At 53.7% G+C, this 54,487-nt stretch overlaps 2 protein-coding genes across 7 annotated transcripts; both read right to left on the bottom strand.

Moving 5' to 3' along the window:
* Window positions 1-2,799: 2,799 nt before the first annotated feature.
* Window positions 2,800-7,832, bottom strand: Krt17 (keratin 17). The gene is made up of 8 exons (XM_046442638.2): window positions 7,324-7,832; window positions 6,236-6,318; window positions 5,680-5,836; window positions 4,939-5,100; window positions 4,256-4,381; window positions 3,941-4,161; window positions 3,819-3,844; window positions 2,800-3,045 (listed from the first exon to the last, which is right to left on the bottom strand). The coding sequence occupies exons 1-8, from the start codon at window positions 7,753-7,755 to the stop codon at window positions 2,951-2,953; spliced, it is 1,302 nt and encodes a 433-aa protein (XP_046298594.1). The 5' UTR covers window positions 7,756-7,832; the 3' UTR covers window positions 2,800-2,950.
* A 1,820-nt stretch (window positions 7,833-9,652) lies between these two features.
* Window positions 9,653-41,992, bottom strand: LOC124091564 (keratin, type I cytoskeletal 42). Of its 6 annotated transcripts, none has more exons than XM_046442633.2 (10): window positions 41,542-41,677; window positions 38,955-39,266; window positions 16,036-17,245; window positions 13,795-13,877; window positions 13,509-13,665; window positions 12,281-12,442; window positions 11,588-11,713; window positions 11,130-11,350; window positions 10,127-10,176; window positions 9,653-9,957 (listed from the first exon to the last, which is right to left on the bottom strand). In XM_046442633.2, exons 3-10 carry the CDS (start codon window positions 16,498-16,500, stop codon window positions 9,860-9,862), a joined length of 1,362 nt encoding a protein of 453 aa, XP_046298589.1. In that variant the 5' UTR covers window positions 16,501-17,245; window positions 38,955-39,266; window positions 41,542-41,677; the 3' UTR covers window positions 9,653-9,859. The 6 variants fall into 6 exon arrangements, with proteins under 6 accessions (XP_046298589.1, XP_058434709.1, XP_058434710.1 ...); XM_058578726.1 differs by having other exon boundaries at window positions 16,036-16,164; XM_058578727.1 differs by lacking the exons at window positions 38,955-39,266; window positions 41,542-41,677 and adding an exon at window positions 41,844-41,992 and having other exon boundaries at window positions 16,036-16,164.
* Between the last annotated feature and the right edge of the window lie 12,495 nt (window positions 41,993-54,487).

The raw sequence follows: 54,487 nt of genomic DNA, 5'->3' as shown, positions 1-54,487 counted from the left end.
GGAAAGAGCAGGCAGGGTCCCTAATGGCGAACAAATGTCTGAGTCCAGACCCTGGATCCGTGCCTGGTTCCCAAGTCAGGAGGACTTCAGTGGGTCCGTTCTCCTCCTGCACGTTTGATGCCCACCATCTGGGGGAGAGCAGTCACATCCCCTCACACTGGTCATAAACAAGGGGCCTTCAAGGGAGCCCGATGTTCTATCAAGCTCAGATGCAGCCTCCTTTGTGCCTGGGGCAGGACAGCCCCGACTCTGGCTTCTCTGCTCCCCTCAGCTCCCCAAGAGACCCACAGGCCAGCCACTGTGCCCTGCTTGCCACCCCTAAGCTAGGGCCTCTCAGAGCAGACACTGTCCCTCTGAGCCAAGGCCTGTGTCCTCTCCCTCCCACTCAGTGTGGAGCCAGGCGCAGAGCCAGGCAATGTTGTGGGCAAAGCTGCCCACCAACCACATCCTTCTTCCCCAGGCCGTATGTCAGGTCAGCCCCTGCCAGGGCAGCAGCATGGTGGAGGAAGAGTCCCAGGGCTGGCTTCAGCAGGCCTGGGCGTGGCCTGGGAATCAGGTGTGTGTCGTCATAGGAGAGTGGGTGCGGCTACTCCAGGGCAATCACAGACCACAGCTGTGGCCAGGGTGATGGGGGCGGGGTTGCAAGCTGGTGTGGGTGAAGGATGAGCCCTCTCCATGTCGTCCCAACACATAGGTCCCCAATCCAGGGTCAATTGCATAAACCCAGAAGCCTGAGCTTGTTTGGGGTGCCCAGAAAAAACACCAAATCTCCCCACACCATCCCTTGGAAACCCCCCTCAACATGACAGCCACTGTCTCTGCTGGCTTGGCACTCGCTCTCTGTCACCCGCCCCCTCAATCTGTGGGGAGGGACTTAGACCCCCCAGACAGGTACAACCAGAGCCGTCACCAGTCCTCCCTACACTCTGGCCCCTCCTCACCCACCCCCTCAGGAAGAGTGGCTCCCTAGAGTCTCCAGAAGAGGGACAGCCCTGTCTGAGAGCCAGTGGGGCTGGGCACCTCTTCCCAGCACAGACTGGGATCACTCCCCTCTCCCGCCCTGCTCCACCTTTGACATGCCAGGCTCCAGGAGAAGGGCTGAGTCACTGCTCCTGGAAGCCTCAGTGTCCCCATCCATACAATGGGGTGCCTTTCCCAAGACTCTCCCCAATTCCTGGGACTCTGGTTCAGATAAATGAGCTCACCCTCCAAGATGAGCCATGCACAGTCCCAGGCTGGTTCTTCTGGTTGTGGGCAGATGTGCCGTGGGGGGTGGGGGAATGGGCCTCCTGCCTGCCCCCATCGGATCCCGATTGTCATATTTGCCGCTAGACAGCAGAGAGGCACCAGCTTTGATGGAGAAGGGTCTGCCTGGCTTTGAGTCCTGCAGGTGCCCCCATGGGCTCATTTCCGGGCTCTATCCGGTCCTGGGGTACCAGACTGGAAGGCCATTAGCGACTCCTCTCACCCTCGTTTTACACAGCAGCTTCTAAGGTCCAGAGATGACCTGCCACCACCCGATGAACCCACACCCCAGTGACCATTGTTCTTGCCATTGCCCCCACCTGCTTGTCCCATCCCTGCTTGTCCCAAGCCCCCACCGTGCCCGGCCTCATGGGGCTCTGGCAACTCCTGTCTCCTTCCCCGCCCCCCCCCCGAGTTCTCACCCCCACCTCCAGGCACTGGAAAATGTTGCAGGACCCTGATTTGATTCTGCAGAAGCCGAACCCCTCCCCAAGGCCCTGCAGTGAACTGGGGTGGGGACACCCTCCTCTCATTAACCCCTTCCACCTGCCTCCACTCCTCAAAGAAAACCGGAAAGGTAGGGCCCAACCCAGTGGCTTCCGGATTTACTCGAAGGAAGACACAGGTGTTTCCTCAGACTTCCAGGTGTTTCCTCATTATTTCCCACACCTGCCCCAGAATGAAACAGGGCTGGTGCTCAGGGTGTCCGAGGAGTGGCAAGAGTGGCGGGGACAGGACTGCCCCTCCTCCCCTTCCCTGCCATGCAGTTTCCCACCCTCCCTCACAACACCCCTGCCCCAGGTGGGAAGCCAAGGGGAGCCAGTGGCCAGGGAGAAGGGCCCTGACTCCGGGCACAGCCACCCTGGAGTCCCCCACTTGCCCACCCGGTGCTAGCTGACCGTCTGAGACATCCCCAGAGAGGCCCCACCCTTTCCCCTACACGGCCTGGGGCCACAGCCATCCCAGGTACACTGGCTTCCCAGGCCCTGTTCCTGGGGAGGGGCCTCGGGAGCCCCTGTTGGGGGTTTCCTGAAACTCCCACGGGAACCTGGGCCCTCACCCCAGCCTGCCTCCTCCACCTACCCAACCTCTGGGCCTCTCCCAGTTCTCGCCCACCTCCTGCCCCCTCTGGGGGAGGAGCAAGAACTGGATGAGTCATCCTTGGAATTCAGTCGTGCACCTGAGATCTTCTGTCCATTTATGGATGAGAAAAGAGGCCCAGTGAGAGGAAGACACTTTCCCACTGCCCGAGGTCTCAGAACTACACGGGAGGCTATGGGGGGCTACCGAGGCCCAACCTGATACGCTGACCCCACTCCATGTCTGGCTGGACCCAGACAACCCTCCCAGATGACCAGGGCAAGATGGCTCAGGAAGCAGAAAGGCAACCCAAGCTCTCCCCAGACTTACTCTTTACCTGGTCCAAGCTGACCCCTGACCTGCATGTCAACAAGGTGGGTGTCTGAGGACTGCTTCCCCTCCCCCGTCCCCTCCCAGTCCATCCTTTGTCACTTATGCCCACTTCAATAGCCCAAGGCAAGCACACAGTTCACATCTGGGTCAACAAGCTTTATTGGTATCAGACGGGACAATATGAGAAAGGGACTGAAGCAAGGTACTGAGGCTGGAGAGGCCAGAGGCTGTGGGGCAGAGGGGACAGCCACCTCCCTGCCGAGCGGGGGGCTGTCCAGGAGGAGCTGAGTCCTCAGCGGGTGGTCTGGTGGACCTGCTCGCGGGAGGAGATGACCTTTCCATCCTGGACCTCTTCCACAATGGTGCGCACCTGTCGGGTGGTCACGGCTGCAGGAGGAACCGACACTTAGAGCTATGCCCCTGAGTGGCAGCCAGCCAGCCCCCTCCCCTGGTCCTCTCCCAGCTGCTGTGAATGTTTGTGCTGTCTCCTCAACATCACGTCCCTCCTGTCCTTGCCAACACCTCCATCCCATCCCACCCTTCACGGTGACTTCATGTTTCCTGAGTGGGTTATTTGATTCTGACCCGCTGCACCCTTCTGCAAGAGAGGGGCCATGTAGACCGGATGCCCCATGAAAGGGGTTCTATCTCCAATTCTGTGCAGTCTCTGATACAGGGATTATGCCCCCAGCTTCCCCATCAGACTGGAGTCTCCAAGACAAAATCCAGGTTCCCATTACCCCCCATTAAACTAGGATCCATCTTTGCATTAGACTGGGATCTGGAGGACAAGGACAATGTCTCTATCTCCCACTGGCTAGAGTCCCCAGGAGACAGGACTGCTTTTGCTCACCTATCAGGCCTCAGGAGCAAACATCTGAGACCTTGTCTGTATACTCCCATCAGGGTTAGAGTCTCCAGAGCTGGGACCATGTCTCCAGGCTAACAGGGTAAGGACCAGTTCCCTGCCGGCCCCCTCCTCAGAACAGCCAGGGCCTCTTATTTGATCCTTTCCCTGAACATCAATTCTGAGTCCTAAGAGGTCCACTCAGCCACCCCCAGTCATCAATGAGGAGCTCCTTGGGGACTCTGTCCCAGCAACGTGCAGGTGGGTTTCCTGCCCCTTGCCCTGGCCCATCCCCAGCCATCAAGGTCCTTACGTTCTTTTGGCTTGTACTGAGTCAGGCTGCAAAGAAACACAGACAGGGAGGAGATTAGATGGAGGTCTGAGAGTCGGTGCCTCGCCCCGAGGCCCCCAGCCCTGGCCCTAGACCCCACTCACTGGGCATCCTCGCCCTCCAGCAGGCGGCGGTAGGTGGCGATCTCCTGCTCCAGCCGCGTCTTCACGTCCAGCAGGATCTTGTACTCCTGGTTCTGCTGCTCCATCTCGCAGCGCAGCTGTGCCAGCTGCTCCTCCACGCTGCCAATCAGCCCCTGGATCTGGGACAGCTGCACGCAGTAGCGGTTCTCCGTCTCTGCCAGGCTGCCTTCCAAGGATGCTTTCTATAGGAAATGGGGGAAAGCAGGGGTCAGTGAGGGTGGCAGTGCCCCCTCCCCAGCACTGGGTCCACCCCCCGACACACAGCAGCATTCCTACCATGCTGAGCTGGGACTGCAGTTCGATCTCCAAGGCCTGCATGGTGCGCCGGAGCTCGGAGATCTCGCTCTTGCCACTCTGCACCAGCTCGCTGTTGGTGGCCACTTCGCGGTTCAGCTCCTCTGTCTGCAGACAGGACATGGGACAGAGCAGCATAAGCCTGGGTCCCTTCTCCAAATCAGATGGCCCCCGGCCGCCACCGGCTCAGACAAGCACCTTGACTCTTCTCACTCCCCAGCACATCCCCCTCCCCAGGGCCATGGCCACCTTCCTGACCTATCCTGAACCTCTCTCCTCCTTCTCACCCACTTCTCACTTCCTGAAGCCCAGGAAGGAACTCTGAAGTGTTCAATTTTTATGGTTAACCCCACAAGTGGGAGGCAGAGAACAGGAAACTTGAGGGCCAGCCAGGACATGTAGCCTGGCGCCTGTGCTAGTTCCTGACTTCTTAGAGAGCAATGGAAACTCCCTCTGCCTTTTTTCCTTGGGGGCTCCCCTCCTCCCCACCCGTCCACCAAGCCCCAGCTTTTGCTAAGTTCCAGGTCTGTTGATGTGTTAGGTGACCCTGATCCCTTAAGTCCAGGCCCCTCACTGAGGATGGAGCAGCCCCAAGATGCTAGGCAGTGGGCTACTGTTGGGGCTCATGCTCCTGCACCCCCATCTGGCCTGCAGCAGCCCCCCACCTTGCTAAAGAACCAATCCTCAGCATCCTTGCGGTTCTTCTCTGCCATCTTCTCATACTGGTCGCGCATCTCGGACAGGATCCGGCTCAGGTCCACACCAGGGGCTGCATCCATCTCCACATTGATCTCACCGCCCACCTGGCCTCGCAGGGAGTTCATTTCCTGTGGACAAGGGGGATGTGGGCATGAACATCTGAACCTGTCTCGGCCCCCCCACTCCCAAGTTCCCCACACCCTTCATCTGGGTCTCTCCACGCCCTACTCCTACGGACCCCTCTTCTGCTCTGCCCAGCTGCTTTCCTTAGACCCTCTTAAGGATTTCTGATCCTCTGCTCACCATGGGTCCTGCCTCCCTCAATAGACTGAGAGCTCTCCAAAGAGCTAATTCTTAGGCCTGTGATCCTAAAAATTTCCTCTTCCAACTTCCAAATGGATTTGCAAGGTACAGATTTGTGGGTTTAAAAACTGAGGCAGGATTCCACATCCCCACTCATCTGCTGTCATTGTGAGGGAGGCCCTGGTGGCTCCTGGGAGGTTTTGGATGCAGAGAAGCAGTGTGGTATATGGAGGAGGCTGCCTTCTGGACCATTGGGATCAGGGCTCTGTAGATGGGGCAGCCCTATGCAGTGACTAACCCAGTGAGCCTGCTCTGCTCTCTCCCATTGCCTCAACCGCAGCCCAGCCCCAGGGCCCTGCCACCCACTCCTCAGCCTCTTTGACCTGCTGCCCCTGCCACCTCACCTCCTCGTGGTTCTTCCTGAGGTAGGCCAGCTCCTCCTTAAGATTCTCAATCTGCATCTCCAGGTCAGCCCTGGCCAGGGTCAGCTCGTCCAGCACCCTGCGCAGGCCGTTGATGTCGGCCTCCACACTCAGACGCAGGGCCTGCTCTGTCTCAAACCTGCAATGGCAACCAGGGATTTCAGTGGACTTGGACTTGCAGGACAAGGCCCTGGCCCCTGCCCTGCCTTCATTCTGCCAGGGCTCTAAGGACTTATGAAGTGGAAACAAATTCCAGCCTGGAGCCCTAGAACCATCACAGAACAGGACCCCACTCCACCCCTCTCCCTTGCTTCTCCCCGTCTCTGCCTCCTTCCTCCTCTCCCTCTCCTACCGCCTGCCTAAGCCCAGTGACCCTCAGACCTGGCCACATTTCTCATTCTGAACTAAGGGGGTGGGCTCTTGGCCCCTAGGACTGCCCCACCCGAGTTTCGACCTAGCCACAAGCAACAGGGGAGTCCTGGAGTGAGGACGGGGTGCCCCCTGCTCTCCCCCGGCCAGTCACCTGAAAGGGACTTACTTGGTACGGAAGTCATCAGCAGCCAGACGGGCATTGTCAATCTGCAGCAGGATGTTGGCATTGTCCACAGTGGCTGTGAGGATCTGGGGAGTTGGGAAAGCAACCAGGTCAGCTTAGCTCCAGATTCCGAGCAGGCCTCCCTGCCTGGGGGCCAGGACCAGCTGCCTTTTCAGGAACCCCATCTTCCCACCAGCCTCTCCCATATACTGTGCCATCATTGTTGGCAGAAGCGGGCAAGAGGGATTCTCATGAGCCAAAACTTGCCTCCCCTACCCCTATCTATCCCTAACCCCCCTGCAGGGCTCGCCCTCAAAGCAGAGGAGGTAGCCGGCTGGGAAGGTGGCAGCTCCAGAGGAGAATGGGAGAATGTCTTCAGCCCAGACATTCAGCTCCTCCAGAATTCCAGAAAGTGAAGAGGGAGTGTGACCAATCCCCTGCTGACAGCTAGCCAGATGGTGCCCCTGAGGGTCTCCCCCTAAAGATTGCTAGAGGAACCCTCTCCAACAGTAATTTCAAATCAGAAATTACAACCCCTGGGAAGTGCTAACCTGGGGCTCCATCATTCAGTCCCACTCCCTGGGGTTTGCAGAGCCCCAATCTTGAGGGACAGAGAAATCCCTAAACAAGGCCCATGAGAGACCACCCCTATGCTGAGCTCTACCTCTGCCCTCCTGCCTCTCCTCCTAGCAGGTACCATCAGGAGCTGGCTCAGACCCCCATCCCACTACTCCAGGTCCTGCCGGCCTCTGCTCTAAAGGAGAGATGCCCATGTGTCCAGATGCCCCGCCTGGGACCAGGCCTCCACGTGCATCCTCGAGAACTATCCCGCAACCACACGAGGAGACAAGACACTGCCTGAGGGGAAGATCGATGCTCCAAGGAGCCTCACAAGGCCTGCTTCTCTGTGGCCCAGGATGCTGCCCCAGGAAAGGGCAATGTGGGCCACGTAGGGTCTCCACGACAGGCTCTGGACGCCAGGCCCTAGATTTCCTGCAACCCTGTGGCAGCCCAGACTAGACTCCAGGCCTTCTCTATAGGACATGGGAGAAGTCATGCTCCCAGGGGCCCCTCCTGTCAGCAGGCCCTACCTTGTTCTTCAGATCTTCGATGATGTGGTAGTAATGGCTGTAGTCGGGGGCGGGCCCAGGGGCCTGCTTCTTGTACCAGTCTCGGATCTTCACCTCCAGCTCGGTGTTGGCCTCCTCCAGGGCCCGCACCTTGTCCAGGTAGGAGGCCAGGCGGTCATTGAGGTTCTGCATGGTGGCTTTCTCACCTCCGGCCAGCAGCCCATCAACGCCCCCAAAGCTGCCTCCATAGCTGCTGCCAGAGCCGAAGCTGTAGCAGCTAGAGTAGTTGGCACCCCCCAGGGCACTGCCCAGGCCACTAGCTGACCCCAGCCTGCAGGAGCCGCCACCCAGGCTGCCAGACAGTCGGCAGGAGGCGCGGGATGAGCCGCCCCCCAGGCCAGAGGAGCCCTTGATGGAGCTGGAGGAGGTGAACTGGCGGATGGTGGTCGTCATGGTGGCAGCGGGTGGCGGGCACAGAACGAGAGGGCTCAGGAGGTAGCGAGGCGCCAAGGTGCGTGTTACTGCTGGGGCTCGCCGCTTCCTTTATAGGCCGGCAAGTGGGCGTAGCGATTACAACAGGCTCGCTGCTCTGTTTCCATTCCCCTGGGCTTTCATCACCCTTGGCTACCTGCCAGCTCCCAGGTGGCTGTGGGCCCCCCTCCCCTCCCAACATCAGGGCTTTGCCTCATTTCTCCAAACCCCCGCGCTGGGCGTCTGCATGTGCATGTGTGTGTCTCTGGTCTCAGGTCCGTCACCTGTGAATCAGGCTGGCCCTCCAGCTATGCTTTCCCATGACCTAATACGGAGAAGAGGAGAAGGCAGGACGTCACCGTCACAGGCCTTCCCAGGCAGCTGCCACCTCAGCAAAGGCTTCCTGGACGCTGGGTCCGATGGAGAAATGGGATGGCCCCCGCCCCCACCAGGTTGCTTTCCTTTGCCACACATGGCAGTCCCAAGGCTGGGTGCTAGGGAGACAAAAAGGATGGAGCACCCGTCCTGCCTTAGAATCTGGACTTGAACCCCCCAGCCCCCAACAACACAGGAACCCCCTGAGCCTCAGGTTACTAGTCCAGGTCCCAGCTGAGGAAACTAGGGCTTAGCAAGGGAGCCAAGGTCCACCCTGCCCACCTCACACCAGCCTGGGCTGGCGGGGCTCCTCTTAACCCTTCACCAAGCCACTATGCCCATTCTCCCAAGGACTCCCCTTCTGTGACGCCCTGACACCTAGGGATGCACTTCTGGGGCAAAGGTTCCTTCTGGTCAGTTTTCTGGCCTGACCCCATCCCTGGGTCATTGGAACCCAGCCTTCTCTTCTAAATCTTCCCTTTCCTTCCCCCTACAGGTGACGTCCAGGGCTGAGGTATGCAAAGCAGAGCTTAGCTACAGGATGGGGAAATGGGGGCTGTGGGAGGAGTGGGGTGGTAGGAGGGTATCTGTGAGTGGTGTGTTCATTTCCACCCTCCTGACCCCTTCTGTGCCCCAAGAGACCTAAGGGAAGGATGAGGGGCCCTTATCCCACAGCCAAACAGAAACCTAACGGACATGGCTCCAAAAAAGACTCCTCCCTGGAGCCCTTCCTCTCCAGACTCCCCAAGATGTGACTTCCCAGGGCGGCCATGTGCCCTGCCCCACAGCTCCACCCTGCCCTGCCCACCATCCCAAGCCCAGCCCTGGGTCCCAGGGTCCCGACAGGCCCGCTGGGCGGAATGTGGTCGTGTTTCAGGCTGCCAATGTGTTCCACCTCCCAGACAGGCCCAGGCAGCCCCCAGACAGCAGCTGAGAACGTTTCCCCAATAGCCCAGCCGCTGCCAAGCCACCAAAGCAAACAGGACGCCCCCCACGCTCACATGTACAGTGGCCACCCCGCCCCCCACACACCCCCAGCTGAGCCAGGCAGAGCCGGTCTGGTTTCCTGGGCAGGCTGGGCAGCTGCCACCCCCTCTCATCCATCAGTAGTGCTCTGGACCACTCCTCTGGAAAGCCCCCTGCCCAGCCCCTGTCCTTCTGCCCTTGAACCACCCCGCCCCCCCGCCCGGGCCTGATGCAAGGAGCATTCTTTAATTGCAGGGTTCCCCAGAAAGTCTGTGGGGCCCTCCCAGAGACCAGCCACAGAACACAGGGACCCAGAGGCTGATTCTTGGAAACTTCCCGGGCCTAGCGGGCCATCCCAGGCCTCCACCCTCGACACTTCCGCCTCCTCCCCTCTCATCTTCCCAGGAGCCCCAGGCATGAATGGAGTGGGCAGGACAGGTGGGCAGATGACAAGCGATACCAGACGCTCAGTGAACTCTCCTCCCCCAAAATCCCTCAGCCCACGCTGCCCAAGCCAATGACCAGACCAGATCACAAGTTGAAGGGCTGAACTTCAGCAAAGCTTTAATTGCAGTCACGAGGCAAACTCAGGAGGCCCCTGATTGGGGGGGCTGCAGGAAGCCGATACAGAAAGGCTGAGCAGCTCATGGGGTGGGGCCCAGGCAGGCGCTTGGGGCCTGGCAGCAGCGTGCTGGGAGCTGGAGGCGATGGCTGCCCCTTGGCCTTCAATATGCTGAAAGGGGCTTCAGTGAGTGGAGCGGTGGACCTGCTCGCGGGAGGAGACCACCTTGCCATCCTGGACTTCCTCCACGATGGTGCGCACCTGGCGGCTTGTCACCGTGGCTGCAGGTGGTGGAGGACGGGGCACAGGAGCCTCAGGCGGGAGACCCTACCCACACCAGCCACCCCATCTGCGGCTCCCCCAGTCTCCCACACAGAAAGATCCTCAGCCTCTCCCCTCCCGCTGGGTCTGCGCTGCCCCTCCCTTGGGCAGGATGGGGCAAGCTCTTACCTTCGCGGGAGGGCTGCGAGGCCAGGGACGAGGAATACTGAGAGGCCAGGCTGCAAGGAGAAGGGGACGGGTCAGCCCAAGGGTGCTGGCTGGCCAGAGGGCCCCTGGGAGCATACTGGGGAGGATCTGCAGCAAGGGAAGCCAAGGAGGAGGGGAGAGAGTTCCCTACAATCTGGGAACTCACAGCTGGGAGCGCAGAGTGCACAGGCGGGAGGATGAAGCCTCACAGTGCACAGCAGCAGGAAGAAAAAGGGACAGCCTCGAGGCACTTTGTGGCTACTTTGTGACCACTAACCCAGAATTTACAAGGAGGAGCTGAGCAAGTGGTTTGTCCATATCCTGAAGGGCCCAGCAAATAGACTCAGGAGAGACTGTGGTTAGACTACAGATGGACTCCACCACTGTCAGGAAGCAAAGGGCTAGAACATGTGACTCAGCGTGGAGACTCACCAGGTGGCCAGCCCTTCACAGCAGGGTCTCCATCAACATTCCCAACTCCAAACCAGAGGCTCACCCGCCCTGCTCCTAGGCTTGTCTTGGCTGATAGCGTCACCAGCCACACAGTCGACCAGACCAGAAACTCAGGGCCATCACTACCCACTTCCTCACGTGCTCACTTGACGTTCACTGAGCACTGACTGAGGCACGTGGGCCCCATGCCCGGGTGTCCAGCCCTGCCTCTCTCCTGCCCCTTCTCCCACACACAGCAGGACTCCTTTGGCCTGACTCTCTCTCCTGACTGATCTCTCCAGCCCACCCTAACCCCTCTGATCCATTTCTCCCTCTTCAGCCCAAGTGAATGTTCTAAAAGATCTAGAAGGTCGTGCCCTCCTGCGCTCCAAATCCCTCCATGGCTCCCAACTGCCTACACAATCCACTCCAGATGCTGTCCTCTGGAAGTCGGAGCCTCCTCATGGTCAGGCCCCGGTGGGGTGCTCCGTCTCACTCCCTGGGCAGAGTCGCCTCCAGCCCACCCCAGCAGGTGTCGGGCACCCCCACTCACTGGGAGTCCTCGCCCTCCAGCAGGCGGCGGTAGGTGGCGATCTCCTGCTCCAGCCGCGTCTTCACGTCCAGCAGCACCTGGTACTCGTGGTTCTGGCGCTCCATGTCGCAGCGCAGTTCGCAAAGCTGCTGCTCGATGCTGCTGATGAGCCCCTGCAGCTGGGCCAGCTGGGCCCCGTAGCGCGCCTCGGTCTCCGCCAGGCTGTTCTCCAGGGATGCTTTCTGTGGCCCGAGAGGCAGGGGTCACGGTGACCATGAGCTGCGACCCTTTCCTGAGGCGGGGCACCCCACAGGGGTCCCCCCCCGGGTGGGGCTGTGGGTGCAACCAGCACAGTGGGGCTGTAGCTGGGCAGAGACCCACGCCATGGAGTGCCAGTGAAGGCTGGGCAGGGAGCCCCGGCCCTCTGAGCAGGAGTCTACAAGGTGGGGCCACCCTGGGCGGGAAGGGCCCAGGCCTACCATGCTGATCTGCGACTGCAGCTCAATCTCCAGGTTCTGCACCGAGCGGCGGAGCTCTGTGATCTCGGTCCTGCTGCTCTGCAGGGCCTCGGTGTTGGTGGCCACCTCGCGGTTCAGCTCCTCCGTCTGGAAGGCAGGTGGGCCGCAGGGGCTTGAGCAGACGTTAGAGGGGGATGGGGCGGCCCCTACCCTCTCTCCCAGATCGCCCCCCAGCATCTTCCTGGCCTCTCTGGGGCCCCAAAGGCATCTGTCCCCAGAGACCCTCTATGCCTACATGGAACTGGACAGACATTCGCTCGGTTATCCCCAACTGACCAGGAGGACCTCAAAAACAGGGATCAGGCTTTATTTTTTGTATGTCTGTTAATGTCCCTGGCACCCTATAGATGCTCAGTGTGTGTTTACCCCGGGTGTGAGTTATGGATCCCAAAACACATCCTGCAACACCTGTGGTGGGAGGAGCCCTGGCCAGGGCTGTGGAGACCTGGACCTGTTCCCCAGGCCACCACGGAGGGCTCAAGCTGAAGCCTCTCCCGACTCTCGGTTCACATTTAAGCATGAGGGCTGGTCCAATTGGTTTCCAAAGGTCCTTCCAACTGGGACAGCCTGCGGATCTGCGAGGGCTCCAGCACACAACAGCACTGGCACATGTGCCCACACGTGAAGCACACCTGCTCCCACACGGCCACCCACCTTGGTGAAGAACCAGTCCTCGGCATCCTTGCGGTTCTTCTCGGCCATCTTCTCATACTGGTCACGCATCTCATTCAGGATGCGGCTCAGGTCCACGCCCGGGGCTGCGTCCATCTCCACGCTGACGTCCCCGCCCACCTGGCCACGAAGGGCATTCATTTCCTGGGCAGAGAAAACAGCAGGAGCTCACCCAAGGCCATCCTAAGGAGAGACCCCAGGACCTCAGAGAGGCATGCGCTGATGACAGACAGACCAACGGCTCCTCATCCTGACGGCCCCAGGCGGATGTCAAGTCTCAAATGCACAGAGCTAGGGATACAACAATGTCCCCAACACACACTGAGACGCTGAAGGGAGATTCCACCCATCCCCAGCATGTGGGGGGGCAGGAGAGAGACAGCAACTCCCAGCATGCAGAGGAAGAGCCAAGGCAATCTCATTGGCCACACTGACGTCTGCGCAGTCCCCACTACCACCCCAGAGCACGGGAACAGGACCAGCCCTGTGCTGGTGTCAGCAGGAGCCAGGCCTCACTGAAGCAACTGCACGAGGGAAACACTTTCTGTATGTCCTACTGTGTGAGAATCAGGCACCCCCTACAGCCACAAGAAGGGGATCGAAGACCACTTGTGTCCCTGAGAGAACACTCCATTCTTGGACTAAGCCTTTGGGTACCTAAAACCTAGAGTTCTCTGGAAAAAGGAGGCAGGAGAGATGGCGCAGAGGTGGAGTCAGACCTGAGTGTAGATCTGGTCAGACAGACCTGGGGTGAGGTCCCTGTGCAGACTTGGCTAAATTCCTTAACCTCTCTGAGCCTCAGTTTCTTTACTGGCAGAAAGAAGGAAAGAGTATCTTTCTCCCAGCAATGTTGTCAATATCAGCTGCATTAATTGCTGTGAATCACCTGTAATATGCTGGGCAAAGGCTTCTTGTTGTTAGGACTATCACTATTATAATTAATTATAATAATTAGCATTGTGTGTTAGACTGATTTACTCATTAGTGAGTTAACTGCCACGAAGCAGTGAGCCAAGCCTCAAGGAGCAAGGGAAGAGTCTTTGGAGGATGGGCCCCTCCAGGCCTCCCCCAGGGCCCTCTAAGCTAGGGAGTCAGGGTCAGGGCTAGGAACTGGACTGAGTTCACGGCCCCACCTGGGGAGATTCTGCAGCCCAGGCCTGCTTGCTCTCTCCCAGGAGGGCCTTTCCTGGGTTCTGTGACCAGGCCTCACCTCCTCGTGGTTCTTCTTGAGGTAGGCCAGCTCCTCCTTCAGGCTCTCGATCTGCATCTCCAGGTCAGCCCTGGCCAGGGTCAGCTCGTCCAGCACCCTGCGCAGGCCGTTGATGTCGGCCTCCACGCTCATGCGCAGGTTCAGCTCCGTCTCGTACCTGGAAGGGTTAGAGGTCTGAGCCACAGGGTGCCACCAGGACTCCCCAGTCAACACACAGGGCACTCGTGATGTGCAGAGCTGGGAACCCACCACCAGCCCCCGGCGCAGCCTGGGAGCCCAGACTCACTTAGTGCGGAAGTCATCAGCGGCCAGACGGGCATTGTCAATCTGGAGCACCAAGCTGGCATTGTCGATGGTAGCTGCCAGGATCTGGAAGAGGTGATGGGTTCCCTGAGCATACTCCCTAGGCAGCCCCGAGGCCTGGCCACACCCCTCTTGCAGCCTTTAGGGAATGCGCTAGAATGAGGGTGATGAGGGTCCCTGTGGTGTCCTCCTCTGAGCACCCTGATGTGAATTCCAAGAGCCTCGGAGCAGTGGGGACACCATGCCCAGGCACAGGTAAGCAGGGACACCAGGACAAAGATGCTTATGCACCCCTCCCCCATCACTGTCACCCTCTCCAGGAAGCCCTCCCACATGCCCCATCTGGACCCCTGCCCCAGGCCCCCTCCCTCCCACTCTCCAGGTGGCAGTCTGGTTTCCAAGACTTTTCGGGTTATTTCCTCCTCCCCTAGAATCTGAGTTCCAGGGGAGCCAGACAAGGCCATATCCGCCTCATTCCTTTTGGAATCCTAAGGACTGGGCACAGCGCCTGGCCCAGAGTCAGCCCCCAGGGTTCGATTGTCTAATTAAATGATGGATTCATTCACTGATTGATGAGGTTATGACAGCTCCCACCTCTAACCCAGAGCAAAGCTGTTTGGTTTGGTTTGGTTGGTCTTTGCAAGGCCTGCTGGGCAGTTGAATGAGCATGAGGAGGAGCAGAGGGCTGGATATCATCACTGCTGCTGTCACTGGGATCCTTGGACACATGCAAGAAAAGCCCCGATGGAGAACCCCGGGGGTGCAGAGGGAAGAGCTTGCAGGTGGCACTTAAGCTGGGTAGATCTTGGACTGGGACAAAAAGACCCAAAGGCTGAGGGTGTGGGAGGGACAATCCCCAGCCAGGCCATCCCTGCATCAAGGGTCACACCAGCTCCCCTCTCAGGCCTCACTCGAGGCCCTGAGTTCTGGGAAGTGACCCTGGAGCCGCTGAGCCTGAAGACCAATTTGTTCCCCTCTCCGGGCCTCAGTGGGCCCCTCTATAGCCGACATCTATCAGAGCTCAGTTCCTACCCACCTCAGTGCCCAGGAGGCCGGCTGGAACAGGGAGGGTCCACTGTGAACACTTCAGAGGGACCGAGTCTGGTGCCGGGTGCGCCGGGGGCTGACGGTGAGGTGCTGGCTAACCCCGTAGCTCAGAGCACTGACTCACCAGGGTTCCCCAACTCCCCAACCAAACTGGTATCTGATCTGGCACTGCCAGTGCCTCCGCTTCCAAGGCGAAATGGCAGGAATTCCCTGCCTGGTGGAGGTCCCGGGCAGGAGCAGACAGAGCCCCTCACAGGGCAGCCTCAGGCCTGGCTCTCCACCCAGCAGTCTGGGCAGGCCTCAACGCCCAGGCCCAGCCAGGCCCAGCATGCCCTGCTGCCCCCTCAACCCCCACTAGGACCACAGCTTGGCGGACACTCTCAGAATAAGTTAGTACCAAAGACCAGAATGATCACGTTTACAGACCGCGACAGCCATGTCCTTAGAGGGCATGAGGGCATGTATGAGTGCAGGGGAAGGTGGCGGGGGTTGGGGTGGGGGGGTCTCCTCCATTAGACTAGCTTCAGACTGAGTGGGAAAATGCAGCTTCTGACCCCAGGGGCCCCTCAGTCTGCCAGGAGAAACATGGTCCTTGCCCTCGGAGAACTCAAGAGACCATCACAGAGAGTAGGGAAGACCCACACCTAAAGCACACAGACTGAACCTCAGAATGTTAAAGAGACTCGAAGACCTGGGGACAGAGGCAAGTGACATCCATCCAGAAGGGCTGCCTGAAGGAGGTATGGCAGGCAGGAGGGCAGCCTCAGAGGGGCAAGGGATAGCAAAGACACTCCAGCCTCCTGTTCCAAAAGCCACACAAATCCTTCCCAGTCCTCTGCCTTTGCCAAGCTGTTCTCTACACCAGGAACGCCATCTCTGCCTTCAAGGTTCTGAAGACTTCCCCATCTCTCCTCCATCACCCACCCCGAATGTGCTCTCTCTCTAGGGAGGGAGGTGTTCTACTCTGTCCCCCTGGAGAGCGCCCAGTGACCTCACAGCACAAGGTGTCCTCCAGGTGCAGGACTCAGACTGGCCAGGGCTGGGTTCAGAGAAAGGGAGGGAGGGAGAGGGAGGGATGGGAGTCTAGATCCTTGTTTGCAAAGATCTGCAGTTGGATGGGGTGAGTCCAAAGCAGGAATGCAGGGCAGAGGACAGAGGGCAGAGAGCAGGCTCCCACCTTGCTGCGCAGGTCCTCGATGGTCTTGAAGTAGTGGCTGTAGTCTGGGGCAGGCCCGGGGCCCTGCTTCTTGTACCATTCACGGATCTTCATCTCCAGGTCGGCGTTGGCCTCCTCCAAGGTGTGCACCTTGTCCAGGTAGGAGGCCAGGCGGTCGTTGAGGTTCTGCATGGTCTCCTTCTCACCGCCCCCCAGCAGGGCATCCGACACCCCAAAGCTGGAGCCAAAGCCCCCACCCAGGTTGCAGGTGTAGCCACCACCATAGCCACCCCCGAAACCCGACGAGAAGCGGGACGAGGTGACGGACATGTTGCCGAAGCTGCCGCCTCCCAGGAGGCTGGGGGCCCGACAGGCACCCCCGACGCGGACGGAGGACATCCGGGAGAAACCCCCGCTGGGCACGCACAGGCCCTTGACAGAGCCAGAGGATGAGAACTGGCGGATGCTGGTGGTGGTGGCAGCCATGGTATCCACAGGTCAGGCACGGGGTCTGGTCTGGACAGAGACCCTGGGCCACTCTTTATAGCCAAACTGAAGGGAGGCTGGGCCCCTGGCCCTTGAAGTCCAAGCCAAAACCCCAGCCATATAATTTTCCTCTGTACCAGCCGCCCAGGGCCTGGGGCTCAGGCTGGACATGCCAAATGCTTCCCCTAGGCCCCTTCCTGTGCCCAGGCCCAGCCTGGGCAAGATGGCCTCTTAGCAGTTCATTGTTCAGAAACAAAGGTGGTGTTGGAGCCTCAGCCCCGGGGTAGGGTGATCCTCCATCTTCAGCGGCAATTAGGAGGCTGAGCTCATTCTTGGGGGGAGTCCGGAGAACCCAGCCCTGGGAGCAGAAGGGCCTGGAACAAGGCTGCACAGGCCTGGGAGCCAGAGGGCTGGTCTGACCCCCCACTGAGCATGCCAGGGCCTCGGGGGAGAAGGTGGAGAGATTTGGAGCCCAACCTCCTCCCCCAGGTGTAGTGTGGCCCCCACAGTCCCTGCATCTGAGTGGGGAGGATGACTTGAGGGAACCCCCAGCTCCTTTAGGACTATTCTAGTCTGCAAGAGGAGACGTCGCCCCAGGCCTGGGGGATTCCTGAGTCAGGGGAACAGACATGGTCACCAACCCGAGGGAGCTTGGGATCCAATTCTATCAGGAAGCCAGGGTGGAAGCCGAGTTTCCTCACTTGTAAAAGGAGATCATTCTGTCTCCCAAGGCTTTGGGGGGAATCTGGAGGGACAGTGACATCAGTCAAGCTCTGTCAACACTGTAGGCAGGGGTGGGGGCCAAGGGGACGGGGCCTGAGGTCACGGTAAAGGTGACCTCCCAGCTCACCCTCCACAGCTCTCAGCCCTGCGCCTGAGCCCATCCAGAGGGAATCCCGGAGGAGGTACCCGGGGAGTGGGAGGAAGCAGGCTTATGGCCAGGGTGGCCCTCAGTGGACATCCTGCCCCAGTGAAGAACCATGTCCCTGTCCCAGCAGCCAGCAGGATCACATAGACTGGCAGCCAGCACCCACTCCACCCAACAGAGATTAGCAGCCTAATCACAGCGGCACTAGTGATTTAGGCGCTGCCAGGACACTGGCGTCTGCGCTGGGCCTGTTTGAATGTGGAGCCTCAGGGGGCAGCCAGGGCCTGAGGGACAAGGTGCATGGGTGGCCTGGGCTGTCTGCCCACAACTGGAGTCAGGGAGGGAGGGAGTTTTCTCTGTGACCCAGGGTTCCTGTGATGAGGCTAGACTGCTAGAAAGACTTCCTGCTTAGAAGGGGGTGGGGAGAATATTAAAAATGTTAAGATGAAGAAAAAGAGGGTTCTCTCTCACAGGATGGGTCCCCTCATTTGTCCAGTGCCAGGGTGGGATTGGCAAGGCCATCTGGGAGAGGGGCAGAGCCCTGACTTCATCCTGCTCCCACCGTGCCTGTGAAGGGTATGGCAGGAGGAAGCTCAAAGCCAAGACTAGAGAGCAACTCCAGACCACCCCAAGGTTAGACATCGAGAAGAACTTCCTGGCAATCTAGATTGTCTTGGGGGACAGAAGAGACCCTGAAGAACTTAGATTCACCTGAGGGGGACAGAGGCAGGTCCTGCACCAGCCGACCACCTCCCAGGGGAGGACACAAGTGAAGGCCCTTCTTCTTCCTCTGCCAGAGCCACACTCCCAAGAGCCCTCTGCCCCAGGAGCTGACTGGCCTCCCCCAGGTGGGCCTCATTCTGGGCTGGGGGAAGGACTGCCTTGCCTTTCAGCACTAACCTTGGAGCAAGCCAGGGCCTGGGGAGGCAGCCAGGCTGCTGTGACCCTCCCTCTACACCTCTCCCTGCAGCCCAAGTGCCCAGCCTCCCTGCTTCTCCGTGGCCTCCCCTCCCTGGTGCCTCCTCTGGGCATCCCTCTGGACTGAGTCTCCTCAGGAGCAGGGCAATGAGCCACAGGTGTGGCCCCAGGCCCCCGCCCCCCTGCACCCCCGCCTCCGGTTTTGCCCAGTTGACTGATGAACTTTCCAGCTCCCCATCTTCTACTTTCAGGGACTGCAGACCTTGACCTTGAGGCCCAGTTTCAAGGAGATTCTGTTAATTCTCCAAAATCACAGAGTCCTCTTACCCCACTACCACTATTTAGCCCCCACAAGGCCCCTCGCCTCTGTCATCAGGCTTCTCCCTCTCTGGGCCTCGGTTTCCCCATTTCTCAGTTTCTCCCCCGGGAGTCAGTGACTCCCAGGCCCCTTTGGAGACTGCACCACCAGAGAAGCCCCTCTGACACCCACCCCAGAGAGGCCTCACGGGCCGAAGGACAGGCCCTCTCAGCCTCCCGCCCCAATGAGAAGCCGGAGTTAAGACCACAGCACGGAGATGCCAGGGGGACCCGAGGGAGCCTCCCGACCCTCTGCGGCCATCCCTGGGCAGGGCTAAGAAGACCTGGACATTTCTCCTCGGGCCTCACAACCATGCAGTGAGGAAACCGACGGGCAGAGTGCTTGAGCGGCGGCCATCCAGGTGGCCAGCATTAGCGTCAGGGCCAGGCCTGGAAGCAGCGCCTCGAGCAGCCTCCACTCTCCCTGCCCAGCGAGGAAGGCCTGGCAGGACCTGGCCAAGGACCCCGCAGTGCACCTCTGGGCTGTGAGCCTTCCTGCCTGGGCCTGCCCTCCGCCTCCAGCAGGGAGAGGCCCCTGACCACCCCCACAGCTGTCAGCAGCTTGGCTCATGTGGAAGACCAAGAGGAAGAGGAAGAAGCCGTCCAAAGGGCTCCTCCACACCACCCCCAGAGGTACCTGGAATCAAGCACAGGTGGGAGACAGAAGCGAGAGGAGGGCCCAGGAAGATGGGAGAGCCCTGCCAATCAAGCCTAGGCTCTGCCCCCACCTAGGTCCTCTGCCTCCTCTCCAGAGACTGCTGGAAAGCCACCAGGCTCCAGACGAGGCAGGGACAGATCCACCCTGGGATTTGAGCAGGACCAAGGAGCTGGAGAGGCAGCACATGGATGCTCACCCCTTACACTGGTGGAAGAAGGAGGGTAAAGAATGATGTGGAGGCCCTGTATACAATGGGTGTTCAATAGATGCAAACATCTGCCACATCTGCCCGGCTGACCTTGGCTCCTGTAGGTCCCCCAAACATTAAAAGTCCCTAGCCTAGCGGTGGCACACACCGCTGGTAATCCCAGCCACTCAGGAAGCTGAGGCAGGAGCATTACCAGTTCAAAGCCAGCCTCAGCAATTTAGCGAGGCCCGTCTGAAAATTTTAAAAGGGCCGAAATGTGGCTCAGTGGCTCAGTCAGTGGTTAAGTACCCCTGGGTTCAATCCCCGGTACCAAAAAAAAAAAAAAAAACAGTCAATTCCTGCAATGGTGCCCACCCTACAGCCAAAGCAGGGCTTGTATTCAGCAGGTGCTCTGTAAGTGCTTATTGAATTGTTAGGGTCATGGAGCCCAAGTGGTGACCATGGGACAATCACAGTGCCCAGGAAGGGAACATAGATACCTTCCTTCCCCACAAGGAAAAGTGTGTATCAGGTAGTTGGGGAAGTAAACTCCAGAGCCCAAGGTGGGCTCCCAACCGGACGAGGACAGGACTCCATAGGCCCTCACTCTGCCCCCAGGCCCTGCATCGAGGGCTCCGAGGGCTCCGTTGACTCCACAGCCACTGAGTCCCTCTCACCTGCAGGCACCCTGACTGGGGCAGGATGGGCAGGGCCTGCCAGGAACCCACAGGTCCCTACCCTCACCTCACCCCCCACACACAAGCAGTCCCTACCCCTGGACAGGCATCCCCTGGCCAGAGCGCAGCCTCCCCAGCCACTCCTGCCCACCCCGCCCTCAAGAGGAATCCTCCTCTTCCTCTATACAGTTTCCTGGCCTCTGTCCCGAGGCCCCAGCATCCCGCCCAGATCCACCCACTAATGATCTGTGTCTGGCTCCAAGGAGGCCTCGCCCTGCACCTCCCCGGTGCCCTCCAGATGCGCAGTCACTGCAGCTCCACAGCCTCCCGCACACGCCAGGGGCTCCCCCGCCAGGAGCAGACTCAGCCCCTCTTCCCTGCTGTCCCACCCAGCCACCACCCTCTGACAGGTTTCCAGGAACCCTGACTGGGGTGGCCCCAAGACAGCACAGACAGCCTGTGACACCTGCCCTTCCAGGCAGAGCCATCTCAGCTGCCCAAGAAAATGACCCAAAGGTCAGGAGGCTCCAGAGGAGGTCCCGGGCAGGAGCGAGGGCTGGGAACCAGGGGGGAGGAAGACCCAGGCCTCAGGGAGTCGAGTGGGGAAATCCGCCTCTGCCCACGGGCTGAAGGACCCCAGTGTGCCCAGACCACCTCTGCCCCGCCAGGCCTCATCCCCTCTGTCCCTCCGTGTTCCCCTCTGCCTCCCCGTCCCTCCCCCTTCCTACCTCCCCTCTCCCGCTTCCTTCCTGAGGAGTTTTTTGTTAAGGTAAAAGGGCAGCAGCCCGGGCAGTTTCGCCTCTCAGGTCTGGGGCTCACACCCCCTGCCCACCTGGCCCTGCAGACTGGCGGAGGGGCCCTGGGACACTGAGGGCCCAGGCCCCGCCCTTGCAGCCCACCTGCCCCCTCTGCTCTTCTCCGGGAGCCCTGCGCAGGCTGGCTGTTCCCTCCAGATTCACACTGACTTACACCTGTGACTTAATGGTGCTCTCCTTGTGTGGCCTCCTCCAGGAGAGGTGTGACCAGCCTCCTGGAAAGGGAGGCCATCTCTCCCCTCAGCTTAGATACCTCCTCCGAGTAGCAATCGAGGGTCTCCCCTGGGTGGGGAACAGTCTTGGAGTGGGAGTTGATGCTCCCAGGTGAGCTTCTGAGCAAACCTCTCTCCTTCCCTCACCTCACACAACCTGCAGGAAGCAGGGTCTCTGGGCTCCTTGTCCTGGTACTGATCACCCAGCCCACCACACTGGGACCCGCTGGCCCAACAGACAGGGGGGAAGCAGAGGACCTGCGAGGAGGACAGTAGGAAGACTGGGGAGTGGGGACCAGGGGAGAAAGACCAGGGGAAGGGGATCTGAGCAGGAGGATCAGGGGAAGTGGATCAGAGGAGGACGCAGGGAGGAAGAAGCAGAAGAAGTCCAGGGGAGGGAGGGGCAGGGACATCAGAGGAAGAGGATCAGGCAGAAGGATCAGGAGAGGTTGTCCCTTTTTTTTTTTTTTTGGTACCAGTATGGAACCCAGGGGCACTTAACCACTGAGCCACATCTGTAGTCCATTTTATTATTTTTTTTGGGGGGGTGGACAGGGTCCCACTAAGTTGCTGAGGCTGGCTTTGAACTTGCCACCCTCCTGTCTCAGCCTCCCGAGCTGCTAGGATTACAGACGTGCAGCGCTGTGCCCAGCTCATCCATTCTTTTAAAGGGCAGAACAGGAGACCTGGCCAGGGAGTCCTTCTCAGGTGCCTGGATGCTCCCTGCTCCCCCCACGCCTCCTCCTCAAGGCCTGCTCCATCCTGGTGCCAGGCTGCCCTCGCCAGGTAGCCAGGAGCAAGCTCCCCTTAGGTGAACTTTGCAGCCCTGTGACCCTGCTGCCTCTGCCTCGGAACACCAGGCCCTGGGTGCCTCGTCATTTAGCATTTCAGGGTGATACGTTTTCGAGCAAGGCTTGATGGTGACGTGACCCCACTTCCAGGGTTCACAATCCCTGAGGTCAGGCACCACCTTCTCTGTGATCATGACTCTAGGACGTCATAAAGAGAGCTCTGAACTCCAAGTCCAAGAACCTGGGGTCCAAACCAGACTCTGTGTGGCCTTGGACCTCAGCACCGTCCTCTATGGGAGGAGACTTCCGTGACTATTCCACAGTCTTCCATGAGACGTCCACGCCAAGCTCTCGGTATAGAGTTAGCGTGGAGCTGTAGCTAGGACCAGGACCCTTGTGGGGTTACTATGGACTGGACAGGACTCAGTGGTTCCAAATCTGGCTCCAGAGGGCTCCCTGAGGAAGAGGTAACCCTTCTCTGCCTCTGAATCCCATCTGAGTCCCTGTCCGAATCCTCAGAACCTGGGAATATGCCCCTTACAAGGCAAAGGGACTATGCAGATGTGATCCCAGTGTAATCACGAGGGAGCTTGAAAGGAGGGAGGCAGGAGGGTCCGAATCAGAGAAGATTTGCCCACAGAAGCAGAGGTCAGAGTGATGTGGGACTTGAGCCAATGTGGAAGCTGAAAAGTGCAGGGGACAAATTCCCCTAGAGCCAGGATCAAAGCCCTGTTGACATGATTTAGCCCCGTAAGACCTACTTTGGCCTTCTGACTTTCAGAACTATAAGAGAATAAATACGTACTGTTTTAAGCCCCTAAATATGTGGTGATTTGTTACAGCAGCAATAGGAGACTAATACTAGCCCATTCTGTCCCATGAGTGCTAGCCACTCTCACGTGTGTTAGAATTATTGAGCAGAGAATCTCCTCCTCGTCTGGAATGATGATCCTTTACCACCAAAAGGTGGATTTCTGTCCCCACTACAAGGTCTAACTCATGGCTTTGCACACCGTAAGTGCCCTATCCATGTTGGCTGAGTGGGCGCAGGCAGGAAGAACTTGGACTTCATTCAGCACCCATTCATTGCATTCACTGTGTGGCAGTCACTGGGCCAGGTACTCAGAATGCAGAACTGAGTCAGCTGAGCCCTGCCCTGGATGAGAGCAGGCGGTGAGCGAGAGAAAAACAGGCGCCCAGTCCGTCCCAGCACAATGGCATTGTGCTGTGATAAAGCTATGTGTGTACAGGCACCTTGGGAGGACTGGCCAAGGAGCGACTCATACACACCAGGCTGCTGAGGACAGTTTCAGAGGGAGGGACAACAAAGCCGGGTTTCGAAGCCAGGGTGGGGCTTTGCCAGACTGAGAAGAAATGGTCCAGGCAGAGGCGGGAACATGCCTGGTGTGTTTGGGAAGCACCAGAGACTCACAGCTGGGTCAGCATTTCTAGGTGGATGCCAGAGGAGTGCCTCGGGAAATGGACCTTGTAAGGAAACACGTTTCTTTGGTCGCTGTTAGTTGAGCACCTACTCTGTGCTGGGTGCTATAGTGAGCTCTAGAAATACAATGATGGACACAAGATATCTTTGCCCTTCCGGAGCCAATTATCTAGTGAGAAATTTGGATACCCAACAAACCAGAGAATGATGCCTTCCCCAGGGAAATACAAAGGGGATATGACAGCTTTGGGGGCCATGGAAGTCCTCTCCTAGATGACAGCTAAGGGGAAAACTGAGTTTAAGAAAAATCCAGCCAGGGACAGGGAAGGACCTTCCAGGTCAAGGTAATAGCTAGTGCAAAGGTCCTGCGTTGGATCGAGGCAGATCCTCTTCAGGGATCAGAAAGAAGGGCCAGTGTGGCTGGGGTAGAGTGAGCAGGGGAGAGACGGGGACTTCAAGGCCAGGAAGGGGCACAGCTGCCCCCAGAGAGCAGGGCTTCTCACGCCCCATGCAGCAGAGCTCGCCTGGTGCTGCTCCCCTAGACAACCTGAGAACCAAGACTCATGGCCTGGTAGGCCGGGCAGGGGACATTCTGGTCAGTCTCCATCTGCTTGTTTCACTACAGACTCCACAGAGCCTCCACTGGCTCAGGCCCATGGGCTTCTCTACTTTGCCAAGTGCTTCCCAAGCTTATCTGGACACGGGGCGGCTTCCAGGGAGAGCTTGTGGAGCTGGGCTCCTTGGAACCCATTTTGGGACTCTCTGGGCCAATCCACAGGGCATCTCAGGGGAAGCGCCTGGAACAAGGGCTGGAAAGGAGACCACCACGAAAGGACTCTGAAGAGTTTGGACTCCATCTCGGCTGTCCTGTGCTCTGCTGGGTTTTGTTCTCTGCGGTACTGGGGGTTGAACCCAGCGCCTCACCATGCTAAGGTGGAGCTCAGCCACGGAGCTGCATCCCCAGTCCCGCCTTGGTTTCAACGGTCTACTTGCACAGACTTCAGTTCTACAAAAGGAATAGTACTAAGCCCAGAGTGGTGGTTCACGTCTGTAAACCTAGGAGGCTGAGGCGGGAGGGTTACAAGTTCGAGGCCAGACTGAAAACTAGTGAGACCCTGTCTCAAAATTAAAAAAAAAAAAAAAAAATTAGCCAGGCGTGGTGGTGCACGCCTGTAATCCCTGTGGCTCTGGAGGCTAATGTGTGGATGCTGATTCACAAAGCCAGCCTCAGCATCTTAGCGAGGCCCAAGCAACTCAGCGAGTCCGTATCTCTAAATAAAATATTAAAAGGGGCTGGAGATGTGTCTCAGTGGTTGAGCACCCCTGGGTTCAATGCCCAGTACTAATCAATCAATCAATAAATAGGAATACCCCCCAACTCTTTGAGGCCTCAGTTTCTCAATGAACAGTCTCTCTTGAGGAGCCACCTCACTTCTTTTAATGCATCATGACCGTGAATGGTAACTCATTTACTCCCTCCCCACCAACCGCCTCTCTGGCCTCCAAGTTGTTTGGCCTTTATAAACAAGGGCATCATGAATTTCCCTGAACACATAGCAAGATGAACTTCTACAGACATATTCTTAGGGCATATTTTAGCAGTGGGATTACTGGGTTAAAAGGTAAATTCTTTGGGGCTGGGGTTGTGGCTCAGAGGTAGAGCGCTTGCCTAGCATGTGTGAGGCACGGGGTTCAATTCTCAGTATATATATATATATATATATATATATATATATATATATATATAGTTTTTTTTAATGGTAATTTTTTTTTTTTGACACAGGATCTCATTCTCTTCCCCAGGCTGGCCTCAAACCCCTGGGCTCAAGCATTCCTCCTGCCTCAGCCTCCCAAGCAGCTGGGACAACAGGCCGAACCATCACACCCAACTGGTACATCCATTTTTGACTTTGGTAGCCATTGCCAAATATTCTTCCAGAGTTCAATGAAATGACATTTCATGTGCTTTAAAATAGTCTGACCTCCACCACAAAAGCTGGTGAGGGGAGAGCAGAAACGGGAAAGGTAGCTTGTTCCATGACCAACACTGCACGACCAGTGCGCGGGAGTTTGCTTTGCTCTTCTCTCTACTTTTGTGTATACTTAAAATTCTCCACAGTAAAAATGTCTGCTTAAAAAGTCCTGGCCAGATCTGTCGGTAAATGGATGGAACTGGAGAATATCATGCTAAGCAAAATAAGCCAATCCCAAAGAACCAAAGGGCGAATGTTTTCTCTGATATGCGGATGCTGATTCACAATAAGGGCGGGGAGATAGAAGTATTTTGCACTAGACAGAGGGGAGTGCAGGAGGAAAGGGGGCATGGGGTAGGAATGATAGTAGAATGAATTGGACATTATTACCCTATGTGCATATAGGATTCCATGACTCTACATCATGTACAACCAGACAAATGAGAAGTTATACTCCATTTATGTATGATGCGTCAAAATGCATTCTACTGTCATGTATAACTAATTAGAACAAATTATATATATATATATATATATATATATATATATATATATATATATATGCGCGGTGGTGCATGCCTGTAATCCCAGCAGCTTGGGAGGCTGAGGCAGGAGGATCACAAATTCAAAGCCAGCCTCAGCAACTTAATGAAGCCCTAAACAATTCAGCAAGACCCTATCTCTAAATAAAATGTAAAAAAAAGGACCAGGGATGTGGGTCAGTGGTTAAGCACCCCGCGTTAAATCCCCTGCACCAAAATCAATCAATCAATTAATTAAAAATAAAAAAATAATATAAAAAGGGCTGGGGATGCAACTCATTGGTAGAGTGTCCTTGGGTAAAATTCCAAGTACCCCCCTCTATCATACACACACACACACACACACACACACACACACACTCCTACAAATGTCCTCTCCCATGAACCATGAATAAGAGTAATGTTCCCCTCAAACTTCCACCAGCATAGGTCCCACCAAGGTCCACTTATTGCTGCTACTGTTTTCCATTGTTTTTGGTTTTGTTTTAATTTTTTTTTTTTAATTTGGTACTAGCAAGTGAACCTAGGGGCGCTTTACCACTAAGCACATCCCCAGCCCTTTTTAATTTATGAGACAGGTTCTCCCTAAATTGCTGAGGCTGAGCCTTGAACTTGCGGTCCTCCTGCCTCAGTCTCCAGAGTCGCTGGGATTACTGGCGTGCGCCACTGCACCTGGCTAATTTTCACTCCAGTTACTGGTGAAATGGAGCACCCTTCCCTGGAGTGGCTTCTGGGTTTCCTTCTTGTTCATTTCAACCCTTTCCCGCTTTCCATGGGGTCTTCTCACTGACTGGGGAACTTTTCATGAACAGGGACCCAGGCTCAGCACATGTGCCCTGAATACATCCTTCTCAGTCACTCTCTGGCTTCTCGGCTTGGTTTGTGGGTCTTTTTGCCAGACGGACAGCGCCCCCAGGTCACATTTGCCAATTCTTTCTTTTCTGTCCAGTATTTTGAAGAAGGGGCTCCCTTTGGTGGGAACATAAGAGCTGGACGGGACCAGAATCAGCCCTGGAGAGAGATGTGCCGGCCTGGGGGAGAGACGCGGGGGTGAGGACCAGACCTGGAGGAAAACAGGGACGGTGGGCGGGGCAGGCAGCACGATGACAGGATGACGCTGCACTTTCTGGGATAAGCAGGTGGGCGGTGATAATGGCCCTGGGTGGGAGGGAGAAGCCAGAGGAAGAGGTTCAGAGCAGACGCTGCCCCACTCTCCAAGCATCACCCGGGAGTCCTCATGGCTTGTTTCCCCGTCTCTTCCCTCCCTGCCTCCTCCTCTCTGTCCTAGCAAACAGAGCCCATGACTGCAGAATAAACCAACCAGTGAATCAGCAGACGCCTTGAGCTCGAGGTGCCTCTGCCCAGGAGACCTCAGGAGAGGGAAGGAGGACTCACCAGGGAGGCCTTCCTCTACCCCCTGCAGCCATTGGTGGGCAATGGCCTCCTCTCGAGCTGTGTTCAACAACCGCTCGAAGCCTCTAATCCTTTTGGGGGAAGATCAAGGGCCTGAGGACTCTGGAACCCACAGGCAGGCTGAGGAAGGAGCACAGTGGCACGTCCTCCTCCTAGAGGCCAGGCAGGGAAGCTCAGGCAGAGCCCTGGGCTAGAACACCAGGGAACTTTCTAGAAAGTCCAACTGGCCCTGACAGACCCTGTGGCCCAGAAGGAGCACTCCAAGACAGGCAAAGGGGGTCAGTCCTTTCTTGGGGGTGGTTCCAAGGTCACCACCTGGACATAAGAGGAGGGAAACCTTGGCCAGACATGCGCCTGACCAGGGAGCAACAGAGCATTGTGGGTCCCGCCTCACCTCGTGAGTTTGTCTCTTCTCACCCCTTTCCTTGGTGGCTCCCAAGGGGGATGCCATCATGCCTCTGGTTGGGCTCCAGGCCCAGTCACTTTCCAAGAATGAAGCTACTGCCTCACGCAGCCTGAGCCCCAACTCTGTGGCAGGAGCGCCCTCTGCTGGCCTCTGAGCACAGCCGCAGGAGGAACTGCCTGAGCCCTGGGGAGGGTTTCCAGGGCAGGACCCATCCTCCACCTACCTGTGCTCTTCAAACCCACCCCTTCTCCAGGGACTTAGCTTGGCTCATTTTCCCCAGTTTCTCCCTCCCTAGTTCCATGATCCCTACAGCACCAGGCCCAGCTGGGCCATTGTGTCCATTCCCCTGCCTCCAGGCCCATGGTCCTGAAATTGTTTTCTGCAACTGGCCTATGCATGAAGGCATACCTCCCCCACCTCTACCTCTGATCCCTCCCTGCCTTGGGAACATTTCCCTCCTCCCCATCCACCCTCTTAGTCCCTCTATTAAACTGCTCACCCAAAAGCCATCTTCATCCCAGCCCTGAGTCTGAGGGTCCCTGAACAGGACCTCCTCCCCACAGGGACCACCCACTTCCTGCTGCAAACTTCTTAGGAACAGCAGCTACATTGGCACATCCCACACAGGTTGTGGCACCGCTGGGGACTTGATACAAACCAATGACAGAAGCGTCTATGCGCACACTCGTGTGCGTGCCTGTGTGCTAACCTGTGTCCAAGCGCATCCCGCGCCTGCATGTGCACAGAGATCGCATGCACCTGTCTGCCCTGTCTCCCCGTGAGCTGAGTGGCCTTCTTCTCACCCAGGTTGGAGACTGAGCAGGAGGAAGCCGAGTCCCTGCCCCCAGAGGGCAGCACTGAGCCACTCTGGGCACCAGATCAGGGAAAAGTTCCTGTTTCCTGCCCGCCCGTCCTTCAGAGGATGGCTTCCACTCCATGAAGAAAAGCCAGGGAAGAGCAGCCCAAATGCAGACTAGTGGTGACCCAGGGGCGAGCAGAGCGTGGGAAGGGCACATGTCAAAGGTAGAGTGTCTGAAATTGGGTGGCAGATTTGCAGGTGTTCGATGTATCTTCATTCTTAAATACGTGTCAGTGTTATTTTGACTCTATTCCATATTAAAATAAGAATGGCCTCTGAGGGGCTCGGGTTATGGCTCAGTGGTAGAGCGCTCGCCTCATACGTGCAAGGCCCTGGGTTCAATCCTCAGCACCACATAAAAATAAATAAATAAAATAAAACTATTGTGTACAACTACTAAATAAATAAATATTAAAAAAAAAAAAAGAATGGCCTCTGAGCTCTTCCTAGAATGTGGAACTCCCATCTCCCATTCTCTCACCCCTCCGAGTAGACTCCTGGGCAAAGCTGAGCCTCAGAGCTCCCAGATCTCCCCAGAACTCACAGAGGGCTCTGAGCTTCCCTGCAGTTGACCATGGCCTTGGGGAAAGAAAGGGCCTAGACCCAAGATGCCCCTACTGCTATCAGTCCCAGGCCAGCACTCCTGCAGGACAAGCCAAACACTCACACAACTCACACGCACATTTGCACAAGTGCCCAGCTCCAACACACACTCATCCACACAGCTCACACATCCTTACACACCGCTCAATGCACATTTGCACACATGCACAGCTCACACATGCTCACACACAACTTGCATGCACATTTGCACGTGCACATGGCTTGCACACATTTGCACATGCACATTGACTCTCAGGCTCATACTCACATAGTCACATTGTGAGTGACTATGTGAGTCACAAACTGGAATATATTCATAAACCCATATGCACACCTTCACACACACTTACCCACAGCTCACACGCACACACACACTCATTTTCAGACTCAACACACTCAATTTACACATTCACACATGCTCACAGAATCACACACATTCACTCACAGACCTTCATGCAGACTTGACTGGCCTCACACTAACACATTTCACACTCACACATACTTTCACACTCACTAACACGCTGTGTACACTTCATTTTACAGGCCTCCTGTGCATTCACACTTTGCACACTCGTTTGCACACTCACACAAAGCTGCCATTTTTGCTCTAGCCTATTAACCTTACACCCTCACATGGGGAAAGAAGGAACCTGAACTTTCCCTGACCCCAGGAGAGATTTCTAGAATCTTCCCAAGAGATCCTAATCGCAAAATAGAAGGATGTGTCTCCTCAACCTGGAGCAAGCAGACTCAGGGCCAGGATTGTGTGAAGGCCCCATGCAAGTCTGCAGGCCTCAGAAGAATCCCCCGAACTCCCTGCACCTCTTACAGGATTACCTCTTACTAATGTTCACCCCTGATCTATAAGAGGGGGGGCTCGGCCTGGGGACAGAACAGGGACACAACTGACACAAGCCCCCTGGTCTTGGGGGCTCTAACTCCAGGGGGGACACCCAGACTTCATCAGCACATCAGAGGCCTGAGCAGGCTGAGCAGCGGGAGCCCCTGAAAGGACCCTGAAATGGCCCCAGAGGCAGGAAAGCCAGGAGGGAGTTTGGGGGTCAGACTGTCAAAGGCAGACGCTGGACGTCCAGGCAGGGTGAAGGCCGGGGGCATATAGGGGCCTGGCATCCTCAGGAAAGAGTGAGACTCCAGATGAGGGAGGCAGAGCTGGGAGCTGAGCCTGGAGGTGGGCAGGGGCCCGCCTGTGAGAGGCCTGCCACACTAAAGAGGGTGGCCTGGGTCTTGAGGCCACCAGTGCAGGAGAGGAGAGGACAAAGTTTCTCTGCAGAGGCAAGCAACTTGGGCCCAGAATCTCCAGCACTGGCAGGTTCCCTCGGCCCCTCCCAGAGAGCAGAGCTGGCCTAGAAACCCACCCACTGGTTCAGGGAAGCCCCCACAGTGCAGCCACGGCCCTCCCTAGCTCATCAGACCGGGTCCCTCTGAAGGTGGGTCTGGGCAAAGGGCCAGAAACACAGCACCAAGAATCTAAGAGGCTTCAGGGAGATGCCAGCATCCCTCAAACAGCTCACCCCAGAGGAGCCAGCTGTTCTAGCCCAGCAGAGAGCGAGGAGGTATATGGGGGAGCCCCCCAGGAGGGACCCAGAGCTGAGGAGACCTGGCAGTGCAGAGCTGGGGACAGCTGGGGAAGGGTTGGGTCCCAGCTCCCCGGGGAGGGCCCATTCCTGGATGAGGGAGGTGGGGACCCTGCAGGCCCTCACATTCCAGCCGCAGCCACACCCTTCCAGCCTGTCCTCACCTGTTCCCAGGACTTCCCAGACTGCCCTGGGCCCATCTCTCAGGGACAGTTCCCAGAATCCTTCAGGGTGTAGAATCCAACTCCAAGGACCCCAGTCTGAATGCCCAGGAGCCCACCTACCCTGGGACAATTGCCTCCTCCATCAATACACACCCACACACACACATACACACACGCACACACACTGAAGCACCCTTAACCTCAGCACACAGGACACAGAGTAGGGCCATCAAGTGCTGAGGTATTTCTTTTCATGGCCAGGACAAAGTGCTGCCCCTTTTCCCCAAGGCCCTGGACAGGGGAGAGGGAAGGCAACTAGAGTCCCCAGAGATTCCCTGCACCCCAAGTGTCCTAGACCTCAGCCAAAGAAAGTTGGAGAGAAGATTCTGCCACCAGAAAGAGGAGCTGAGGGGTCCCTGCTCCAGCCTGGGGTGTCCCAGGTCAGTCCTGCCCACCACTGCTCAACTCTGCCCCCCACCCCCCTCTCCAGGGCCGGCCGGGCAGCCCACAGCCCTCACAGCAGGCTGTGCGGGACATCCAGGGCCAGCATCCCAGCTCGTCCCTTGGCCTCTCTTCCCACGTCCCTGCTGTCACCCTTTCTGACCTCCTGCATAGGACAGAATCCCCACACCCACCTGGGCTCAGAGCCAGGCCTCCTTGGTTCCCACCAAGGCCTGGGAAGGGATTTCTGCATCCCAGGCTGTCCTGGGCCCGCCCTAGGGTTCCCAGGAAACAGCCTAGGCCCAGGACAGAGGATCCAGCCCAGGCCCAGGGGCTGTCTCAAAACTGCTGAGGCCTCAGAATGGGGTGTCAGGTCAGGGAGTCAAGGGGGCACCCCACAGCTGGTCTCAGGTGGGACTGAAATGTGGGCTCCGGCAGAGGCCCTCAGGGAAGATCTTGAACATCAGGCAGAGTTCCCAAATCCAGGCTTGAGGTTCCCTGCTGCAACCCCAGCCAGGATCCTGGCCTGACACCAGAGGATGATGGGAAGCTGCAGATCTGGGTTGGGCAGGGGTGAGGGGTCCCACTGCAGGGAAGGAAGGGGTCCCTACACTGCCCCTCCTGTCCCCATCATATTCCAAGCCCGGTGCAGTGGTACACACCTATAATCCCATCCATTCAAGAGGCTGGGGCAGGAAGATCGTAAATTTGAGGCCAGCCTCAGAGAATTAGCAAGACTGTCTCAAAATAAAATTAAAAAGGGGCTAGGAATGGTTGGTACTGGAAAAAAAAATCACATTTCACCCATTAAGAACCTAATGATGTTGGCAGAGCAAGGGAGGTCTCGTCCCCATAGAAGAGACCAAGGCCCAGAGTAGCCTGCAGGAAAAATTTCACCACAAGTGAGTGGTGAGGACCAACCTTGACCGACCACCATGGAGGTACCTCCTGGCCCCAGATGCCAGTGCAGATAGCCCAGCTGGGGCAAGAGGGAGCAGGGCCCAGGTGGTAGATGTTGGCAGCAGCTCCCAGAGCTGGAGCCCCCACGGGCACAGGGCTGTAACTTAGAGTCTCTACCCCAGAACGCCATCTGCACCCAGAGCTGCAAGCTGGTCAGCCTAGAGAAGGGGCAGCAAACAGAACATGCCCTCCTGCTTCCCAGCTCCGCAGGTCCCTCCAGCCCAGCTCCTAGAACACCTGCCTTCTGCCACCCGCATTTACTGAGCCATGAACAAGGACAAGGCTCCAAATCAGACTCTCTTGGGTCTCAGCCTCCAGCTCTCCAATTGCAGAGGCCAAGAAAGGGTGACGAGTGGGCACCCCAACTGCCCTGGCCATTGTGGGCACTGGGGCTCCAGGAGATTGTCCTCCCCCAAGTGTGCACCCCACCCAGCAAAGACATGCAAGGCAAGCAGTTCCCACAGCCCGTCCCAGCAGCTGCCAGCCACCTCCCTGCAGGGCCTGGGCGCTGGGCTGGCTCGGGTACAGGCGGGCGGGGGCCGGGCGAGGCTCAGCACACCTGGCTCAGCAAGCCCAGACGCACCACCGCCTGGGAGGAATGTGGACGCCACCGCTGACGCCCAGACTGGCCCTGGGAAAGCTGCCACCCTCCTGGCTCCCGCCAGCGCTGACTCAGCCTGGGTGGGCCGGGAATCTGCAGCCTCAGCAGGGACAGTCTCTCCCACCCCACCCTGCTCACAGGCTCACCCCAAGACGGAACCAGGGACAGGGTCGGAGAGGGGCTGCGAGCCGAGTCCCAGTACCCACCAGCTCCAGGGCCAGGGGAGCAGCAGGGACACCATCAGACATGCCCCTCCCCTGCACCTTCCCAGGGAGTACCCAAGCACGTCCTCCCAAATGTCAGGAGAGTGGGGACTCTTGACATGATGGTCTGCCCCTGAGGACCAGAGCCACCAAACAGGGGGTTTGGCCCTTCCCTGACTCCTCTCTTAGCCTCGGTTTCCTCATCTGTTAACAGGGACTACGAAGGGCCCTGTCCTCAGCAGGGGACTGAGGGGAGCTGGGGCTTAACCCAGAAGCATTAACAGGCCACAGCAAACTGCTAATGTTGACCAGGCCTGGTAACCTGGGGGTGGCGGGGCAGCAGCCCAGGGAAGGTGCTTCTCAGAAAGGAGAAGCAGAAAGACCCTGATTCACCACTCCCCATCCAATGGAAGGGTTCGCAAGACCCATAGGCCTACTTAGCCAGTGCCCTGGACAGAGCCACCTAAGTCCTCTCCTCCTGTCTCCCAGTGTGGATGGGGCTGTGCCTTCCTCTCAGGCCAGGGCCCTGTTGCTCCTTCAGACAGGGGGCCCCCCAGGGTCAGAGGCCATGTTGGCCCTTCACTATCTCCCTATAATCCCCAGCACCAGCGAAAGCCACAAAGACTGTCCCCCTCCCAGTACGGCCCTTGCCTCCCCAGGCCCTGACATCACATCCCCTTGACCACTCAGCCAGCCCCTAACATGACGCCGGAGCAGCCACACCCCAGTCCTGGGGACCCTCTGATCTTGTTGGGGCTGGTGAACTTCCCGTCCTCCCCTGTGTAGGAGAGGGCCCACAGGCCTCCCTCCCCGGACCCCCCTTGACCAACTGGAAGGAAGGACCTTCCCTCTCCTCTCTGCTATGGTTCACGCCCCAAGCTTCTCACCCTGGCCCTTCTCCTCCTAGGTCCTACAAGGCTTTAGGCACTTAGAGCAGCAGCTGGGCTGGGGCCCCACAGCCAAAGGTCCTGGGAACACAGCCTGGCATTCCTGAGCCAGGACATCTTAGGGGCCTGGAGTGGGAGGGGAAGGGTCTCCAATTCGTGGGCCCTGTGCCCTCTGCCCACTTGCCCTGCCCCCAGCCAGGCTTCTCCCTGCCGAGGCAGAGGTGTGCAGGCCCAGGTTAGGGTGCGGCGTTGGCAGGACAAACAGTCTCCAGTGTTGGGTGTTGTGCCTCAGTAACCAAGGGCAGAGGATGAGGTGCTGGCTCCCTGCCATGTTTGGGCCCCAGGCTGAATGCGTGGGTGGGAAGGGAGGCAGGAGGATTTGGGGTGTGGATCTCACTTCCCGCTCCCAGGGCTGGAGGGCAGGGAGGGCCGGCTGGGACTCGCTGCTCCCTGGGCCGATTCAGACCTGCCCCAGCCCTGCCTTTCTGTGGCTATGGGAAAGTTGGTGAGGCCAGGTGGAGCATGCTGGGGGCAGGGCAGGTGCCCCTACCATTCACAGTGGGGGTGAGGAGGGCAGGGAGTCCCCAAAAGTCAGACACACTATGCATGTCCCAGCCCTCAGGACTGACTACACCACAGCCTGGTTCAGACCACCCAGGGCAGGTCCCAGGACACCAGGTCTAGGCCCATGACTTTGGGCAGATCATGACCTCTCTGGGCCTCAGTTTTCCCATCTGTAAAGTATCAGGAGCTGGCCTGGGTAGTCGCCCAGGGGTCTCCCTTGCTCTATTGACTTTGATGAGCTGGGCGGGTTTGAGCTGAGCAGTGGCAAGGTCAGATTTGGGGACAGGGAATCGTGACCAGCCTTGGGGCTCCTGGCCATAAGGGTTTGTCTCACATCTCTGCATCCCACTGCCCAGCCTGGGCTGGCACCCAGTGGATGCCATGATGGCTGAGTGCAGGGGCCCAGGGCTGGGTCAGGATGGGCCAGGCAAATGAGGGAAGGGCTGGACCATCCCACCTGACTGGCTGAAGGGCAGGGGCACCCTTTCTCCCCCTCCCAGCAACAGCTCCACGAAGCCCCCTGGTGCCTTGTGCTCACCAGGTCCCCATCAGGCTCAGCCCTGCCTTGCAGACAGAAGCCATTGGACCATCTTCTGAGCCAACTATGAGGGTCTGAGCTGGAGGCCAAGGGCAGGGGCGTCAGGACAAAGGCCCCCAGAGTTGGGGAGCACATAGCAGAGGGCAGTGCAGAGCAGGCCGGCCCCATGCTTGGGGCTGCAGAGGAGAAGAAGTTACAGCTTTGAATGAGGGCCGTCAGGGAAGAAATCGGGAGGACTGGCCAGGCAGTGCAGAAAAAGGCCATGAGCGTGGGCATCCCCAAGATGTTGGGAATGGATCATCCACGGGGAAGGGAAGGGCTTGGGCCCCAGGTGGGAGGGACCCCTCCGCTACACATGCCTGTGCCTGGGCCCTGACCAAGGCCCCCTCCACTCCCCAGGAAATGCCGAGGCCTAATTCTCTGCTTGGTAAACACGTGAGCTAACACCAGTCCGATCCAGACCTGCCCTCTGAAGCCTCAGGTTGGCAAAACAAAAGAGAAAGAAGCCTGCCCATGCCTGTGCTCCAGCTGTGGCCAGGAGGGCTGTGCGCGGGGCCTGACCCCGGGCCTGGGCAAGGGCAGCCATGAGCAGAGGGTCCCGGGTAGGCACAGCCCCCAAGACGAAGGGGGACCAGAGGGCACATGCTCAAGTTGCTGCATGGCTGGGGCTCTGGGTGTGGAAGGTGGGAGGGGCGGGCTCCCGGGGCCTGGCTGGTGAGATGTGAGTCCCTTCCCCAAGATGAACATGGACTCCACAGTGGTGAGACCTTCCTGTTTTGCCTTCTGGAAGCTGGAACTTGATTTGTAAGGGAAACTCCCAGTGTTTAAGATTTAGATACTAATCCCAAAGTAATACCCTTTTGCAGGCCAAACACAACATCAAGTGGAAAGAACCTCAAAGCTTGACGGGCCCCAAGAGACAATCTAACTAAATGATCCCCTTTCCAAAAGGGTAAACTGAGGCCCGAGGCAAATGCAGCCAGTTCAGATCAGGGTGGTCAAACCCAGGCCCCTGACTCTCCCAGGCTCTCCTAGCACCCCCAACCTTGAACAGATTAGCAGGGGCTGTTCTTACCCCTCATCGGCCACCACAGGATAGACCCCAGCTGGCCCCTCACTAGCCACCCCTCCCAGCAATCTCTGCTCCACACACCTCCAACTCAGTTGACCTCACAGCTGCCTGCACTGTTCTCCCACCTGCCACAGAAGGAAATTGGGCCAGAAAGAACAGGTCATTAATTAAAGTCCTTCAATGACAAGTTCCAGACAGTGGGGAGGGGGCTGGGAGCCTGCTTGTGGGGGGCCCTCGGGCGACAAGGTGGCCCTAGCTTATAGAGTGGGCAGAGGAGGGATGGGGCAAGTCCAGAGCAGCCCAGTCTCTGCTTCCCTTCCCCAAGTCTAGGAGGGGGTTCTGCAGAAACCTGGGCAGCCTCAATGTCAGGGGGACCCACAGGCAAGAGAAGGTGACACTCAGGATAGAAGAGTGACAAGAGGCCAGCATTTCAGCACAGGAGCGGGCAGGGGGCTGACACCCAGATGTTGGGTCCCCATCCTGAGACCCGAGCTCCACCTCTCTGGCACCTTCTACTGTCCCATTCCTACTTCTGGCCCTGGGGCCTTCGCAGAGGTGTTTTAACTGCCCTGGGGGAGGGCAGGGCACCCCCTCTAAGTGTTGGGGAGCCCCAGAGATGTTGAGGAATCACCCATGTACTTAGCGCCTGCTCTGATCCTGGTCCCACGCCAAGGGACACAGGAATGGACAGGATGGACCCTGCCCTCGGGTAGCTCACAGTCCAGTGGAAGAGAAGAGCAAGTAACAAATAAAATTTGCACAGTCAGAACGCAGCCAGAGCCCGAACCACAAAGGGTGCTGGGAGGGACAGGCATTCGGAACGGTCTCCCAGCCCCTTGAAAACTGGAGCCGCACTTCTTTCAACTTTTTATCTTTATATAGGAAGATGCTTGCGTGTGTGCTGGGTACAAGCTCAGCGAGAGAGCACTGAGCTAGCACACATGAAGGCCTGGGTTCCATCCCCAGGATTATTAAAAAAAAAAAAATTATTGCATGTATACTTACTGCCCAACTCAGTGAACTTGCAGAGTGAGCCAGGCACAGACCACAAAAGAGCAGGAGCCACCTCCCAGAGCCCACTTTTACCGGCTTCTGAGACAATCAGGGACCATCACAGGCACCAAAGGCAGTGGCACTCCCAGGGCCCTCTGCCTATGAGCATGTTAATCATTCAACAGATGAGAGTCTAAAAACTGGTAATACAAGGCCCATTATCCCTAAATTCACCTCACCTGTCTCATCCCCCTTTAAGACTGAGGACACCAAGAGAAGAGTAACTAAGGTATTTTCAGAATTGGCAGGAACATTCTAGAAGTCTTCAGTCAGTGCCCTACACCCTCCAGGAAGAGCCGAACCTTGCAGGCACATCACCCCTTGGTGAGACCCCAAGCAGAAAAAATCATCTCATGGGAATTGGATGGTCCCCAGAAGTGGTGACTTGGAAAAATCCAGAAGTGAGAAAGAGCCAGAGCCTAGCCCACCCAGCAACCTGATAAAAGGCTTGTCCTTCCCATTTACCGGGAGCAGCCTGATCTCTCCCTCAGTGCTGACTCCCCGCTCCTTGAGGTTAACCCCCCCCCCCCAATTAAAGCCTTGATTGTGTCTCTATTCCTTGGCCTGGTTTTATTCCTGTTGTCACTGGGTCAGAAGCTCTGGTCTCTAGTACTGCTTCCAGGTGCTGACCCCCCAGGGTCCCTCCTGCAGGATTCCTGCTTTTTAGGTCTCCTAGCTCAACATTTCACCTCATTGCTTCGGCAAATCCCACAGCCTGAGGATAGTATGCAGAATGGTGACAGGGACACAGGGAAAAGGACATTCCAAGCCAGAGAGGCAGGACCAGCCCAGCAGCCAGCCTTCCTCCCCCAGTTGGTGCCGGCCTGAGAGGCTCTAGTGAGCCCCTCCCCTCGCCCAGAGGCAGAGAGCACTTCCCACTCCAGACCCGCTCCCAGGATGAGCCTCCCCAACTCCGCATCCTCTGTCCTATTCACCTTCTCCTCAAATCCACCTGCTCCTCTGGGCAACACGGCATCCAATAGCAAAGCAATATGCATGCAAATGATATGCAAATGAACCCACACTGCCTGAGTCCACTGGGCAAAGGCCAGAACAAGTGGGGAACCAGACCTCCAAACTCTCAGTGTTTAGGCCACCCCTGCCCGCTGGCCCCACTCCTCCCACCAGCCCCATGCCCCCAACCCCTCTCCCAAGGCTCCAACCTCCCATTCTTCCTGCATCTAGGAATCCAGCCTTGACTCACAGGGGGTCAGAGGACAGAGGTCCTGAAGTGGGCACCTGAGGCTCAGCCCCTGCCCTCCAGGAGCTCATGGTTTATCAAGGACAGGGACACAGGCACAGCCACCACTTGAGGAGTGGAGACAGCCCAGCACAGAGCTTCTCAGCTCTGATGCCATGGTGCAGACCCGGCACTGTGGGCCTAAGAGTGCATTTGGGATCAGTGCCCAGAGAATATAGAGGCTGCAGGTCCCAGGCCACATTTGGAATAGCAAAGAGTCAAGGAAGTGTACTCAAAATGGCCCTAGGGACACAGAGGGGGCTGGGACAGGCAGGGCAAGACAGTAGTGAAGGAAAGCACTTGGGCACCAGGGGCCAGAATTCCCCAACTCTGCTCTTACTCACAGCGGGCTTGTCACTTCCCATCCCACAGCCTGGGGCCTCAGGTGAGTGCCCACCTCTGCCACCTGCTCCTACCTCACCAGGCTCCCTCGGCTTCAGTGAGACAGAACTCGTCAAGGGCCTCCCTGGGGCCCAGCACATTGCAAGTGCTTGATCATTGGGAGATTCAGTTGTTGTTGTTATTGTTTGATGTTAAGTCAAAGTCGACGAGGAAGAGGCACAGGAAAGTTTTCAGGATGAAGGAATGTTCGCTGTCTTCCCAGTGGTGGTGGTTCCCTGGTTGTATTTGTCAAAATTCATGAAACTCAGGCTGGGGGATGTAGCTCAATGGTTAGAGCATTTGCCTAGCATGGAGGAGCCCTGGGTTCCAGCACCAAAGCTAACAAGCTAAATTTAAAAAAAGAAAGAAAGAAGAAGAAGAAAAAAACAACCCTGGTGAACTCTACGCTTAAAATAAGTGCATTTAATCTTATGTAATTAATCCTCAAAAAACTTGAATTTTTAAAAGAGACCACAAGATTGAGCCTCCAAAGATGAAAAGGACAAGGGTTTTCCTTAGAGAAGGGACGGACAAGGCAGAGGCTGCTGGTGTGGAAATGCAGCCAGGTGTGCTAGCAGGGAGGAGAGAGGGCAGCTGGCCATCACAGGGCCCTCCTATAAAGAGTGGCCCTGGTTTCAGACTCTACCAAGTTAGGGTCACCCTGCTTGTTTTTATACAGTCCAAGAGCTAATAATGATTTTTACTTTTTTAGGTAGTTCTATTAAACATCAAAAGAACAACATTTGGTGACATATAAAAACTATGTGAGGTTCAAATCTTGGTGTTCTAAAGATTTTTTTGAACACAGTCACACCCATTTATTCACAACTAAATAGTTGAAATAGAGACCTTATGGCTGGCAAAACCTAAAATATTTGCCACATGACCTTTTACAATTTGCCTATAATGTTGGTAAAGTAGGGGTTAGCTACTCACTCTACAATTGAAGGCAGTATACACAGCCCTCCTCTTGGGCTGAGGTTAGGACCTTCTGTCCCCAGCCCCCAGCATCCTAGCGGAGCGGGATCAACCTCTTTTAGTCCCAGAGGTACACCTTCTCTGCCTCAGGACGTCGCCTGCCCACCTGCAGAGCAGCAGCGCCCCCTGCCGGTGATCAGAGCTGGCCAGCGTGTGCTGAGCCCTGACTCTTGGCGTCTGCTGCCACCTGATGGCCATTTCTGAAAGCGCACCTAGTAACCCAGATGGGGTAAAAGTTGAATTGGGATGGGGAAAAGACTGAGCAGGTGCAGCCAAGTATGGCAACAACCGAGACCAAAGCGCCAACTATTCTAGGCAAGGTTGTAGCCGCCAAGCCAGTGTCCACTAAAAAAAATTGCACTTCGTCCCTGCTTGTTATTTGACTAGTGAGAAAGCATTGATAGTGCCAGCAGGAAACCAGACAAACATTTGCTCCTTGTGGCTCTGATTCTAACTCCTGGGGATCTAAGCAAACACCAACTGCTGCCAGAGAGTGACTGTAGGGGACTTGAAGGTCAGCTGACCCAACCTCTACCCACCCCATGCATTAGGTCTTAAGTCCTCCTGTGTTCTTTCTTATCTTCATTTGTCATTTTCTTTCTTTCAAGAGGCTCCTGTGGCCCTGGGGGCATGCACAGGTAGAGTCCCATCCTGTACTCCCACCACCACCACAGTCCCTCACCCTGTAACAGCCTCATGGTGACAGCAGAAGAAGTATCACAGGGCAGAGGGAGGGCACTCTGGAACCAGGCTCCGCATGTGAATTCCCAGTTATCCCCTCACTGGCTGTGGGGCCCTGGATCTGTTACTCAACCTTTCTGAACTGCTATCTCTGCTCTATAAGAGGGATAGTAACCCTGCTGATCTCAGAGTTGTGCATGTGAAAAAGGTAGTGTTGGGGAGTGCTCAGCACCCATAGGCACTCAGTGCCAGTGATGGCAGTGTTGATTGACTGACATGGTTTCATCCCAATTGATCCTTTCCCAACAAGCTATTAGTCAGGGTCCTGCATCTTAAAAATATACTACCAAGGGGCTGGGGTTGTGACTCAGTGGTAGAGCGCTCACCTAGCATAGGTCAGGCCCTGGGTTCAATCCTCAGCACCACATAAAAATAAATTAATTAACTAAAGATATTGTGTCCAACTACAACTAAAAAATAAATATTTTTTAAAGTACTACCAAGAAAAAAAAAATAAAGTACTACCAAGAACCAAGAACTAAGTCTGAAGGAGTAGGTTTCCCTTTCTGTCTCGGTGCCTCAGTTTCCTCATCTGAGGAAAGCATCAGATAAATGTCCTGAAAGGCCCCCCCCAGCTCTAATTCCCCCAGAACTTGCCCTCTGACCTGCTCAGGGACCATTATCACCTCCCTGATCAGGCACTCTACTCCTCGGTATGGAATCAAGATAGTCCTCACTTTGTTCTTCTTGCCCACTTCTCCTGTGTATCACCTGTCTTAACTGAGGCTCAGAGGCTCCAAGAAGCCCTGGTCACCTTGTCTGCACTATCCCACCCTGCCTCTCTCTCTTCCACCTGCCCCTTCCTTCTGTATGGCAGATGCCCCTGGTTCCAACTCCACCTCTCTATCTGATCCCCACCAAATCAGGGAAGTCCACTGCCCACCCTCCACACAGCCCACTTACCTTCAAGAAGTAGGCAAAGACACCCCACTGGCCTACCAGCCCTGAGGTCCTAGCACTCCGCTTGTGCCAGTCAGGAACTTGCCTACCCCACCCCACATGCACTTCCGCATTTGCAACCTCCTCTGCTGTAGTTTAGCCCTGGATTCACAGTGGCTTCAACATGGTCTGTCCTGAGCCAATGTTTCAGAGAACTGACCCCAAGCTACCTGGGGGTCCCCATGCCTTCCCTCCTCTGTGTGCTCACCTGTTTTCTCTGGGAAGGAGATCCCCCTCCCCTGTGCTCCCCCAGAACCCTGGCTGACCTCCATCACCTGTTGGCAGGACATGTGTCCTGTTCACCTCTTCACTGGGACTGCAGGACCTGATGCTAGGTGGGTGCTCCGCTGCTCACTGAACGAATGAATGACTTCCAGGACATCTTTTGTCCTTCCTCACTCCTCTCACCTGCTCCCTGGAATACATATTTTAGGCATCCTGCCCTCCCCTGCCCTCTCAAGTTGTAAGGAGAAGTCAGAACCGTCAGATGTTGGGGCTGGGAGGAACTTGAATAAAATAACAACGACGGTGTTGGCAGATGCCACCGACTAGGCATTATAATTCCCCAGGCCCATTTTGTCACTTTACCAATCCCAGCCAGGAAGAGCGTCCCTCCCGTGACAGATGTGAAGGAGCTTACCCAAGATCGCACGGCAAGAAGTTTTAATAAACCCGGTGTTTTCAAGGTCCCCGATGACACCAAACCTGTCTCTAAGTGAGGCACAAACCGGCCTCACTATGGAAACAGGACCCTACAGGGCCCAGGAAGCTCCCTGGTCCCACGCTCAGCCACAGAATCCGAGAAAAGGAAAGAATGCCATGGATGTCGCATCTATAATCCGACCCGGAGGGCCCAAGGACAGGGAGATGAATATTCACGGGTTTTGCTACAACTCTGTGACAGGCTCACTCCTGGTACACAGGCGACACTTTGCCCAAAGCTGAAGCACAGAACCAGCATCCAAGCTCCCCCACCCCACCCCCCCCGCCCCCGTATCTTTGTCGTTGCCCTAAAGCCCTTTAGAGAGGGCCCAGCAGCACAGCCCCTGAGGGTCACCTGTTAGGCAGGCGGGCACGGGAGGCGCTCCTCGGCCTGAAGCCCGGTCTGTGCTGCCACCCTGCGGCCACATCGGGAAGCGCGCCCGTTCTGCCCTTTGCCAAAGGAGCGCGATGAAGGACTGACAGCCCAGATGGCACGGGGACATCGTGAACCCGGCGTTAGATTCCAGTGGGGCAGCCTCATCAGCTAATGGCCCTAATGAGTCAGGAAGCTACGAGTGTGATAGAAGGTGTTATGGAGAAAAGGGACAGAAACACAGGCCAAGGGACCGTGGGGAAACTAAAGGGGACGCGATTTAAAATAGGGTGGTCAGGAAAGGCCCTGATACAAAGGTGACATCTAAGCAAAACCTTGAGACTTTGAGAAAGAAGCCACGTAACTGTCCTGGGAGAAGCTTCCAGACCACAAAACGGGAGCATTTCTGGCATGTCTAGCCCCCGCGTGGGGCTGGAGTCAGGGCAGGGGAGCTGAAATGAGCTGAGAAAGGTGCAGCGAATGGATGCCAAGAAGCCTCAGAGACCGTGCTGGAGGCTTTGGCAGCTGTGTGGAAAGCAGACAGCAGGGAGGGCCTAGGGGAGATGAGAAGCCGCTGCATAACCCCGGGAGGGGATGCCAGGGCGGGGGCAAAGGCAGAAGCAAGAAATGGTCAGACCCTGGAGCACTGAGCAAGAGCCCAGGACTTCCTGATCGTTTGCATGTGGAGTGGGAGAAGAGTCAAGGATGCTGTCTCCAAGGCGACAGAGTTGTCTCCACTGTCTGGTTCACGTCAAATTTGAGTTGTTTCCTAAACATCAACAGGGAGTGTTGTGGGTTAACTTCATTCAGCCCACTTGGTAACCGTGTGGTTGTGGGGAGATGGGTGTATACACACACATGCTTGTGCGCACGTTCATGTGCATATGCATGTGTGCACTGAGCTGCGTGTGATTCTGACACCTCCTCTGGAGAGAGACCTGGAAGTAGAAATCCATGAAAACTGAATTTAATAGAGACCCAAATTTAGGATTCATCTTCATAGAGCTGGTGGGAGACAAGTTAGCTTCAAAATGAAGGAACAAGAAACCCACCAAAGCAGGAAGCAAAAGTATAGGTCCAGAGAAAGAAGGAGAGCCAGCAGAGAAGCCCAAGGAAGAGAAATGCCCATTGAAAGAGCCAGTGGCTGCCAGGCCACCTCCTGGGATTGGCAGCTCTGCCCGTCAATCACAGCTTGCTGGGAATGGTGTGTCCTCAAACTAGCCACTTACTCTTTCTGAACCTTGGTCTCCTTATCTGTAAGATGGCAATAGTGAAAGTACCTGCCTCCTTGAGTGGATATAATAACTAAATGTGATGAACTAAGATTTGCAAAGCCCTTAGCAAAGATCTGAAAGAGGTTCATAGAAACCAAGGAGAAGTCTCCAGAAGAAAGGGTTAAGGACCTCTCATAGGCTGCCGGAGGGAACGGGAACCAATTTGTCTGTGCAGGTCAGTGTGGCAAACATCTTTTAAAAAATGCTTGCTTTTTGGGAAGTTCAGGCAGGGGGTATCACAAGTTCAAGACCAGCCTTGGCAACTTAGCAAGACCCTGTCCCAAAATTTAAAAAAAATGAAAAGTTCTGGGGGTTTAGTTCAGTGGTAGCACCTTTGGGTTCAATCCCCAGTACAGAGAAGAAAGAAAAAAAAACAGTATGCTGATTTGTTCATCTGGAAAACCTATTTAGAAAAATTTACTAATTCTGAAGGGTCTATGTGTTGAATTATCCACAAGTTCATTATTCTCAGTGCCGTATGGGAGGTACACGCGGGTACTGAGGATTGAACCCAGAGGCACTCTACCACTAACTATATTCATATCCACAATTCTTTTTATTTTGAGACAGGGTCTCACTAAATTGCCGATTCTGGCCTCAAACTTACAATCCTTCTGCCTCAGCCTTCCAAATCGCTGTGATTACAGGCATGAGCCACTCTGTCCCAGCAACCCCAGGGCTTTTGATGAGAGCCAAAGATTGGAAACAATTTAGATGCCCAACAAAAAGACATGATTACAAAATTTTTGCCAAATCCAAACAAAGAAAATATGCAGCCATTAAAAAATCATAAAATTATTTTATCAGCCCAATAAGAGAGTCAAGACATATATGTGTCAACCTTTTATTATGGAAATTTTAAAACACACACCAAAGTACAAAATAATATATGTCCATGTACCCATCACCCAAAGTCAACAATTATAAAGTCATGGTCAGTCTTGAACCCCAACCAACTCCCCCCTTCTCCTGTATTTTATCTTCAAACAAATCCCAAGCATCCTATTATTTCATCCATAAATATTTCAGTATGTAGCTAGCAGATAAAACTCTTTTTCTTCAACATAGCCACATGCAACTATAATGCTTAACATAATCAAATATCTGGTCAATTTTTTTAAGTTGTTGATAGACCTTTATTTATTTATTTATATGTGGTGCTGAGAATCAAACCCAGCACCTCACACATGCCAGGCAAGTGCACTACTGCTGAGACACAGCCTCAGGTCAATTTTTGTAGTTTGGATATATGGTATCCCTCAGATCTCATGTGTGAGTTGGGCGCAGTGCCACATTCCTGTGATCCTAGAGGCTCAGGAAGCTGAGGCAGTAATATTGCAAATTCAAGGCCAGCCTCCGCAACTTAGTGGGATCCTATGCAACTTTGCAAAACCCTGTCTTTAAGTAGAACATTAAAAAAGAGCTGGGGATATGGCTCAGTGGTTAAGCAACCCTGGGTTCAATCTCTGGTACCAAAAAAAAAAAAAAAAAAAGTTTAAAACATGATTAAATAAGATGATAAGTCACTGTAAAAACCAAAGTGACAAAAGGATTAAATGCAAATACAGAAAGTTACATAATTGTAAAAAAGAAGTTTGCTTTGTTTTTTATGGTGCTGGAATTGAACCCAGGGCTTAACATATGCAAGGTAGTAAGTACTCTACCCCTGAGCCTCACCTGAATCCCTCTGCTTTTAATACTGAAAAGACTCACTTTTCTTAAGTAATCAACAACCCAATAAAAAACAACATGAAATATGAGAAATTATTCTGATAAAAAATAAAATCTTTGCTGGGCACACTGGCACACGCCTGTAATCCCAGCCACTTGAGAGACTGAGGCAGGAGGATCTCGAGTTCAAGGTCAACCTCTGCAACTTAATGAGACTCTGTGTCTGAATAAAACATAAAAAGGGTTGGAAATGGGCTGGGGGTATAGCTCAGTGGTAGAGCACTTGCCTAAAATGTGTGAGACATTAGGTTTGATCCTCAGCACCACAAAAAAATAAAAATAAAAAAGTTACTAAAAAAAATTTTAAAAAGGGTTGAAGATGTAGCTTAGTGGTTAAGTACCCTGAATTCAGTCCCTGGTACCAAAAAAAAAAATCCTGTTTTCTAGGAAAATTACTTCCTTAAAAAGTGAAGGAAAAAAATTGCACAATCAAGAGCAGTCCAATACTCCAAGAAAACTTTATCCTTTTAACAGAGAAAAAGATAAATTTTAGCTTTACATCAGTACATTAATGAGCTAATTTTTCTCTAGGGGTGGGGGAATCTTATAAAGTTTTTTGTCTAATCTTAGTAGTAGGATTACACACCAAAAAAAAAAATCCTTTTCACAGGCCTCTTACAGTTCAATTTTTATCTTATTTCTTTTTTTTAACTCTGAAATGAGAAATTATATTTTTTTTCTTCAGGTACTGGGAATGAAACCCAGGGGCACTTTACCACTGAGTCATATTCCCAATCCTTTTTACTTTTTTGAGACAGGTCTCACTAAATTGCTGAAGCTGGCCTCAAACTTGTGATCCTCCTGCCTCAGCCTCCCGAGCCACTGGATTACAGGTGTGCTCCCTTGTGCTTGACTCAGTCATCTTGCTTTAAGATAAAATTGCTGTCTTTTCCCTTAATGAAAACATAGAGCTTGGATGCTTTTCCTTATTAAAACCATACCCTACTTGCATTGTACATTTTTCATGTATACTTGTTTCCTTTCATATCTCTAATTCCAGTACTTTCAGTTGAGTGTTAATTAGAATTCTCAATCCTTAGTAAATTTAACATCTAGTGAAAATTAGGAAGTACATAATTGCATAGTTTTTAAATAGCATACACTTCCTCATAACACAGGACATGCTTATCAGCAGACCCAAGTATCTCCAGTTCCTCTTTAATTAGAAGCCAAAAATATATAAGCTTAAACTTGCTTTCAGCAATTAATGTTTCAGCAGTTTATCTTATGTGGAAAAGATCTAAGATATTGAATGGATATCATTTCATTTAACAGTAAAAAAAAATTTTTAAATTTCAAGTATCAAAAATATTTTAGAACTGGACATGATGGTGCATGCCTCTTATCCCAGTAACTCAGGAGGCTGAGGCAGGAGGACCACAAGCTTGAGGCTAGCCTCTGTAATCAAGCAAGATCCTGTCTCAAAATTAATAAAAGAGCTGGGGATATATCTCAGTGATAAAGCTCTCATGGGTTCAATTCCCAATTCTGAAAATAATAATAATACTTTAGGAGCTTTTAAATACAGATTATTATAATATTAAACAAAACTAGCTGCAAAAAGTTATTTTTCCTTTTGGCAAATTTTGTAAGAGAATCACATGCAAGGGTCGTTCAATAGTAGAGCTCTTGCCTACCATGCACAAGGCCCTGGATTCAATCCCAAGCACCTTAGGGGAAAAAAGAAAGAAAGAAAGAAAGCAAAGAAAAAGAGCATAAGTAAAACTAGGTAGAATATCCATTTTTACTATATCACCAATATTTTTATTTATTAAAGATTATTCAAGTCGTGAACCTGAAGACCATTTGAGTTTTATTTTCTGAAAAAGAAATAATTTATGTAAGCATTTATTTTTCTCTAACCTAATTAAATAGGTTACAAATTATTTCTAGTGATACCATCCAAAGGTAAAATAATAGTCCATTTAAACACCATGCATATATGCAGAGACATACATTACATACGGATAGATGCAAATGGAGTTTATGGCTTCTAATGTGAAATGCTGTCTATTTGTCATGTGTAATAATCTAAATCTCACTAAATGGGTGCAAATTGTTTCTCTGGCAGTTAAAGTTACCTGTTCAGGTGACTAAAGCTTTTCATTGACATTTGTGCAAAGGAATTTAAGATTTTCTATTTGCCAGTTTATTTCTAAAATTTTCCTTTTTGTCCTTCTTATGAGTCATTTTCCTAAAGACTGCACTTTAAAGATTTAGACAACTCAAAAACACAGAGAAGCAAGGTTTTATTTTCTTCAAGAAGGAATTTGCTGCAGGGCATGGTGACTCATGCCTTTAATCCCAGCAGCTCCAGAGGCTGAGGCAGGAGGATTTCTAAATTCAAAGCCACCCTCAGCAACTTAGTGAGGCCCTAAGCAACTTAGCAAGACCTGTTTTCAAAATAAAAAAGGACTGGACATGTGGCTCAGAGGTTAAGCGCCCCTGGGTTCAATTCCCAGTATGATAAAGAAGAAGAAGGAGGTGGATGGAGGAGGAGGGATTTGAAGGCATATTCCACTATTATCAAGAGTCAACCTTTTTTTTTTTTTTTTCTTGATACTGGAGATTGAACTCAGGGGCACTTAACCACTGAGCCATATCCCTAGCCCTTTTCCATATTATATTTAGAGATAGGAACTCCCTGAGTTGCTTTAGGGCCTTGCTAAGTTGCTGAGGCTGGCTTTGAATTCATGATCCTCCTGCCTCAGCCTCCCAAGCCACTGGGATTACAGGCATGTGCCACCGCATCCTGTAAAAAGTCAAAAGTCAATCTTATGGCCAGACATGGTGATGCATGCACACCTGTAAACCCAGCGACTCAGGAGGCTGAAACCAGAGGATCACAAGTTCAAAGTGAAGGGAAAGTGAGGAATGAAAGATGGAGACCAGGCAGAGATACACACAAGAGTTTATTTGTCAGAGCTGACAAATAAAGGCCATCTCTCTATAGGAGAGAGAGGCAAAACCGGCTTGAGTTCTGGGACTTTTATGGGCGAGGCTCAGAAATCAGCGTTGGGCAGGTCCTAATGAGGGTGGTTAAAGGAGTGGGTTGTAGTATGAGGGAGTAGTGAGCTTTTCTCAGAAATGCCCTTGGGCGGGAAAGCAAAACTTTTTCCTTAAAATGGAGGCTGTCATTTAAGATGGCCATCCAGATGCTAAGCAAGGACCTTATAGTTATGGTTTAGATATGAGGAGTCTCAAAAAAACTCATGTGTTCAACAATGCAAAAATTTTCAGAGGTAAAATGATTGGTTTTTGAAAGGTGTAATGTAAAGCTGATTACCTTGGGCCCAGAACAATGGAGTCAGCTGTCTATGGACTAATACCTTTGAAACCATGAGCCAAAATAAACTTTTTCTCCTCAAAAATTGTCAGGTATTTTGGTCACAGCAACAAAAAAAGCTGACTAAAACAGGAGATATCCTTTCTCTTCCTGATTAGCCTTTCTTTTCTGAGGTACTGGGGATTGAATCCAGGGCCTTATGCACACTAGGCAAATGTTCTACCACTGAGCTACCTCCCAGATATTTTCACTTTTTATTTTGAGACAGGGTGTGGAGAGCCATTCTCACACGTGACTGGGCGACTCCCGGTTTGGGTCTGAGGCGTTCTGGCTGTGTTGGAACTTTCCCGGCCCTCTCCTGATGAGAGAACCCATCCGTGTGGGGGTGTGACTGACCACTGACCCCGGGGGCCCAATCACTGACCCTGACCTTGGAGTGTGGCCCCCCCCTCAACCTTCATTGGATGGAATTCTCCCCTGAATTTCTTGTTCCCCAATAAAAGGCTACTCCCTGGCGTGCTCGCTCTCTCTCTCCTGCTAGCCCTGAGTAATCCTTGCTGCCCTACGGGTGGTTCGAGGTTGGAGCCAGAGAGGGGAGCCGTCTCGGACCTGGTCATAGAAAAAGGTAACTGAGTCTGTGTGTTTTATTTCGATCTCTGCTAGCTAACTTTTATGCCAGGAACCTCATTAATGAAACCAATGTGCAGGCCGCATGGTGGAACAGGGTGTCACCAAGGCTGACCTCAAACTTACAATCCTCCTGTCTCAACCTCCCAAGTAGTTGGGATTAGGGTCATGTGTCTCCGTGTCCAGATAGGTGTTTGTTTTTATAATAGTTCAGAGTTATGTACAAGATCAAGATTAAAACTGTAGATACTCAGATACTCTTGGTATATTTGAAGATCTAACTTTTAGAAGCTGATATGGAAAAGATTCTGATAGAAAAGGCAAAACAAAAATCAAACGGGGGAGTAGGTTCAGAAAATTTTGTATTAACATAGTGTAGAGATTTCTTTAAAGAGGCCACTTTTTAGTTACCATGTTGTTTGGATGCCTCTGCATAACAATCAAAAAATGTTTTATTGCTCCTGAGGCATAAAAAATTTTGTTTATCCTAGATGAGTATTTCATCTAGAGTAAAACTCCCACATTGTGTCAGGCACTATGATAAAATACCTGAGGAAAACAACTCAAAAGAGAAAGATTCATGCTGGCCCAGTTTCAGAGGTTTTAGTCTATGGTCAGCCAGCTTGATAGCTTTGGGCCTGTGGGAGGCAGAGTATACTGGCAGGGCAAGGTGGAACAGAGCTGCCCGCCTCATGGTGGTCAGGAAGCAAAGAAAGAGCAAGAAAGAGGCCAGGGTCATGAAATATCCTTCCAAGGCACATACCCAGTGACCTATCTCCTCTAAGCTTAGCACCTCGCCCCTTAGATTTTGGCAAATTCATTATAGTTTATTTTTCTAAAATTTTACTTACCTGAAGCTTCCAACTGGACCCTGATTCCTTAATATCAAACACCCAATTTAATCTCAACATCCTAATCCAGATTACAGACCTACCCTAGAAACAAGTGCACTTTTACCAGGCCTAGTCCAGTCTCCATCAACCCTGTCTGACCTCTGGAATAAAAATAACTCAAGGGCTGGGGATATAGCTCAGTTGGTAGAGTGCTTGCCTAGCATGCACAAGGCCCTGGGATCAATCCCCAGCACCACAATAAATAAATAAATAAATAAATAAATAAATAAAAGTTGGAGAGGGCAGAATGCAAGTTGCAGAACTTGGTATCTGCAACTACCAAATGCAGCATGAAAGCAAAGAGCATGGTAATTCCAGAGGTTACCTATATCTGATTACTCACTGATCCTGGAGTTCACTGAGAGTCACCTTCTGATCCCACTTATTTTTTTAACATTTATTTTTTAGTTTTAGTGGGTACAATATTTTATTTTTATGTGAGGCTGAGGACTGAACCCAGTGGCTCATGCATGCTACGCGATCATTCTACCATTGAGCCACAAACTCAGCCCCTGATCCCACTTCTGACACCAAACTATTTTAAAAAGTGAACTGAGCAAGCAGTGATGCATGAATCAGCCAGCTTCAAACCAGAAGTGGGCAGGAATTCCACCAACTACAACTACCTTATATTTGATAAAGGGGCTAAAAGCATGCAATGGAGGAAGGATAGCATCTTCAACAAATGGTGCTGGGAAAACTGGAAATCCATATGCAACAAAATGAAACTGAATCCCTTTCTCTCACCATGCACAAAAGTTAACTCAAAGTGGATCAAGGAGCTAGATATCAAATCAGAGACTCTGCGTCTGATAGAAGAAAAAGTTGGCTCCGATCTATATATTGTGGGGTCGGGCTCCGAATTCCTTAATAGGACACCCATAGCACAAGAGTTAAAAACAAGAATCAACAAATGGGACTTACTCAAACTAAAAAGTTTTTTCTCAGCAAGATAAACAATAATAGAAGTAAATAGGGAGCCTACATCCTGGGAACAAATCTTTACTCCTCACACTTCAGATAGAGCCCTAATATCCAGAGTATACAAAGAACTCAAAAAATTAAACAATAAGAAAACAAATAACCCAATCAACAAATGGGCCAAGGACCTGAACAGACACTTCTCAGAGGAGGACATACAATCAATCCACAAGTACATCAAAAAATGCTCACCATCTCTAGCAGTCAGAGAAATGCAAATCAAAACCACCCTAAGATACCATCTCACTCCAGTCAGAAAGGCAGCCATTATGAAGTCAAACAACAACAAGTGCGGGCGAGGATGTGGGGAAAAGGGTACACTTGTACATTGCTGGTGGGACTGCAAATTGGTGGGGCCAATTTGGAAAGCAGTATGGAGATTCCTGGGAAAGCTGGGAATGGAACCACCATTTGACCCAGCTATTGCCCTTCTCGGACTATTCCCTGAAGACCTTAAAAGAGCGTACTATAAGGATACTGCTACATCGATGTTCATAGCAGCACAATTCACAATAGCTAGACTGTGTAACCAACCTAGATACCCTTCAATAGATGAATGGACAAATAAACGTGGCATTTATACACAATGGAGTATTACTCAGCACTAAAAAATGACAAAATCATGGCATTTGCAGGGAAATGGATGGCATTAGAGCAGATTATGCTCAATGAAGCTAGCCAATCCCTAAAAATCAAATGCCAAATGTCTTCTTTGATATAAGGAGAGCAACTAAGAACAGAGCAGGGAGGAAGAGCATGAGAAAAAGATTAACATTAAACAGGGATGAGAGGTGGGAGGGAAAGGGAGAGAGAAGGGAAATTGCATGGAAATGGAAGGAGACCCTCGTTGTTATATAAAATTACATATAAGAGGATGTGAAGGGAAAGGGAAAAAAAACAAGGGAGAGAAATGAATTACAGTAGATGGGGTAGAGAGAGAAGATGGGAGGGGAGGGGAGGGGGGATAGTAGAAAATAGGAAAGGTAGCAGAATACAACAGTCACTAGTGTGACAATATATAAAAACATGGATGTGTAACCGATGCGATTCTGCAATCTGTACACAGGGTAAAAATGGGAGTTCATAACCCACTTGAATCAAATGTATGAAATATGATATGTCAAGAGCTTTGTAATGTTTTGAACAACCAATAAAAAAAACTAAGAAAAAAAAATTTTAAAAAGTGAATGGCAAACAACTTCTGTTTCTAACACTAGTATCATGGCTAATGGCAGACTATATATATATTTCTATATATTTTTTCCAACAGAAAAAATATATAGAAAAGTAGGCAAAATTTAATCTGTTTAAAGTCATCAAGGAGCAATTGAGGCAGTGAGGACTTGAGGGGTGAAGGTCAGGGAAAAAGAAAAAGCAGAGAAGGAACTTGATTTTTTTTTTTTTTTTTTTTTTTTTTGGCACTAGGATTGGAACCAGGGCCCCATGCATGCTAGGCAAGTGCTCCACCATTAAGCTATAACCCTAGCCCCAGAGAAACTGACTTAGGTGTAGGATTTTTCACCAAGAAAGTTGAAGATGTAAGTGGTAGAGACCATTGATTATCAAAGAAGAAATAGATTTGGGTGGAGTAGCACATGCCTGTAATCCCAGGGACTTGGGAGGCTGAGGCAGAACATTGCAAATCCAAAAGCCAGCCTCAGCAACTTAACAAGACCCTAAACAACTTAGCAAGACTCTGTATGAAAATAAGAAATAAAAAGGGCTGGGGATGTGGCTCAGCGGTTAAGTGCCCCCGAGTATAATTCCTGGTACCAAAGAGAAGAAGGATAAAGAGGAAGAGGAAGTGGGGTAGGAGAAGGAGAAAGAAAAGAAATAGAAAATATGAATGCAGTAACCTATTAAAATCCAAACCCCAATCAATACATCTGAATATCAAGGTGACAGATTTCCTTGCAGTTGATACACATGAAATCTTTTGGAGGTGTTAGGGTGGACTTAGGCCTGAGCCTAAGCAACTTTATTTTAAAAACTCCAGTTTGAAACCTGCAGTCTCACCAGGCACACCCACAGAGCCCTCCAGTATGGCCTCAAACAAGTTACTTCCCCTCACCCTGATAAACAGAGTGAAGCCTCTGGCAGGCTGTGCTCGCCTGATAAGAGGGAAAGGCAGAAGATCAGGATAGAGACCACCAGACCAGATGTTTCTGACCCCAGGTTAAATGATGACATGGTAGCTGATCAAGATTGAAAATGGGGTCAAAAGCCCCCAAATTCAGTATAAATAATAGAACTGATAAATAGGGATTCAGCCAGCCGAAACAAGGATGCACTTGAGCTAGAGAGCCTGATGAAGACCTGGACAGACATCCCAACCCTTGTCATCGTTTCCTGATTCTCTGCGTGATCCTCAGTGCTCTCAAACTCTACCTGGAGCTTGGTGAGAGTCACAACTTCTCCCTATGACTCTCTGCTCAACCAGTCTTTGACTCCACACCAGGAAAAGCCTTCCTTGGTTCTAGACCTGGTCACCATGGTCTAAGTGAGTGTATGTCTGGTGGACATAAAGCCTAAGGCTTGAGACTTTTGAACTTAGCATGCTTGGCTTTTAATTATATATTTACACCTGACTTTAGATAAAAAGGAAAATTTAAAGGTTAAAAAAAAAAAACCAAAATTCAAAGAAAGCAGCCCAAACATGGGATTTTCTGGCTTCCATACGGAGAGAAAACACTGTGTACACAGGGTACTTGTCCCTCCCAGCCTGCCCTGCTGAAGCCAGGGAGACGCTGGATTTTCAGTGACTGTTCCCTCCAGTGTTCCCAGAGGAAGTGCAGGAAGACACACAGGTCTGGATCCCAAAGCTGCCACCACCTGCAGAAGCTGCTCAGCGGGGAAACTTGCTCCCCAGTAGTCCCCCTTGTGTCTGGCCAGGCCCCTGAGGGACAGCAGACAGCCCTCAGACAGCTCTGGGTCGGGGCATGGGCGGAGGGATTCCTGCCATTGCAGGAGCTCCTAGTGGTCAAACTCTCCACCGCCTGCCCCCACCTGAGCAAGACTAGACACAAATGCTAGCTCACACTCT

This window comes from Marmota monax, unplaced genomic scaffold (genome assembly GCF_021218885.2).
Source record: "Marmota monax isolate L192 unplaced genomic scaffold, Marmota_monax_Labrador192_F-V1.1 WCK01_AAM20220418_F8-fsc00205, whole genome shotgun sequence".
Taxonomy (NCBI): domain Eukaryota; kingdom Metazoa; phylum Chordata; class Mammalia; order Rodentia; family Sciuridae; genus Marmota; species Marmota monax.
The sequence above is the reverse complement of the archived record's forward strand: the minus strand, read 5'-3'. Positions and strand labels throughout refer to the sequence as shown.

Excerpts from the sequence above, each read along its gene's own strand:
- Krt17 (XM_046442638.2), bottom strand. The coding sequence starts at position 7,755 with ATGACGACCACCATCCGCCAGTTCACCTCCTCCAGCTCCATCAAGGGC. Across the intron at positions 6,319-7,323 it reads TCGAAGATCTGAAGAACAAG|ATCCTCACAGCCACTGTGGA; the intron begins GTAGGGCCTGCT and ends CCAACTCCCCAG. Across the intron at positions 3,845-3,940 it reads CTGGAGGGCGAGGATGCCCA|CCTGACTCAGTACAAGCCAA; the intron begins GTGAGTGGGGTC and ends GTTTCTTTGCAG.
- LOC124091564 (XM_046442633.2), bottom strand. The coding sequence starts at position 16,500 with ATGGCTGCCACCACCACCAGCATCCGCCAGTTCTCATCCTCTGGCTCT. Across the intron at positions 13,878-16,035 it reads TCGAGGACCTGCGCAGCAAG|ATCCTGGCAGCTACCATCGA; the intron begins GTGGGAGCCTGC and ends CACCTCTTCCAG. Across the intron at positions 12,443-13,508 it reads TCAAGAAGAACCACGAGGAG|GAAATGAATGCCCTTCGTGG; the intron begins GTGAGGCCTGGT and ends TTCTCTGCCCAG.